We start from the raw sequence: 62419 nt of genomic DNA on the forward strand, positions 1-62419 counted from the left end.
CAACCCACTTTGTTTGTTGCCTTTGTTTTTGCTGGCTTCTCTTTGACTTCTTTTCTTGCTCTCTTTTTCGCCGGCTTCTCCTTGACTTCTTTTCTTGCTCTCTTTTTCGCCGGCTGCTCGTTCACTTGTTGGGTTGAATTCGAAAAATTCTTCTTGTTTCCGCTCCTTGAATTCTTTTTAAGTCGGCAGAGAACTACCTTCCCAATTTCGTGATCGGAGTCATCATCGCCACCAAATACACTAGGAAGAATGCTGTACTCTTCCAAGAGCCATTCACCGTCATGCTCGCATCCTTCCTTCTCATACCGCAAATTCCTCTTTTTCCCAATAGCTTTTTCATTCTGCATATCCTTTACCGGCTTGGAATTGGATTCGCTCCACGTACCTCCGGCGTCAATTTCACGTTTGATGCGCGCCTGGCTTCTAGGCTTGAGTTGGCAGAAAAAGTACAAATCTTGATCTTCGAGTCCCGGTCCGCCGAAATTCTCCCAAACCACCCACGGTGGAGTCTTGCCGAAGAGGTCGAACTCGTAGATTAAATTCTCGCAGTACTCTCTGTGGAGGACTCTGTTGTAAAGGAAGAAACTGATCAATTCCTGATCGGTCGGATGAAACCGAAAACCCAGCGGCATTCCGTTAGAACCCAGCAGCTGATTTTCATAAAAACCCAGCGGCACAATACCACCATAACCCTCCTCCTCCATTGTTAAGACCTCGTTAGGGTTTTTCTCTGTTGTTTCAGATACTCTCTCTTTTGGTGCGAAATCGTGTGAGATCTTTCCTTACAGGGCTAGGTGATTATATACTTTTTCTTCCCATGTCTCTGCCGTTTGATCTAATCTCATCTACGGCTGGGCGAGTTTCACGAAAGTAGCCGTTGGGTGGGCAAAATAGTCACGTGGTTAGGGGTTCAGAATAATTTGAAATATCCTACGATGGATAGGAAAAGTACATAGATTTTGTCCCGAGTTGTTCGCGGAGCACCGCCGCTGTGCCGCCACAGGAAGTTGGAAACCGTGTTGGATAAATTCAGTGTTTGTGTGTTTCAACTTTGAACTCGGAAGAGCCTACGCGTGGAGTTCTTTATAAGTGTTCTGGGCAATCCTGACCCGTTGGATCTAATCCCATCCCACGGTGGATGAGTGTGTTTTAATTATCCCAAAGGAATATTGAAAAGGGTAAAAGGAAATTTCAATATTGGAAAATATATTTTAGTGGAATAGCCAAAATTGTTGTGTCGCCAAAAAATTTTAATTCATGGTCCAAACTACAATTTAGAAGTCGAAAAAATATCGAAAATTACCAGACCAACCGAAGTCGTACCAAAATATTGAAAAAGGACCAAATTGAAAGTACATAAATATTAGGTACCTAAACCCGAATCGATACGGAATTTTTTTGTACATGATTCGATATGAAATATTAGCTTTTTCGGTAAGACCGTAAACCAAAATAAAAATATGTGTAATATTTATAATTTATTTTTTTAAATATAATTTAAAATTATTTACAGTCGTCGAATTTGGTTGAGAATTAATCTCAATTGTTGAATTCAAATGAAGCCCTCTCTCTACCTCACCTCACTTTGCTCTCTCATCCTCCGCTGATTTCTCTTGATCTCTCTTCTCCTCCATATTTTCTGTCTTCGAATCCGACCATACCACACACCCACACAACACCCACATCACACTAGTGAGTCATCGACTCTTTCTCTCAATCGAACTCACTCATTCTCTCTCTCGACTAACCTCTCTAAGCTCACTCACCCACTCACTCACAGACTCACTCTCCCTCTCTCTCTCCGACTCTCTCACAGAACTCTCACTCGATCGAAAAAAAAAAAAAAAAAAAAATTCTAGAATAAAGAAGTTCAAACCGTACCGAACCGTACCGAAAAATTTAAAAAAAATTAGAATACAGAAGTTCGGAAAAACTGAAATTTCGGTTAGGTTTTAATTTTTCAAAATCCCGTCCCGAAGTTCGGGAATCCTTGTTAAGACTCGGTACTAGCAACATTAGGAAAAACTGCATTCTTCTAAGTACCATCCACCTTGATGCTCACACACCATTTGTTATCATACTGAAAATTTCATTTTCGCCCCATAGAGCTTCCGTTCTTCACATCCTCAACCCGGTTAAGGATGTGAAGACAACCTGCTTTGTAGGCTGTTAGAATCAGAGCTATACAACTACACAACCAAGACTAACAAGATTTGAGACAAATATTCTGTAAGATTTTGAAGAAGGAATCAGAGGGAGAAGAAACACACAGACCATATCTCTGAAACATCTATCATTGTATTTCCTTACTGAGCAGTAAAGCTCGAAGAGTCATTTAACTGTTAGAAGAGAGAGAGAGAGACATATCCTCTATTCAATCTCAACCAACCATTACAACCTATCTTAAGATCAAGACACTTGTCAAATGATAAGCCCTATGAGACTTAATCAACACATCACAGTTTTACACAATAGCTCAGCCTATGAGCTGAGACAACACACATAACAAACTTGTAACATTTACTAATCAGCTCAACAACTTATATACTAACACTCCCCTTTAAGTTGTGAACTGATTTCACCCCAAGAAGATTTCTCAAATAAGTGAACTGCTCCTTTGCCAATGCTTTTGTAAAGATATCTGCTAGTTGCTCCTTAGTAGGACAGTAAATTAAATCAATTACTCCTTGCTGCAATGCTTCCTTTATGAAGTGATATCTTCTGTTTATATGCTTGGTTTTCTGATGAAAGATGGGATTCTTGGTGATGGCTATGGCTGATGTATTGTCACAATTTATTGGTGTTGCAACAGTTTGCATTTCACCAAAATCCTCTAGAACAAATCTCAACCAAATAGCCTGTGCTGTTGCTTCAGAAGCACTGATATACTCTGCTTCAGCTGTAGATAATGCAACACATTGTTGCTTGACTGAAGACCAAGAGAAAATCCCATTTCCAAAAGTAAAAGCATACCCGGATGTGCTTTTCATATCATCCTCTGAGCCACTCCAGTCACTGTCACAGTATCCCATTAAGAGTGTTCCTTCACCTTTCTTGTATTCCAAACCAAAATCAAGAGTTCCTTGAACATATCTCAATACTCTCTTTGCTGTTCCATAGTGCTTGTTAGTGGGGCAATGCATAAACCGAGCTAAGAGACAGGCAGCATACATTATATCAGGTCTAGTTGCTGTGAGATACAGCAGACTACCTACAATCTGTCTATACTGAGCTTCATCTGCATTTCCACTTCCATCTTCTTTTCTCAGTTTATCACTTGGAACCAAAGGAGTATGTACTGATTTGCAATTCTGTAATCCGAATTTCTTCAGAAGAGATAAGGCATAATTTCTCTGATGAATGAAGATGCACTCCTCAGTTTGGATCACTCCCATTCCAAGAAAGTGATGTAACAGACCAAGATCTGTCATCTCATACTTATGCATCATCTCAGCTTTAAAACCATCCATTAACTCTTGACAGTTTCCAGTGTATATAATGTCATCGACATAGATGGATACTATGATCAAATCTGTGTCTCCCTTGTACTTGGTGTACAAAGTTGCCTCACTGATGCTTTTCTTAAATCCACAGAGCATTAGATATGAATCTATTTCACCATACCAGGCCCTAGGTGCCTGTTTTAGACCATACAAGGCTTTATGTAATCTGTAAACCTTTTCTTCCTCTCCTTGCACCACAAACCCATCTGGCTGTTCAACATATACTTCCTCTTCTAATACTCCATTTAGAAAAGCTGACTTCACATCTAGTTGAAATAACTTCCATTTATTCTTTGCTGCCAGTGCAATCAGAGTTCTAACAGTGTCTAACCTTGCAACAGGTGCAAAAGTCTCATTAAAATCAATCCCAGGCTTTTGTGCATAGCCTTTTGCAACAAGTCTAGCCTTGTTCTTCTGCACTGTTCCATCCAAATTCAGCTTTGTTTTATACACCCATTTTACCCCAATCACAGGCTTATTTGAAGGTCTTCTCACCAACTCCCATGTCTGATTTTTCTCAATCATATTCATCTCATCCCTCATTGCCTTTTTCCAAGCTTCATCCTGTGCAGCTTCATCAAAGGATTCAGGTTCAACAATACATAAATGACATCTCTCATAGATATCACTCAGGTTCCTATATCTCAGTGGAGTATTGTCATACTGAGATGAGACCAGTGAGTTACTTGATTCACCAATAGCAGCAACTGGAGAACTACCAGCTTGAACTTGAGATCCACCAGATCCTTCTTGTTCATGAAATTCAGACAACTCATCAATTCTGTCCAACTCTGAAGATTCAACTGCAGATAAAGGAATACAGACTTCCTTGACTTTGTTTTTCTCCCAGTCCCATCTACCATTCTCATCAAAAATTACATCTCGAGATAACAGCACCTTTTGAGTTAAAGGATTCAGTATCCTATACCCCTTTTCACAAGTGCCATATCCAATGAAAACACCCATGACACTTGTTTCTTCTAATTTGTGTCTTAGATTCCCTGGAATAAGTGAATAACAAACTGAACCAAACACTTTCAAGTGTTTAACCCCAGGTTTTCTACCACTAAATTTCTCAAAAGGTGTAGTATCCTTCACTGCTTTTGTAGGACTCCTGTTTAGCAGATACACAGATGTGTTTACTGCTTCACACCAGAGATTGTACGGGAGTTCTTTCTCAAAGATCATGCACTTTGCCATCTCCACAATTGTCCTGTTTTTCCTTTCTGCTACTCCATTTTGCTGTGGAGAGTATGCAATTGTGAGCTGTCTTTCTATTCCCAAGTCTTCACAGAATTTTCCAAACTCGTTTGAGTTGAACTCTCCTCCTCTATCTATTCTAAACTTCTTAACATGATATCCACTTTGAAGCTCAACCATGGCTTTAAATTTCTTAAACACATAGAAAGCCTCAGATTTGTTTCTCAAAAAATATACCCAGCACATTCTTGAATAGTCATCTATAAATGTAATGAAGTATCGATTGCCACTCAAACTTGATGTTTGCATGGGACCACACACATCCGAGTGTATTAGCTCAAGTGGTTTCTTTGCTCTCCACATTGATTCTTTGGGAAATGGTTCCCTGTGATTTTTCCCCAGTGCACAACTTTGACACACAGTTTCACTGTCTTGGATTTCAGGCAGCCCCAAAACCATCTCTTGACTCTGTAACAGTTTGAGACTTCTGAAATTTAAGTGACCAAACCTCTTGTGCCAAATTCTAACACACTCCTGCACATTTGTCCTCAATGCAAGCTCCTTGTTTGTGTTGAGAATTAAAGGAAAACATCTATTTCCTTTCTGCTTCACACTGACTACCAGGTTTTGTAAGGATCTATCATCAAACACATCCACCTTATAATCTCCAAATAACAGAAAATAACCGTGCTCAGTCATTTGTCCCACACTTAACAAATTTTCTGCAAGACCAGGTACCAGCATCACTTCTTTTATATATCTTCGACCCTTTATGGTTTCAATGATCAGTGTTCCCTTCCCTTCAACTTCAACCAAAACTCCAGTGCCAACTTGGACTTTGGCTTTCACTTTCCTGTCAATATCAACCAGTAGATCTTCTCTAGATGTCATATGGTTACTACATCCGCTATCTATATACCATTCATCACTTATCTTCCTCACTTCTCCAGAATGGTTTGCATAAAACAAATTTCCAGTTTCTTCAACCTGATTAGCAAAGTTCACATGCTGCACAGCCTTGTTCATATTACAATACCTTGCAATATGCCCAATTTTGTTGCACTTGTGACACTTAACTTTGTTTTTAAGCCAACATTCTCCATAATGAAGTTTATCACAGAACTTACACCTATCCCCAGTGTTGTTTGCCTCATTTTTCACAGTGAATCCACCCTTATTACTCCAATCACCCTTGTTACTCCATTGTTTCTCTTTTGGCTTAAAATTCTTATGATATTTGTTACTGTTTGGCTGACCAGTGAACCTATTAGACTTCGGAACAAATTTCAAACTAGCAAATGCTTTCTCCATACTACTCTCTCCATGTCTATCCAACCTTTGTTCATACCCCTTCAAAATAGCTACAACATCCTGTGCATCTATGGTGTCTAAATCCTTAGTATTCTCTATCACAGCTGCAATACTATCATAGGACTTAGGTAAACTGATTAACAATTTCTGAACAATTCTTTGATTACTCAGATCCTCACCATAGCTCTTCATTTGATTAATCAGATCAAACAATTTAGCAATATACACAGAAAGAGATTCACTATCATTCATGCGAGTGTATTCAAAATCTCGCCTAAGACCTTGGAGTTTCACGGATCTTACTTGTTTATCACCAACGAACTCTTGTTTCAGAATGTCCCACGCAGCCTTCGCACTTTCCTGAGTTGCGATCCTCGGGAAAATTTGATCCGAAACTGCACCTTGAATAATACCCAGTGCTCTAGCATCCTTAACGACATTCTCACGCAGCAGCTTCCTCTCCGCCTCTGTGAGTTCCTCGTCCTTCATCGGAGCTCTGTACCCACTCTCCACCATATTCCACAGCTCATACGAGCGAAAGATGGTCTTCATTTTGATTTGCCAGAAATCAAAATTCTCGCCATTGAAAACTGGAGCCCGAAGGTCTCCTCCTCCAGATCCAGCCATACTAGACACTCAAATCACTGCAATAAGCTTTTGCTGTGAATCCGAGCTCACCCACTCGTAGAAACAACGCCCAGAAGTTTTAGATCGAACTCGGCTCTGATACCATGTTAGAATCAGAGCTATACAACTACACAACCAAGACTAACAAGATTTGAGACAAATATTCTGTAAGATTTTGAAGAAGGAATCAGAGGGAGAAGAAACACACAGACCATATCTCTGAAACATCTATCATTGTATTTCCTTACTGAGCAGTAAAGCTCGAAGAGTCATTTAACTGTTAGAAGAGAGAGAGAGAGACATATCCTCTATTCAATCTCAACCAACCATTACAACCTATCTTAAGATCAAGACACTTGTCAAATGATAAGCCCTATGAGACTTAATCAACACATCACAGTTTTACACAATAGCTCAGCCTATGAGCTGAGACAACACACATAACAAACTTGTAACATTTACTAATCAGCTCAACAACTTATATACTAACATAGGCGATGTCGCTCCAAGTACCCTTGAACTCAATCTTGTGACTATACGCAAAACATCCGAGCTCAAATGTTGAGCTGGGAGAAGAAATTACACAAGTTTTGATTGACGAGGTAAGGTATTCCAATTTCCCCAAAAGATTGAACTCATGCACACAATGTTATTGTCCGCCACCGTTAACGACTCCGTGGTTATTGTTTTCTTGTACATGAAGTAAATGATCAGTGGGATCAAACCCTGAACCCTCCATCCCATTACCAATTTACCATAATCATAAATTAACCGTTGTTATGTTTGTTGAAGTTTTCATCGGAAAAAGGAGAAAGACAACCTGAAAACCTTGCTTTTGATATGCATTAAGATAGCGTGAGCTTATTCTTATGCACTCTTTGAAGTAGGAATCATTGGTACAGTGCCAAATAAGTTTTGGGGATTCTTTTAATGGTTTCAGTACCTCAAATAATCTCTCACGGATGTATTGGCGCTGCGGTTTTTTTCTTGGCCAGAACGAATGGAGAGCTTCCCCCTCTATCCACCAACTCTTTGGTCTTAAGGATGCCGAAGGCAGGGCTAGTGAATGGAGTGAAGTCGTAACAACGTAACCGTACTAGAAGGTGCGGATGGATCAACAAAAACTAAAACAAACATATAATAACGGATTCTAAATTGTAATCAAGCATCCAACCTAAAGTGGGAATGGGCTAGAATTATGAACTTATAATCTATAATCTGATAATTTGATTGATTCAATATCAATGAACCAAGAAAGGAGAGTTGAGGGTTGGAACGAGTGTATGCATACATCTCGATTCGAAAAGAATCAATTGAAAGAATTCCAAGAATTTTCATATATTTGACATATATGATAATAACACACTTAAGAAAAATGTATTAAATTTTCCAAGACTTTTATTCTCTCAAGCTAGCTTCGAGAGAGAGGGAAGCCAATTCCATGGCGTCTGGAGGGGAATAAAACAAACAACAAGCTGCATGCGATACCGATCCCGACAGGGAACGCCACTAAAAGCTGCCTGGCCTCCTCCGATGGCTTGGGGTAGAAGCAATTGACGACATTTTTATCAAACATTGCCACCGCAGCAAATACAAGTACAGACATGAGGGCATGGAAAAAATCTCTGAACTTTACCCTATATTTATCTGCCTCCTCCGGCGCAAGTGTGATTTTGGAACCGTCGAGAATCCACAACCCTTTAGATGTCGCCAACCCGTATCGGACCTTGCCTCTTTCGTCCCTCAAGCTGTCGGTGAAGCGCATAAGGAAGCAGGTAAGGCTGCAGAAAGTTAGGAGGAGCACAGTCATGGTTTGGTTGAGGACGGCCGGGCACTTCCCTTGGCGTGTGAAAGCGGGGGAGAACATTTGGAACACGAGGACGGTCCCCGTGGGGAGAAGATTAGACAAATGGGCTGTGCCTTTGAATGTCTTTCTAATGGCCTTTCGTGCCGGGGTTTTTGGTTGTTTTGGTTTTGGGGCTATTGAACTTGATCCTCCTCCTCCTGCATTATTATCCAAAAGTGGTTGCTGTGTTTCCTTGACCGCAGCCATGTCGCGCAGATAAGGCGATAACTCTTTGAAGCCTTAGACTCTTTCCTCCTCGAAAAAGGTAAGCCAGCCTTCCTCCTGCACAAATAGATCGAACCACACAAGAACACAAGATCAAACGAACGAATGAAGAACGATGAGAACACTGGTTTAGTAATGATCAAACGAGTTATTAATGGTTAAAGAAACTGAATGTTGAGATTAACAAAATTAGAATTTGTCTTTCTGTTTGGTTTTGGCAAGTAACTGGTAAAAATTAGTGATCAACTGCTTTCCTAACTGATCCGACCTTCCAGAAACTCTTGTAAACATTAATTTTTGTTTGGGAGTTTCATTTGATTGGAGGGGACCAATATGAAACGTTCGCAGTATTTCAAATAGGGTTGGTTTTGTACAATGAAATTACCTTCATCCTTAACTACAAATTACGTTAACGGAGCTGACGTCAAGGACCAAATGGTACACAATTTCAAAGGAGTGATATGGATCTTTGGTCACTATGTTTTGGCTCAATTCATATTCGGTCACTAAATCTAGAAATTCAATTTTCAGCTTCGACCAGCCAAACACGAGCCAAAATTTTAGTTTTGAACTCACGGAAAAAGGAACGATGAACCCACCCGTTACCCGTGGATGCCATCACTCCGGTTATCTGGCCGGCCGCTGCCAACCTCCCACGTAAACGATGCGATTCAGGCTTCTGTATATTTCGTTATGAACAATCAGTATAAAACATGAAATGTTACACAAGGGACCGGCTTCCATTTACAACAATCCGAATAGTATGTCGTTACAGGATCACAGTCCACTATCTTCCCCATGCAACGCATGTTTAGTGTTGTCCATCAATTCCCTCGTTTTCAAATTCCCTTTTACGTAACAACCAAGTCACTCTCCCAACGGAAAGCAACTTAAACAACCAAAACTGCTAAGCAGGGGAGCGCGACCAACTATTTCCTTCCAAAGTGGTGCGGCTCCGGTTCATCAGGCACTGCTGGGGAGACAGGACAATTTATGTTCTCTATGGTATATTTACATTCCAATGGGTCTTGTTCTTGGTGAACTGCCGAGCGTTTGGGCATTAAGTAGTGTTGTTTCCTGCCAAGGATCAAGAGTGTACGGTGTAGTTGGACTTAGCTTGTTATACGATGAGTAGTCGCTCAAGTTGTAACTACTCTGTCCCATCATCGCGTAAGTTGGGTGAGGGGGAGAAAGAAAAGAGCTCTTGTGTGTTGCTCCATATTGTCGCAAGGGGCTTGAACAAGGAGATACAGGCAAAGATGTAATCATCCTTATATTCTCTCTGCATATACAAGATTGATAAAGAGTCATTTTACATTATAACATGTTCGACAGACTACATCGATGAGGATATGACGGGTAGAATATATTTACCTGGGGCTTCGCAGATCTCTTGAAGTTGCCATTGTGGGCTTCACAGTGTGATCTGCATCACTCAGGGTGAAACTTGTTCTGTTGGAGTGTAGCTCTAATACTGGCTGTTCAAAGAAAGAAATTAAAAAGAAATCAGGTTGGGCAAGCGCTTAGGTTTGATTAAGACTTGTCGGAAATACTAGTTTAACGATTCAAGACATAACATGGATGATGATATGTCAATAAATCGTTCAACAAAATGCAGTGTAACTTCTCCAAATAGTCTCAAGCGCTTAAAGACTAGGCCAGTAAAGAAACTAAATTCCACACTTCTTTCTATATTTTGGCCCACAAACTAAAAGCTTAAAATATGCAGTAGAAAGTTAATAAGCTTTACCGGCGTCCTGCTTCCATGAAAAGCATATGGGAACGCATCCTTGGTTACTTTCATGTTAGAAGATCTTGTCGTTGTTTGCTCTCTAATGAATGGGTGGTCTAGAAGGTCAAAAGCCGTAGGACGCTCTGATGGGTTCCGTTGCAAACATAGCCTCACAAAACTCTTTGCATCATTTGAAAGATGATCAGGAATATGTGGAATATCTTTGCTGTTTCCAATTTTAAAAATTGCAGCCACCTGTTGAACCCGATGTAAGGAAACAAGCTTTGGTGCAACAAACACTTTGCAGCTGATGATAACAAATAAAATTTGTAAAGTAATAGGTTCTGAATAGTATATCGCACCCCTTCATACTGGCTCCAAGGAGGTTTAGAAGTTGCCATTTCGAGAATTGTACATCCTAAGCTCCATATATCCACGGCAAGGCTATAGCCGTTTGTATTCATTACAACCTGAAATTAACATTTCATGAACTGAAAATTCCACCACAGGGAACTGGATGCAAACAATACAAAGGAAAAGAGAGGGAAAAAAAGATGTTGAGAGAGATGAGAGTACCTCTGGGGCCATCCAATAAGGACTTCCCTTGAATGACAGCATTGAAGCACAATTTGTGATCTGAATCAGAACATAAAATCATCAGATTTCTCAAAATTGATTGAGAAAACCAACTAGGAAAACTAACAATTACATACTATTCTTCGATTTCCTTAGTCGAATAACACTCTTAGATATGCATCTTATATCTATGTGCTCAAGTTTGTTGACACAATTTCTCTCTTTATTTTGTTTCGAAGAAACAAGAAACAACCATTATTACTTATTAGTAACGTATTAAAGCACAAAGCTGCAGATAAGAAATACAGAACAATAAGCCAATTCCTAACACCCAGCTAAGAACAGCAAAAAATACAATGACGAAACTTATTAACTGCACTTCAATGTGCAAAGATTATAGAAAATGATAACTCCCGAAATTGAGGAGAAACCAAAGCCCAAAGTGCAGTCCGATCTTACTTTATCCCGAATAACCTCCACTCTATCTCCTTCGTAATTTTAAAATATCCTCTTGAACCAAAGCACCTGATAAATAGCCAACAGACCACCTTCCATAAAACCTTACAATTTTTTCCCTCTAGCAAACGTCTTATGGTTGTCACAATGAAAACAGATCCTTGTGACATTATTTTGTCCTGGTTTCCTGAATGCCAAGACATATCGTATAGTTAACACTTAAAAGTTTCATTCTTACTCTTCCTAGACAAATTCATGTTTGAGATAAATTAGCAATTCTATGCCTTCAATACTTCACTAAGAATTCAATGTGCAGACGATGAGATGCAATTTACATGTTTAGCCATGCCAAAGTCTGCCAACTTGATTTCACCATTAGGACCCACTAATATGTTTGCTCCTTTAATGTCCCTGCAAGGAAAAACAAATTAGTAAAAAGATCATAAAGATCACACAACCGCCAGAACTTTAATTAAAAAGATTTAATAAATCATTATCAGTGTAAAAGATAAAAGAAAATTATTGTAGGATTCTGAAAAACATAAAAAAAAAAAAAAAAGATTTAGTATGAAATATTGCCGACCAAGAAAAAAGGGAAGACAAGTATTCATATGCCGGACCACCATATGATTGAAATTGAGGGAAAGGAAGAAAATGAAGACATTACAGGTATTAAAACTCACACACCTATGAACTGTATTTCTTTCGTGTAAGTAGGCAAGACCAGATACAATCTGTCTGGTATAATTTTGAATCACAGGTTCGTTAAAGGCGCCATATTCTTGTAGTAGTTTATAAATTGAGCCACCAGACACATATTCCAAATAAACAGAGAGAGCATCTTCACCCTGAAAAGGACAAGCCAAACTTGACAGTAAGCCATGATGCAACGTCCAAATCAACAACTAACCAAATCAATTGAAAATAAATAACCCATCACTCTCTTTTTCTATCCCCACACCAATGTATGTGTTCAGGCAATGTGCACGTGTTTTTTATTGCTAATGGACACGCATGTTTATCAGCATTTAAAGCAGTATATTAACTCTCACCAATTCACTTCCATGATATCGAACAATGTTTGGATGTGAGAGCTGACTAAGCAAATTTATCTCCTGTCAACAACAAAAAGTTAGATGCAAACCAGTCCGCACCAGCAATCAGATAGAGAGATTTCTAAAGATGTAAATTTACTGTAAATGCTCAGTGACAGCTCGAAATACCAACTCAATTGGAGCAAAGCATCATGCCTGATATTTTCAAGGTAGCTGGACAAAGTTACCTGGTTCAGTTGCTTAAGACATTCTTTTAATGATTGATCATCTGTAACAAGCCTGACTTCTTTTATTGCACATATTTGCCCACTTTCACTGTCAATGTCACAAACAAAAGTTTAGGAAAAGGAATACATATACATGGTAAAAGGACATCTTGTCTGCACTCCAATTATTGCCAAACAATTATTTGGTGCCCTCACTTTGGAATCCATTTTGTTTCCTTTATAAATTCCGGGGTAATGTGCAAAGTGCGTGCATGCATACATACAATCATTTTTGTGCCTGAAGTTTTTGTTTCCCTTGCCCAAAGAATAAACATTGAATTTAGTTCCCAAAACAAACAAACATGACTGTTCACTTTTTTTTATTAATCAATCCACCAGAAAAGTAAAATTCACATTTACCTGTTAAACCCAATATAAACATGGCCAAAGGTCCCTCTTCCTAAAAGCTTTCCCTTCTTCCACTTTGATAGTGCACAAGCTGTGTTTTCAGTGACTGGACTAGGTCTACTGCTGGGCAAGGCAAAAGGACTTGTTGGGGAACCTGGAGGGAGCGGAAGAGGATGACACACACTTTTCCCATCTTCTTGCTTTCCAGTTGGAGACTCCAAACCCATGGGACACAATCGTGGGTGAAGAGGAGATGTTGGGCTAGTTGGCCCCCTAGACCTAGGACCTGGGCTTTTCGGCATCATGCTGACCTTTGGATCACCAATACATCTGTGAATAATATAGGACATTGATAAGAAGCATACAATTATTCTTTATATCTCAGATATAATCAAAAAAATATTCCAATGATCCCAATCATCATCTTGTGGAAATATAAGAATAAAGCCAATGATCCCAATCATCATACTTAATACAAATTATGTATGACTACTGATAGTACCAAGTCCTAATTCTTACCATAAACAAGCACGTCCATAAATATTCTAGTAAGATTTATAGCTTAAAATAACTGTGTTAATCAACATGATGTGGTTAATGCTAAAAAAAAAGTGGCCCCATAAAAAGAAAATCAAACTCTACTAAGACAGGAAAACCCAAAACCAGTCTGGAAAGGAAATATCAGCTCAAAAGGTTAATAACTCAGAAAAGTAGCAGACAATCACTCGAATTCGGACAGCAAAAACTCTATGGAGAAGGCAAGAGTATTTAGCTAACTAATTACTAAATTAATATCCAATAAGTATCTACGAATCCAATAAATTCACAGATGAAACAGTTAAACCATATATGTATGGATTGGAACTGAACGTTTGAATTAAAGTTCTTACAAGCATGAATTGAATTGAATTGATTACAACTGAATGAAAAAACATTCAAAAGTCCCAAATTGTGCACAGAACAGAAAATTGTCTAATCCGAAACCGCAGGGGTTTTGTGGAGAAAAAGACTAACCTATAGCTAGAAGCAGCACCACATTGAGCAACCAGTGGGTCGTCGGAGCCAGAGGAGCTGACGCTTGAAACAGAGGCGGACCCAGATCCTAACCCATTGACCTGATCATTTCCCAAAGCCAAACCCTGCAGGGACGACACCGATGGGCGAGGCAGGGGATGAGCTGCTCTCTCACCGCCATCCGAGTCAAAACCCAAAAAGGCAGAAGAAGAGACACCGACAACGCCAGTCAATTCCCTGCTGGCTCTTGGTGATCCCCGCGTGACGTGTTCGTCGAAGCTCCTCGGCCTTTCGTCCTTCTCCTTCTTCTTAATATCGTTACTGACCGAAGATTTGTTGACAAAGTTGCTGCTGTTGCGGTTAGAGTAGGGGTTTTTGTGCTGGACTGCCTTCTCTTGCTCCTCTTTGCTCTTGCTTGATTTTCTTCCCCACCAAGCAGGCATTTTTACCTCAATTTATCTATTTCTACCATTAAAAATTTGAAATATCAAATAAATTTGCTTGATTTTCTTCACTCCAATACCAAATGATCAGACCTCAACGATCAATTTTAAAAATTGACAATCAAAGATTCAGACTTCAAACACGAATTTCAAAATTCCCAAAAAAAAATCAACACCAATTTCAGCTACGAGAACTTCAAATCAACATCAATTTCAACAAAATTCCCAAAATCCGAACCCCGAAATGAACAAATTCTCAAAATTCAACCCCCGATTGCAATCCCAATCCCAATCCCAATCTCAATCCAAATCCAAATTACATACCTTGTAATCGAATGGAGGAGCTGGCAGCGGAGCTCCAGACGTGAACGGCAGAGCACGACGGATGCAATTAGGAATACTTGGGGCGGCCGGCGGCCTATAACATCCTCCGCCGTCTGAGGCCGAGGCTCTCTTAAAAAGCAAGAAAATTTATTTTATTCAATTTAATTCGATTGAGAAGAGAGAGAAGTGGACTCAGAAAGAAGGAATTTGAGAGTGAAAAGAGCTTGAATTTGGGGTTTGCAGCTCGATTTTATATCGCAAGAGGAGGAAGAAGAAGAAACGGGGACTTTTTCTCTTTCGGAGAGAGAGAGAGAGAGAGAGTGTGGGACCTGTGGAGGAGGGAGAGAGAGAGAGCGCGCAGGTGTGAGGAACAGCTCAGCGGAGAGGGAGACGACAAAAGAGTGAGTTTCGGGGACGGCAGCCGGTGGTTGGATAAAGCGGAAGGTATGACGTGTCGGGTTCCTGGTTGTGTGATATGACGTAAATGCTTACGTACACACACAACTAACGGATGAGGTGTATGTATGTTGAGATGATCATACATACATGTGCCTGCATGCATGCATGTTGATGTCATGGGGAGAGGAGTGGACTGCGTCAATGGGTGTAGGGGAAACTTGTGAGTGGGTGTGGGGGTGAGTATGACTAGTGAGTGCATTGCAGATTTGGTAATTGTAAAAAATTCCAAAAACAAAAGTGACCATAAGATTCATAACATAAACGGTTGATGCTCGCTATTACGGCGGTAGAAAATGATTTTCGCACTCTATTGTTTCTCGTGTTTACAGCCAAATGATGCAGTTATAGCAGGAAATTAAGAGATAAACAAATGAGAAGCGCATGAATCGTTTTTGTAAATAAGGCAATTCATATTTTGATGATTATTGCAATCCAACTCAGTCCTTAAGTTGCATGACCACTTTAGATGGATTGGGTACACAAGTAACAATTAAGGTGGCGTTTCGGCTCAAATAATCGGGTGATATGTTAATTTTATTCCACATGACATTGTGTTATTTGACCAATACGTCACCTTGAGAGTGTACCCATATCTAATCCTTGTGAAGCCCGCCATTAGTAAATCAAGTAAGCAATGACGTCATTGCTTGATTCACTTTTCTTTGTTTAGGTGGGATAAGTGATTTAAAGTTCTATTTTAAATAAGAAAAATAGTAAACCAAATAATATGAAAAGGAAAGTTCTGAAACGAGAGATTCTTTCATGCCATTAGCTCATGACGTAGCAATCGTCCCTTAAAAGATGAATGCACTTTTTAAACACGTAACAAACGTTTATTGCATAATGACGCCACAAAGACTAAAATTTGCTTGCATGATGGTCCTTTCTAGTAGGGTTACCGTTATCGCAAACTTGAAACTTGCCCTTACAAGTATGAAGGGTTTTAGGTTTTGGGGAAAATAACATGAACATTCTGCAGATGTTAATCGAACCTAAAGTAAGAACACACTCGGTACATGAGCTATAACATCTTCACCGGTCTTACACAAACGAAAATCAAGGAGAAATCGGAACAGTTATTGGCACTCGGTAACTGGAGAGACTACGACAGGAACATCTAGAGAGGAAGTTCACCACTGTCGGCAATCACGACTTTGCTCTTGGGTGTGCCACTCTGATTTCCTTCAGCTTCAATCTTGTAAACCACATCCATTCCGGACAGCACCTTTCCGAATACAACATGTTTGCCATCCAACCTATAAACATTCAAATACGGAATCAAACTTTAGCTTTGATAACCATACATGTGTAAACCAATGGCTGTTAAAAAAGAAGCGGTAATGGACCTCCTCCTTGTTGCGGGAGAGGCCTTCAGATCAAACTAACGAAATCGGTAGTTGAGCACTATTTTAAATGAGCACAAATGTAGAATTATACAAGGTAAAGGATTGAAATTTAAGAAATGTGAGATGGAATCAGTAGAAAAACGGGACAGAATGAACCCGCCATCTGTGGATACGGTTGTCTGGCCGCTGCCCAACTCTCACCAAAACGGTGGGAATCAGGCATTCACTGTAAGCACTATTGGTCTCCACGAGAAAGCAAACCAAAATCGCTTCCTCTAATCAAACGCAACAAGTGCCGGAATTATACAAATTAAGAGTGATGCATCAAGCAGAAACGGATAGTCATTCTAGAGATATTCTTAGCTTTTTCAAGTATGCATGGAAGCACATAGAATTACCATTTAGTCTTCACAGTTGTGATGAAGAATTGTGAACCATTGGTGTCGGGACCAGCATTTGCCATTGACAAAAGCCCTGTACAAAAGAGCAAGCGTTTTGTTCACAACATAATATAGGTTCAAACTTCAGGATTATATTGGGTGCTAGCTATCCACGCCACTGGAAGAGAAGGCAGGTGGGATGGGTTTTTTCTCTACCTGGACCGGTATGCTTTAGCATGAAATTCTCATCAGCGAACTTCTCTCCGTAAATTGATTCTCCACCTCTTCCATCGCCTAGTGTGAAATCACCTCCTTGGATCATGAAACTGGGTATAATCCTGTGGAATTCGCTACCCTTGAAATGGAGAGGTTTTCCACTCTTTCCAACACCTTTCTCCCCTGAAATATTTGGGGACAAAAAGCTCAAAATTTTATAAACATTGTCGACTCTTACAACTTTCTAATCACTATGTTCTAATGCAGTATGCAGAAAATTTCTGCGTAGCAACTAAATATTTGCATCCTTCCATTTTAATTATTGAGTTGTTACTGAACTTGAAGACCTCGACCAAGGATCATTTCATATACATTGCTGATGATAAGCCCCAAAAAGTAGATACTACATATCAACTACAAAATTTAATACGAGGAAACGAAGATGAGTAACTGGTTACCTGTGCAAAGAGCTCGAAAATTCTCTGAAACACCAAAGGAATGAATAAGTAATGTTCTGAAATTGTTAGCTTTAGTTTAGCACATAGAACCCACAAAATGATAGTGATATTGTTCAATACCTGCAGTCTTGGGAACCGCCTTCCCGAAGAGACCGATCACAACCTGTCCTGAAACACAATGATCAAAACAAGTATCCATACCGATTAGTTAGAAACAAAAAGCACCACCACCAAAAAAATTCCCAATAATTCATCAAACTATGGCGCCCAAATTTTCATTTGCAAAACTCTATGCACATAAACATTTCTCCAACTCCACAGAAACACATCAACCTCTACACAAATGATCACCTACACTGTTCTAAAAATCCCCGCCTCACGCCGCCTAGGAGCTTAGACGGCCGACCACCATCCTGATTAATGCCTAGACGTTTTAAAATTAAGAAAAGATGCCTAGACCTACTGAGGCGCCCGCCTATACCGCCCATGCACTGACTAGGTTGCGACTTACTTACACAAAAAATAGATAGTTTTGATTTTGCATTTTATTTTATTTTTTCAATAAATTGTAAAAACTTGTTGAATTCTTAAATGTTGTTCCCCCATATTTTCATTATGTCCAATACTTCATAATATATATGTCGTTCTATTTTGTAATTTATAATAAAATTATATATATTTTTAAGGAAACTTTAACGAAAAACTCTTGATACTGTTCACTTTAATAAAAAGTCATATTTTTACACTAAAAAATAAATCTTGATACTATTCACTTTACCTTTTATTTTATGTTAAAACTTAAATTTTTCAAACCCTTTTCATTAGTATATAAACAGGTATTTATTTACATAAAATATAATAAATTTATTTAAGTCCGCTAGACGTCCGCCTCCTACTAGAGCCTAGCGTTTTTAGAACCTTAATCTCCTATCGGCATTCAGCTCCCAACTGAGCTCATATATCATCTTTAATCGGAAATCAATATCAAATCTGGGATTAAGGTCCCTTAATTAAATTGAATTTTGAGCAAATGGGTAGAATTTGTTCCAAGGATTAACAAACTGATTGCAAATTAAACAGCATACCAGCAGGCTTTCCAGATATCTCGACATCAAAGTAAACCTTGTGGGTCACTTCCTTCAGATCCTCCTTCGACGTCTTTGCCTGATCAAGAATTTACACAAAATTTAAAGATTAATCCTTGAAAACGCAATTGAATCAAACAAAATTAATAAATTTAACCAAAACTATAAATTTCACCTCAATGAGAGCTAGGGTTCCGAAGAGGACGAGGGTACAGAGCAGCAACAACGTCGTTCTAGCCATCTCTTTGCTATTTCAGTTCTGTAAAGTCTCAGACTCTCCTCTCCCACTCCGGATTCACTGATTTGTACCGATGTGCGAGTCCCAGTGTTTAGAGGTTCAGCCAATAGCGGTGCGACACGTATGATATGTGGGTGTTTTGGCGTTATGTCATTGGTTGAGCCGTCTGGAGTCCCGTCAAGAGTCGCATAAAAAGTTGGGTAATGAGTTGGATGTGGGCCATATGCTAAGATGTATTTGGGCCTCGAAGCCTCATTCTAGGGATTTTTTTTCTTTTCTAATAATTCAATAATATTTAGAGATGCTAACATTCAGGGGGCGTTTGTTTGCCCTCACTAAGTTGGACTGGACTGGACTGGACTAGCTATTAGTCCAATACTGTGTTTGTTCCATGCTGGGACTAACATTAATGAGACTAAAGGGGACTAGCATGGACAAAACCCTTCACTAAGAGGTCTTAGCGAGACCCCCCAATAACCATGGGACTAGCTAAGACTATCTTCTCTTTCTCGTCCTCGTCATGCTCAACGACCACTCTCGACAGACTCCTCGTCATCTCCGGTCACCTAGATCAATCATTAACTTTCCGACTCTCTTTCAGATCCATTTCACAACCAACTTTCATACAAAATATACCAAATTGAAGCTGGGAGTGACAAGATTACGATTTTACTTGAATCGAGGCCAAAATGTGGTCGAATGTGGCTGGAAAATGGCCTGGAAGTCTCGGCCTGTTTGGGCTTCTTCAAATCCATGACAGATTCGAGCATTCAAAGTTAAGATCTCGGTCCAGGGATGGTGATGAATTTTTTGGCGGTGCTAACTTCATCCAATTTAACGAGGAAATGGTAGGAAAAAATGAAGAAAAAGATAAGATCATAATAAAATATTAATAATTTATATATTAAATAATATAATATTATAATTTGTTATTATCCAGCTTCTTAGTCCAATACTGCACCAAACGCTTCACTAAGTTAGTCCAGTTTAGTCTAGTCTAAGTCAGTCCAGCTTAGTTCTTGAAGCTAATCCAGTCCGAAATAGTCCAGCGCAACAAACGCCCCCTCAATCTCTAACAAATGTGGCATTTACTGTTCTAAAAATCTCTGTTTAAAAGCTAGCTGACTGTTTATCGTTTCGATTAATTCCTAAGCATTTGGAAATTAAGAAATAGAGCATAGTTTGTCGAGGCTACAACTTTCACTTAGACAAAAAATAGATAACTTTCATTTTTTATTTTATTTTTTCAATAATTGTAAAAGACTTTTTTTAAGAGAAATTTAACGAAAAGCCCCCGGTATTGTTCATTTTAACAAAATACCATATTTTTACACTAAAAAGTCAATCCTGGTACTATTCAATTTACCATTTATTTTGTTCTTATCATTAAAACTCAAAATTTTCAAACATTTTTCATTAGTTTTTTTTTTTTTCAATACTTAAATAAGCACTCATTATATTGTTTGTTCCCTATGTTTTCTATATATTCTAATAGTTTATAATCCATAAACTCGTTTGGGAGCGATTGAAAGTGACTTTAGATTTTTTTTTGAACCAAATCTTAGTAAAAATGCAAGTTAATTCTAAACACTTGAAGTGCTTCCAACAAGAAGCGCATAACTAGTGTTTTTAGCAGAGAGCACTTCAAGTATTTTTGGAACCCAAAAACATTGTTCCTAAAAGCGCTTTCAATGTTTTGAAAGCACTTACCAAACAAATTTTATATGTTATTCTATTTTGCAATTTATGTATCTCAATATAATTATATATTTTTTAAATACAAATAAACATTTATTTATATAATGTTTAATAAATTTAATTAAAATTAAAAAAACCTAAGCCTCGCCTAGACTCGTGTTAAAAATAGAAAGCGAACGGGGTTAATTCGAGTTGTGTCATTTTGCATATCACGAGTTATATATGCATATACACATTAACTTGTTGCATAGAAATAGGAATCGTGTTTTCAGATAATTTTAAATTACTAAATTGTAATCCTTAGGCCCTGTTTGGTAGATCGGATAAAGGATCGGATAGGATTAGTTATACGAACTCAGGTGTTTGGCGTTCACTTGTACTAAATAAGCGTCGGATTAATTTAACCGGTCGGATAGGATAACACGGTATACACCCGCTTAATAAAACCAACCAAAACGGCTGGATTATTTAGTTGGGGAAGAAGAATATGGGAGAGATAGGGAGGGAGTTTGGGGGGTGTGGCAAAGAGAGCCGGGGAACAATTATTTGGGATTCTTCTGTAGTCGGGGAAGAAGAAGGGAGAGAGAGGGAGGGTGTTTGGGGGGTGCAGAGAGATCTGGGAACAAAAAAATGATTTCACTTTTTTTAAAAATTTTTTTTTTAAGTTTGATTCCTCCTATCTAGTATAATACCAAACATAGTATAAATAATATGGTCACTAGTCCGATACTGCACCAAACACCCGACTAATTTAGTCAGTACTATCCGGTGGCTATTTATCATATCCGACAGAAATAGTCAGTACAGTCCGAGCTGCCAAACGAGGCCTTAGAGTGCAGACAACCAGGTTACTATCCTTTGCTTCCTATCCTTTTGGTACCAACTACACATTTGATTTAAGTTAAGCTTTCTTGATTTCATTGTGCTCCCATTATAGGCTTCATCCTTAAATTTTTAGGTCAACGAAAGTAGCGAATTGCTCCGGTGGTTACGGCATTCTTATTCAACACACTGTCTTCTGAATTTAAATTGAATATGTGGCATGTGGTAACACTAGAAATCTATAAATTCCACTCTTGTAATATGCTATGATCTTAAAGGAGCAAATCTAAACGTTAGCTTAAAAGAATGGAAATGTGAAAGAACTTTATATTTCTGTCCTGACCTTGTAACCAAAGACTTCAATCACTCTTCAAAATAAAATTCACTCATCAATTATGTTATTTCTATCGTTCAGAACCTACTAACTCTTAGTTTAGTGAAAAAAAGTGAAAAAAATTCTGCAACCGAATTTATTCTTTCTATTATGAAAAACAAGACAAACCAAAACAAAACTGGACTTTCATCCAAATAATAAGGTAGATTTGGATAAACATTGTGTTTGTAGAATTATCAGAGAGACAGGTCATACGACCCACTTTCAACAACACCGATATTGTTAACAACTTAGTAATTACCACCTACACAATCCGTCAAGTGTGGGGTTTTATTACAAAATGTCTCGGTATTAGTTGGAGTGAGATTAGGGTATTTAAACTCTTCTTTTGTCATTGATACAGTTGATGTGAGACATTTCAACACGCCTCTTCACGTGGGACCCAATTTGTGGGTCACATGTGGGAGATCCATACGTCGACAACCATGTGAAGCCAAGGAAACTCACCCTACACGCGGGGGCCAAGGGACCTACTATCATCGCATGAGGCCAAGGGGACCCATCCATCATATGGTAGTACAGTACGAGCCCGTTCCCTAGCTCTGATACCATGTAGACTTATTAGAGAAACGGGCTATACGACCCACTTCCAACAACACCGATATTATCCCCAACTTGGTAATTACCATCTGCACAATCCGTCAGGTGTGTGGATTTATCACAAAAGGCCTCGGTATTAGTTTAAGTGAGATTAGGGTATTTAAACTCTTCTTTTGTCATTGATACGGTCAATGTGGGACATTTCAACAGGTGGACAATACTATACTCCAACAACAAATCCAAAACGAATGAAGAAAAGGACAATTGAGAAAAAAGTTTAGACATGGACATAATTAGAGAGAGTAAACTGCCGTTTGACCCTCTAAATTAGTATTTAAGTTAAAGTTGACCTTTGAACTATTTTTTGGGTAAATTAAGCCCATGAACTATTTGAAATTAGCCAATTAACCCCGCTATCATATTCGATAAAATTTTATCAACTTTGCTGTCAAATATTGCCACGTGACCAACACGTTATTCACCTTGAAGGTAAATTCATGCCAGCATTTGACAGCAAGTGGATGAAATTTCATCAAATAACAGTGAGGGGTTAATTGAAAGTTCAACAAGTTAATTTACCAAAATAATAGTTCAGGAAGTCAATTTCACCTGAGGTAATAGGATTTACCAACAAAAGCACTATCCAAGCAAAATTTTAGATAGTTGGTCTGACTATGCATCTTATCAAACCGCTAAATGTGTCACTTTATTATTTACTTTCCACTTAATATTCACTAGCGAACATAACGACATGAATAACTATCAAATATATAACATCAATTAATAAAGGATAATGTTATTTACATAATTATTTTTGTCTACCACACACTTTTTTTTTTTTTTAGGTTATTAATCTTCTTTAATTCATTTCATCTCACGACTAAAAATTAAGAAAAATATGTAAAAAATAAAAATAAATGTATGAATAACATTATCCTTAATAAGACATTCGATATTTCGGTATTTAAGTCATCCGCTGGGCGACCCCAACTCACATGTCACGTCCTTGATTCCTAGAACCTCGTTGACGGGCTCCACCTCCGAGGGACCAGAAAACCAGAAATCCAAAAGGAAAATAATAGAAAATCAAACGACAAATTAACTAACCGTCACACACCAACTACCATTCCCATGTGGAAAAAAACCCAAAAATGGAACCAGAAAACACGACTTTTTGGTGAGCTTAGCAGCCTCCTCCCCACCGCCTTTGCTTCCTCAATGGATGCTGCTGCCTCCCAAAACTCCCTTCATCCATGTAAAGTCTTAGAAACCAAAAAAGGAAAAATCATTCCTTTCCTTCTTCCTTTCTTTTTAGTATAAATTTGTAAGTACAACTTTGAATTTTGTGTTTTCAGCATGGAAACCCCAGAACCAGATCGAAGAGAAGATGCTTCCTTTCCATCTTCTTCTTCTTCTCCGCCGTCGAGCTCATGGGTGGAAGAAGAAGAAGAAGAAGAAGAAGAAGGAGGAGAAGAAGAAGAAGAAGAAGAAGGAGAAGAAGAAGAAGAAGAAAGAGACAGACGTTCAAATGGGGACAATTTTGCTGTGCAGCAGCGGATGAGAAGTTCTAGGACTTTTACTTATCATGTGAACTTGTTGGTGTCCGATGTAACAGCGTCTGAATTGAAGGATGATATTTGGTCGGCCTTTGCTGTGCTTATCACCTTTTGGTTCTTTGGTCAGTTTCCCTCCTCATCAATCGCTTATTTGCAGTGCTTGTGTGAATTTGTTTCATGTTTCTTTAATTAGTTTTGGGATTGAGAAACCACGGTCGTATCTCAAGTCAATCAAATACTGTCACATTAGAAAGTTCAAATAAGGAAATGATTTATGGGCATCATTTTCTCCTCATGCACATCTATATTTATATTTTACTTTTAGATTAAATAACTCATATGAGAATACAGAGTCGATAAAAAGAGTGCATAACAAGAAAATAAGTACGCGAAAATCATTTCACTTTAAAAATGTTGTACTTTTTATCGGTGTAAAATACCGGCACAATGATTGTAACCTGTACTTAAGTTCTTCCCATAAGCAAAAAGTACTTCTGACAAAAAGTGAAACCAAATCTTTGTCCAGTCAACCCCTTTTGCTTGTTTCATGTGTAGTTGAGGAGAGGGTTTTGAGTTTTGTTCTTCCGTCAAATGGACTGAAATTATTTAACTTTTCAATTGATTACTCGGTTTTTCCTCTTCTTTTCTTAAGTTTTTCCATGTGTTGTTACTTAATGAACTCGTTTGTTAATGACTTGAGCATCTGAATAATTTGGTCTGTTGGTACTACTTTTGGTTTTTGATGTTCGTCGCGCACAGCATCTATGACTCTGATTCTTGGTTTCTATGGATCCGGCAATCTACCACTAGGCCCGAACTGCTCGCGCTTGATACAAACTAATCCATTTTTTGTGCAATCCATTAAGGTGATCAACCGCATTTCATCTTGTAATTCTCGTTTAGTAAAGAACTGGGGTGCAGTAAAACTCATCTGGTCTATAAAACAATAGGCACAGAAGCTTGATGAGCAAAAACCTGGGCCAATGTTATATGGATTCCACAAACCTCCTCCCCTGGATGTTGAAACAGCATGGACCGAAACGAAGGATACACTTGTTCCAGCCAATTATCACAAGGCAAGATCTTCCTTGCCATTTCATATCTAAGTTTTTGTCATCTGGTTTGGTTGATGGGATAAAACTTTACTTCTTTTCATGTAACAGGCATGGATTTACTTTCTAAACAAAGGGTCTAGCATCGATATTATTTACAGTGTAATGCCTACAAGTTCCTCGCCTTTAACCCTTGTAATCGCACAAGGTAATTCCCAACTTCTAGTTTCAGATATTTTGTTTGGTTTCTGCTGAAGTACCTCGTATATGGTTATCTAAACTTAACGTACTAAGGTCTAGGATTTATGTCGAATCAAATAGTTGTAGATTTGGGATAATGTTCTGTAACAGTTTCTTTACTCTCCGACACCTGGGATAGTTGCAGATTTAGTAAAATTCTGAAACTTCTCCAATTTCTGAGTCTTCCTTCCTCTCCGACTCTTAAATCTAACCACTTTCCCATGAGTCCAAATGCCTCTGCAGAAGGTTTATCTAGCATATATGATACGGGGGACTTTTGTTTTTCGGTTATTTTCTCCTCTTTTTTTGTGGCGGTGGTGGTACAGGTGTTAGTAGAACTCAAATGTATTTTCTGGTGTTGTAAACTTTTATATGAACCTGCAGGTAGTGAGAGCCTGGCTGAATGGATAGAGGATCCGTCATATGGTAACGCAACATTGTCTTGGAATATAATTTATGGTAAGATTCATCACTCAAATTGATTCTCTCTTTCGGAACCAATTACAATGTTCTAAACTTCTAAGTCAACCTGTTTTCTTCACAGGAAGTGGTAGGATCCAGCAGGAAATTCCAAAGTCTTCTACTTACTATATCGCAGTAGGGAACTTGAACCCAGAGAATGTTGAGGTAATTATTCAAAAGTTTAATCCATTGGTTATAATTATATCGACAATAATCATTAGTTTCCAACTTTATTGAGCTTCCAATGTTTATGTATAACACAGGTAGAGTTGGTATTCAACATAAAATCTATTCTTTATAACACAACCAAGGCGTATTACAAATGCTCTTTGTATAACCGGTTATGCAGCTTAAAGCTTTCCCTCTTTCGGGCAAATGTTGCTGTCATAACTTCTCCAGGTCCGGAAGAGGTAATGTAAAAGACTCTCATCCCCGAGTTTTGTTTTCCTTCTGTCCCTTTTCGGGCCATTGATACAACTTCCATCACTTTCTGAATCCTTAGGGTGTTCCTGACAATGACTGGTATGTAAACCTGTCTTATGGACCGAGATGGGCCATGTATTTTCTTGTAGCAGGTTATTTCTTAATTCTTATCATCCTTCATATCCTTCTCGTAACATTGGAAAAGAAATCTTTTCTTTACATTTACCTCTATGTTTGCTTGTAGGCGTTATGACTTTGCTCCTCTTATCGGCCTTTAAAATTTATTACAAATTCCAAAATTTTGGTGAACACACAACCGAATTTCAGGCAGAGGAGGGAGAATCCGAGCAAACCCCATTGCTTCCACCCAAAGACGATGAAGTTTTGAGTTGGGGTTCATCGTATGAATCTGTTTCCAATACTGAGGAAGATTTGGATGAGTGCCTTGCTGCGAGTTCCCTTGAAGGAGGGTTAACAAGTGAAGGAGATAGCAACAATACTCGGCGTCTTTGTGTCATTTGCTTTGATGGTCCAAGGGATTGCTTCTTTCTTCCCTGTGGGCACTGCACTGCCTGTTTTACTTGCGGAACAAGGTATACGAATCTGAATCAATGCCGTAGTCTTCTGCTTATAACCCTCTATACGAAATGTTATATATAATGACTTTGAACATAACCTACACTTGCAAACTACTACCAAATCAAAGAAAAGTTAGATTTCTAAACGGATTCACGGTGCAGGATTGCCGAGGAGGCTGGTACGTGCCCCATATGCCGTAGAAGGATGAAGAAAGTGAGGAAGATTTTTACAGTTTGAGCTTGTGTATATATGTGAACCAAGTTTGCAGGGAGGAGCTCCCTTGTACCATAGTTTTTATGGTTCTCTGTGGATTTTTTTTCACTTACAGATGAGCTTGTGGTTTCAATTGTACTAGAAGGCCTTTTCTTTTTCGGTAGAATTCTGGTTTTTGGCATGAATCTTTTGAGGAGGTTTGCAAATGATTTGGGTATGTCATGCTTGAAAGTTTAAGGTAAGAAATAATTTAGGGGGTTATTTATCCGACACACATTTATTGTCATCATCAATCTTTCTAATTCTTATACGAAGTAAATAAACATGCTCTAAAAGTTGTGCTAGGGATGATTACCACTGCAGACTGCTAACTGATTGCCGGCCCTTGATGAGCTGTGGAGCTCATAGCCATGAAAGGTTGCGTAAGCGAGCAACTGTTGGGAGCATTTATTTTTCCTAATTGAACTTTTCATTTGCCCTATCTAAAGTTGGATCCCTGAACGTTTAAAAAAAAAAAAAAAAAAAAAAAAAAAGAAGTTAGATCTACGAACGATACTTGTTCGTTTATTTTTAGTTTGATTATATTGCTAAAAATAATCTCACAAAACAGAACGAAATCGCGTAAATTTTCTCCGGCTCGGCTCGTGCCCACCCCTAAAACCTATGATAAAATTATTTCATGGGTGATTATCTATATATATAAAGTGAGAGCCCCAATTTGGTGAAGCATTCAGAAATACCAAGAATGCCCTCATTTAAAAAAAAAAAACAGCACAAACCCATTCCTATATAGAAGGACTATAATTGTAATACACAAATAAAATAGGGTTAAAATCGTAAGTCAGAACGAAAGTAATATTTAAAATGAGGACAAGACAGTAAAATCAGTGGAACAAAACAAAACACGGAGAAGGCACACGGGTAATGGATCGGAAACTGCTATGCGTCTAACCGGGAACCGTTTAGCGGAAGGAGAGAACGTGCAGAGTGGGTTGAGGAGGAAAAGAAACGCCCTAATCGTGAAAAAAGGAGCAGTTTTGGTGGATGAGAGATATATAGAAGGCCACAAACTAAGAACTTGAAAAGAAAAATCTGAAAAATCTTGCAGGAAGAGAAGATGGTACTAAAGCCATTGCTCGCTCAGGTTTGCTCTTCTCTAATTCCATGCAGTTGTTGGAACACTACACTCTTTTCATTCTTTTTGTTTTTTTCAATGGGTCACACAATTTGGTTCTAAGATGAGCACATAGTTATGTTTTCATATCTTGCAGCTTTATGAACAAGGATTGGGTGTTTATTTCTCTCTGGTGATTCTGTGAGTGAAGCCGGTTTCCTTTCTCCACTTTTTACTGATTTATCATCTATGCCATATAATTGTTTGGGAGCTTATTGGAATTTAATTCAATTCCTCTTTGTGTTTCAATATTTTTTTTTGTCTCTCTTTGGTACACTACCCACTTACAATTGAGATCAAATTGGTATGGTTCGATTTTGCGGGGAAAACCTTTTATCTTCGTCCCCTGCTCTATATTTTCATGTTTTAATGGTCTCCTTTTTTTTTTCTTTTCTTTTTTAATTTTTTTTTTATATGTTTCCGATAGCAGCTATGGGTCCTCTTTACAAAAAGAAAGTTATCCAGATAAAAGCTATGAAGGTATCTGACTACTTGATTTCCATGGCAACTTGAAGTGGCAAGTCCAATATTTGGTTTGTTTGACATCTTATATTTTGTTTAATGTGTATAGTTTAATGAAATGCCTGAGAAAACCATCATGATCATGATGCTTGGTAAACAATTTCTATAAAAAAATGTTCGACAAGAGAAATCCTGAGCAAAAGATGTCTGTCATCGAGAAATCTTTCTCTTTGCATTCCTTTTTTTGTAGAGAACTTCTTTGCATGGTTGGTTGCCTTTTCTATCTCTTCTGGTTAGATGAATTATACTCGCTTTACTCTTTTGTAGTTATAACATAAAATTAGTCATACGCTTTATGCATGTATAGGTAAAAATTAAAAAAGAAAAATTATCGTTTTTATATCTTAATGTGGTTGTTCCTACTTTTTTTAATTAGGTTCCTTCGTGGTTCTGATGGATTAAAGTTTTAGATCAAACACCAGCTAAAATTTATTATATAGCTTTTTGCCTATTAATTGGTGCTTCGGTTGAACCTGATGCAGGATTTCTTGCACTCTGTCATGATCAGAACCTCACCTTCAATTGAGTATGCCTACATGCATTTTGACAACACTCCAGTTGTTATTGGAGCATTTAATATGAGCATATTATGCAGCTGTAGGACAAGTTGCTTCTAATAGAGAAGGTTTTAACGGCTAATGGAGATACCGAGAAGATGTGATTGAACAAAGATAAAGTTCCCAACAATATTGTTGTCTTGCCTATTGTTTTGAAGAGAGCACAAGAGTGTCTTTCAAATATTGACAAACTAGACCCTCAAAACAGAATCATATGTTAGGACATGCTAATACATGTTTTTTAATCTATCAAGATAGAGAGTAATATTTTTCTTAGTTTTATTCTAGGCGTTTGTTAAACATGACCAATGTGTGAGACGCCCACTGTGCGCATGTTTAATAAAGCCTCTCACACGTAGTATATAGCCAATTAAAAGAGAACTGAATGTATTTATAAATCAAATAAAATAGAAATGTAGAAAAAATGAAGGACATGTAGAACACAAAAAAACCTATATTAAATAAGGCAACATAAATAGTTCATTAGCATACCTTCATAGCTTTTGTTTCACATGTAGACAACACTTTGATAGAGAAACAAAGGAAAACCTCAAATTACACGAATTACGTATTTTTTCATAACAAGTTTTTAGAACGTGCATAATAAAGAAAAGATCTCTCCCTTGCACGATGCATTAAAAATATATCTTGACAATTACAATAAGAAACAACTAACACAATGAAAATTTGAAGCATCAATCAGGACAATTATATGTGGCATTTACCTTCCAGATCACGTCTTCAGTCATGGACAATTATATGTGGCTTTATCGAGAGGGGTCTCAAAGTCAACCACAACCGTGTTAGTAAAAAATGACTCTATAGTAGGCCAACAAGGTGTATTTACATGGAATGTAGTATACAAAGAAGTCTTGCTTCATTCCAGCTAATTATGGTGACACCTAATAGGTAACAATTTTATTAACGATAACCTTTTAGTATGCATTCCTTGCTTATCAATTAACTCTTTCTATTTTATTTTTAATTTTCTCACTATCATTTGTAGATTGACAATGAAAATTTGAAGCATCAATCAGGAACAAATGGGTGGAAATTGCAGCATTGATGTCAATATGTAAACTTTCTTTTCAAAAGAAACAATGACGTATAGACTTTATGGGTATTGTGAATAATGTACATATTGTGATATAGGTTTTAAATTTTGACATTTAAGTTGTTTCGTATTTTGCTACGAGTACTTAATGTTTTCATCTACTCTTTTTTTTATATTTACATATACTTGCTATTGTTCATAGGCTTTAGGTAGGAACTTGCATCTAAAATCGTATGTTGTTTGATAAGTGCATGAATAACATTTAAATCATTACTTTACACAAAGTAAAAACGAAAAACATGATAACTTTTTAGGACGTGCATGATAAAAAAAAAAAGGTTCCTCTTTGCACAATACATTTAAAGTATATCTTGACAATTACAATGGGAGAAACTAACACAATACACCTATAGGGGCGCGTAGCGCCCGTGATGCAAAAATGCCTCTCGCACGCACGTTAGTGCGTGCAGAGAGGCTAGTTGATATTTAATGGACCTTACCAAAGTTTTATTCCGTAACGCTTGGTGAAGCCGGTCCACTTCCCTGTTTATTGCGGAGGGTGGTCCCCCGCCATCCATTTTTTCCCGGGGAAAAACCGGTAAAAAGCTACAAAAACCACCCACGTGGCAAACACTTCTTCCCGGTGGGACCCAACTGAAACAGAAATGGCTTGGACCTCAGCTCAGCCCCCAACTAGTTACCCACAATTACAAATTTACAAGGCGATACAACAAACAGACACAATGCAGCAGCACCACCACCACCACAACTCATCCGCCGCCGCCGCCGCCGCCGCATCGGATCATGGCTCTGAGATCCGCCAGGCCCTCTCACATCCTCCAATCCGTCATCGTCCTCTCCCTTCTCTCACTCGGCTTCGTCATCTACAAGGTCTAAAACGCAGCGTCGTTTTTCCGGTTTTCCATTTTTTATGTATATGAAAAATATTTCACTGGGGCATTTCGTCGAACAGGTGAACGACTTCACCACTCAGACCAAGACACTGGCCGGCCACAACCTCGAGCCGACGCCGTGGCACTTCTTCCCGCCAAAAACCTTCACCGACGAGACCCTCCACGACCGAGCGTACAAGCTTATCCACTGCTCCTACCTCGCCTGCCGCTACACAAGCAACGAAGTCCCTGAACGACGCCGTCCTCCGTCGTCCCGCGCGAAAGCCCCGAAATGCCCCGAGTTCTTCCGTTGGATCCAGCATGATCTGGAGCCCTGGGCCCGGACCCGGATCTCCGCCGCCCATTTGGAGACCGCCAAGCAATACGCGGCGTTTCGCGTGGTGATTGTTGACGGGAGGCTGTATGTGGATTTGTACTGGGCTTGCGTGCAGAGCCGCGCCATGTTCACCATTTGGGGTTTTCTGCAGCTCCTGGCCAGGTATCCGGGTCGGGTTCCGGATGTGGATATCATGTTTGATTGTATGGATAAGCCCATCATCAACCGGACCGAGCACCAATCGATGCCGTTGCCGGTTTTCCGGTACTGTACGGACGGTGATCACTTTGATATCCCATTTCCTGATTGGTCCTTCTGGGGTTGGTAAGAATCATCATTCTTTGATTGTCTTCTGATTCACATTAATTGTTAATTTTCTAAGTTTCTAGTTTTTTCGGGTAATTTTTCGCGTTTGCGTATGCATTGCCAATGATTCAATGGGAAAGAACCTGAATTTATTAATTGTTCGTGTGTGCTTGAATTGCTGTAAAAATTTCTAAAAAGTAAATAAATTACTCCATGCTTGTATGCTTGCATCAATTACATGGTGGTTATTAGGCGGATTTAATTTAACAAGATTGACATTGTATGCTAACCTTTTACTGATTTGTATAACATGAAAATGCTTCATTTATTTTGGCATCAAATGCGTGGTTATGGTTTTATTCGTGCTGATTGTCTTTATAGTTTATGATTACTGCACAGGCCAGAGCTTAACATTCATCCCTGGGCAGAGCAGTTCCGAGAAATCAAGTGGGGTTCTCAGGAAAGAAGTTGGAAAAAGAAGGAGCCTTTTGCATATTGGAAAGGAAACCCAGATGTTAGTTCCCCTGTTCGTACAGAGTTACTTAACTGCAATGACACGAAGATGTGGAGTGCGCAGATTATGCGTCAGGTTGAGTTAAATCTGCATGTTGATCTCTCTTTAACTTGAACTGTAGGAGTGATAGGCCTAGACAAGACCTGACATTGTCTTTCTATATACATCATAGGATTGGGAAGCGGAAGCAAGGGCTGGTTATGAGCAGTCTAAACTATCTAAGCAGTGTAATCATCAGTAAGTACAGCTTCTAAAAGTGATGGCCTATCATCGTATTCTCCATATATAGTCCAACTGATTAGCTAGGAAGATGTGGCTTGATCATTTATTACTTATTGGCCTAAGATATTGTCCCGGAGTTGATATGTTGACTCTGCTTTGTAGTCCTTTTGCTTTTGTCTATAGAGTTCAATTTTCCGCATCTATGAAAATGATGCAGTTTGCAGTTTATAGTTTTGAAGTTCTGAAACCTGGGCAGCCTTTAACTTTCAAGGAGGACTTGACATTCTCTTTTGTGTGTTTTCTTTTTATCTAGTGGACCTTGACCGTTCCAATGATTCGCAAAATGTTTCCTTCTCCTCTTTCTCCTCGGCTGATGAGTAGCTGTTATGTATAGTTGTACTCCATTGGCGTCTTATTATCTAATTGGCATGTGGATGTGATCCTGCAGCTCAGAAATCTTTTCCACCTTTTGTAGGTACAAAATCTATGCAGAAGGCTATGCTTGGTCAGTCAGCTTGAAATATATCGTATCATGTGGCTCGCTTACACTAATAATAACCCCACAATATGAGGATTTCTTCAGCCGTGGTCTCATTCCTAAGATTAATTATTGGCCCATCTCCCCTAACGCTATATGCCCATCCATAAAGTCTGCTGTGGACTGGGCTCTTGAACACCAATCTGAGGTATCTTTCAACTGTTAGTAGTATTCTATATTATGTTCTTGTTCTCGTCGTTATATTTCGAATCAGTAATGTACAATTCAGTTTTCCCCCGGCTTTCCCTTTAAGTTTATATCTTCATATGAAAGAACAACATAATCAAGGCTACAATATTCTCCAATGGCTGAACAGGCTAAGGCAATGGGACAAAGAGGGCAGGATTTCATGGAAAGCCTAAGCATGGATCGGGTCTATGATTACATGTTTCACCTCATAACAGAGTACTCAAAGTTGCTGGACTTCAAGCCAGACATTCCAGCGTCCGCAATGGAAGTATGTACAGAATCCCTGCTTTGTCTTGCTGACCCGATACAGAGGGAGTGTCTTAAAAAGTCTACCGCGTACCCTTCTCCTGGCCCCCCGTGCGCTCTCCAGTCGGCTGATAGTAGTCTCATCAAGAGATGGAAGCGGCGAAAACAAGAAACGATGGATGCCGTGGAGGACATGAATCCGAAGGAACGGAGACGATTAAACTAGGATGTATGCTGTCGTAGTGTAATAATCAAAATTCTTTTAGTTTTGTAGTTGATGGTGTAGTCTTAGATGGCTCCTGAAGTAAGGTTTTCATACCCCTGTAGAGAAATCTATAGCATTGCTCGTTGACACACAGCACTTGGGAGAGAACAATAAAAATTAAATTTTTTAGGCTAATTTTATTTTACACCTTTAAAGATATGAAATGATTTTTAAAATGAATATTGGGGTTTTAATTTTTTCACATTTCAAGTTTTCGCGTGATCTTTAAAATAGTTAGTAGAGGTTTTAATTTTCTCAAATTACTTCCTGAGGTTTTGCAATTATATCAATTTACACATTTTGAATATTTGAACATCTAAATATACAACTTTTTTTTATCAATGCATGCAAATGAAGCTTACATGTCATTGGCATTACAGGTTTTATGCTCACTATGTTATTAATTTAATAAAAATTCAAATAATTCATTTGATAAAAAGTGTAAATTGACACAATTTCAAAACTCTAAGGGAGCAATGTAAGAAAATTGAAAAGTCGTGATCCATTTGAAAATCGCTCCAAACATAGAAAGTGTGAAATATTTATCTTTTCAATAATACATTTAAAATACACGTAGGATACGTGAATCGAGTATCACTAAAATTGGTGTGAAACTTTTGTGTATTGAACGTAAAAAACCAAAAAATACGTAATTTAATTAAGGGTAATATTAGGGAGATCAAAATTTTTAAACCAAATTTAAAAACAGAATGATATGATTGTAAATGATTGAATTATTAAATATCGATTAACGTACTTATTTTTTAATGGTAATACAAACAATTTAATTTAAAAAATTTGGTCTCCAACCGTACACTAAAAACTCAATTTTAGGAAAAATTGGAGTTTCCAAAAGTAGATACTGGAAATCAGAGTAACAGAGCGGGAAGTTAAGGAAAAGAAAAAAAAAAACTAATAAAAAAATACCATCACTCTCCACCACCTTCCTCCTCCTTTCTTGCGAAATCTCACAATCCACCAATCCCCCAGAAAATGGCTGATAGCAGCGGCGTTGTCACTGTCTACGGCAAAGGCGCCATATACGAAACCACCAGCAAGTCTTCCCCGTTCTCCGTCAAAGTTGGCCTCGCCCAAATGCTCCGCGGTGGCGTCATCATGGACGTCGTCAACCCTGCCCAGGCCCGTATCGCCGAGGAGGCCGGTGCCTGCGCCGTCATGGCCCTCGAGCGCGTCCCCTCCGATATCCGATCACAGGGCGGTGTTGCTCGAATGTCCGACCCCCAGCTCATCAAGGAGATCAAGCGCTCCGTCACCATCCCCGTCATGGCCAAAGCCCGCATCGGCCATTTTGTTGAGGCCCAAATCCTCGAAGCCATCGGCGTCGACTACGTCGACGAGAGCGAAGTCCTCACCCTCGCCGACGAGGAGCACCACATCAACAAGCACAATTTTCGAGTCCCGTTCGTCTGCGGATGCCGGGATCTCGGCGAGGCGCTCCGCCGGATCCGCGAGGGCGCCGCGATGATCCGGACGAAGGGGGAAGCCGGCACCGGAAACATCGTTGAAGCCGTTCGGCACGTCCGGCACGTGATGGGGGACATCAGGGTCTTGAGGAACATGGACGACGACGAGGTGTTTGCGTACGCGAAGAGAATCTCGGCGCCGTACGATCTCATGATACAGACGAAGCAGGTCGGGAGGCTGCCAGTGGTGCATTTTGCCGCCGGCGGCGTGGCGACTCCCGCAGACGCGGCGCTGATGATGCAGTTGGGGTGCGACGGGGTTTTCGTCGGGTCGGGTGTGTTCAAGAGCAGTGACCCGGCCCGGAGAGCCCGGGCGATTGTGCAGGCTTCGACCCATTACAGTGACCCGGATGTGCTGGCGGACATCAGCTGCGGATTGGGCGAGGCAATGGGCGGGATTAATCTGAACGACGAGAAGGTCGAGAGGTTCGCATTTCGGTCTGACTGAAACGGTGAGTTTTGAGTTTGGAGCTTTTTGGTGATCCCCAAGGGGCTAAAAGCTTAAAGGTTTCGACTTTTAGAACCATATGAACATTGCCCGTATATACCATTTCTCATATTTTGATTTCTTAGCTGTGGTAAATTTAAATTTCATGGCTCAGCCGTATTTATTTCAGGAATTTTTATTTCTTCTTTCTTTTGTTATTTTCGAAATAATGTTTCACATGTATATAACGAAAGTATAATACAATATCTTGTACATATATCATGTTTGTATTTCAAAATTATCAATAACTATGCTCGCGTCATGTCATTCTCCACTGTTGTGTTATATCATACATTGCTTTTACGACTCATTGGTGATGGCATTGTTTTAGGGAACGGATCCCCTCCTGAGCTTAGGAGGCTGAGCCTCCTGAGCAAATCACACGGACCATTGGATTTTGATCCAACGACTACAATAATTATAGCCATTGAATCAAAATCCAACGGCCTGTATAATTTGCTCAGGAGGATTCGTTCCCATTATTTTATACTCCCTTCGGTCTTGGCCTTCTACATATAAGCATTTTTTCAGACATTAGCTTTGCCTTTCTCTAGTTCTACCTCCTGCATTGTTCTTCCTTTTTCTTCAGAATCTCATGTTCTTATGTGTATTGAATCATCAATCCGTACATGTCGCGATGGGATCTTACGTGCTTGACTTCATCAAGAAAGAATGTCCTTAATCCATGTGATCGTGGAATTCAGATGTACTAAATTAAGTGCTTGGCCAAAGAAAATGGCACCATGGGAGGCCGGTCCGCCCTGCCCCTTCACCACCTGCACCTTTGATTTAAGAACGCTGGCAGCGCAGAATGCACTAATTAATCCGCCATCAGCAAGTTTTCCAAAACAAATTTAAATTGTCGATTTTTCTGAGCATTTAATTTCTTGTTATGGTCATGGTATTTGTTCAAACTTTTTATTTGCCTGTATTTCAGCTCGAACTGGTGGATTAGACTATATTGTGTCTCTTTGGCCGTCGGAGGTTCTTGTCATTGTTTAGTCTTCAAGTGTAGGAGAGCTAATAATGTTTAGTTTTAAGTGTCACTTTCACCGGATTTTGTCGTCGCTATTATGCCTTGGTTTTTTCAGTTTTGCTTTTTCTTTTTTATCCTTCAACAAGTGATTTCGGCATCCTTACTCCCTCCTACACTTGTCTATTTTTTTTTTTACTTTCATTTATGGCAAAGCAACTACATGGCATGAGTACACCGTCATTGCAGCGTTGCACGCTAATGATATAATGAAAAGTGTAAGTTTTCTCTACTTAGTGTTGTACATTAGTAAGAGACGTCGCGATAGCTGTAAAAAAAAGGTAATGCTAATAATGTTCAGTTTTAAGTCTCACTTTCATTAGATTTTGTCGTCGTTACTATGCCTTGGTTTTTTTAGCTTTGCTTCTATTCTTTTTTTATACTTCAACAAGTGATTTCTACACCCCTTTTATCTCCTACATTTATTTATTTATTTTTTTCTTCCATTTATGGAAAAACAACTTACATTGCATGAGTACATCATCATTGTAGTGTTGCACGCTAACGATACAATGATAAGTATAAGTTTTCTCTACTTAGTGTTGTACATTAGTAAGAGACGTCGTAATAGCTGTAAGAAAAGGTAATGCTAATAATGTTTAGTTTTAAGTCTCACCTTCACTAGATTTTGTCGTCATTATTATGCCTTGGTTTTTTCAGTTTTGCTTCTTTTTTTTCTTTTTTTTTTTTTTTTTTTTAATCCTTCAACAAGTAATTTCTGCACCTTTTTCCCTCCTACACTTATCTATTTTTTTTTTCTCTTCATTTATGGAAAAACAACTTACATTACATGAGTACACCGTCATTGTAACGTTACACGCTAACGATACAATGATAAGTGTAAGTTTTCTCTACTTAGCGTTGTACATTAGTAAGAGATGACGCGATAGCTGTAAGAAAGGGTAATGTTAGGGAGACTAAAATTGTAAATTAAATTTTGGAAGCAAAGGACATGGAAGTTGATGATTGGTTTATTACTTAAGCGTTGATAAGTGTGCTCATTCTTATTGGTGATATATCATTTAGTTTGCAAATTTAGTCTCTTTATCATTACCTGTAAGAAAATAACATGAACTATCTTCGGAACCAATTAAAAACCGGAATACCTTTTCGAAGTCCTTCACAAGATATTTTTAGAAAAAATTCCAACATTTTACTATGTTTGATCAACATTCTGTAAAATTACCATATTTTCAATATTTTGTTATTCTCTTAATCCAGATTTCCTTTGCGGTACCTAGCCGAATAAATCGTCCCATCAACCATGACTATCTATATAATCAATCAACCATCCCTTGACTCAAAATTTCTCTTTGAGCCACGAATTTCAGTGTATCAATTGCTGTATTTAACACTCAAAATTTACAAGTTAACAAACTTAAAACAATAAGCTTCGGGTGGGCATGAAATTGAAAATAAAATAAAATGGACTCATGATTTAAGTAATTCATCCCTCAAAACTTGGCGACATCCACTGTGTTGCTGGGATTATATTGATTTCAAAGAATGAGTATTTGAGAAAGTGATCCTATAATCGTTCTTCTCTCTATACCACGCTAAAATATTTGAGATTTTTTGTATATTATTCTACTCCGTTATGAAGGCAAGTACATATATGATTTACAAGAGACTATACATGATAATTATACAATCATAGGAAACCCTAATATAAAGTCAACTAGGTAACCCAACGGGGCTGGGCTGCTAATGTTCACGTTAATTAGCAACAAGAACTATTGATATATTCAAACTTCCATAGAACCAAATGCTGTTTGAAACTTTTTCTTTCCGAAACCATATAAAATTTACGTGCCTTGCGCATCACTCCTCGAAATCTAAGGAACATCGTAGTTGTCTGAATATGAAATTTTTCGGGATATAAAGATCTTTTTAGCCAATTTGCACAGAGAGAAGAGAATCTACAAGTGAGAAGGGCAGGTATTAAAGCAGCTTTCTCTTTATTTGTGGACCAAGAAAAAGTTTGATTGAGATAGGAATTGTCATATATATAACAGCCTGTACCTGACTTTTACAGAAAGAGTAGGCAATGTGGAGGGCTGGGAATTAAAGTTTTCAAGAGCACAGATTCTGAAATTGCTGCAAAGCCAGTCCTAAGAATCTCTAGCCAAATATGTTATTTTCGGGAGATGCTAAACATTTGTTAGCCGTTAATGTATGCGAGTTCCAGTGTAGGTCACTCATACATAAAAGTCGGGATGAATACGTCTCGTAACCAAAACTCAATTCATTTCTTCCTTTCTCTGTTCTAATGAAATAAACTGGAGAAAGTATTCAAAAATGTCTAATAAGCAGTCTTTCAATGTCTGCTTTTGCTTCCAGAGAAAATTTAGGCTCTGGATGGCAGAGCCTCCTGAAGATATTAAGAACGTTTTTTATCTATACGCGCAAAATGGCACCATGACCATTGATGACCTGCAGAAATTTCTGATTGAGTTTCAAGGAGAATCCAGTGCTACCAAGGAAGATGCTCAGGCCATTTTCGACAGTCTCAAGCATCTCAACATCTTTCAACGAAAGGAACTCGACCTTGGTGCCTTCTTTCGATATCTCCTTGGTGACCTTAATCCTCCTCTCTCTTCAAAGGTAATGTCATCAAACTTTTCATTCTCTGGTTCGACTCACATGGACGGAGTGCTGAAGATGATTTCATTTTTTAGAAGTACTAGCACATCCAAACTTTCTAAAAAATATTCGCAGCTCTATAGCATATTAATGTGACAAAATGATGATTAGTGTATTGAAATTTGATGATAAATGTGTTGGGATTTAGGTGCACCATGACATGAATTCTCCATTGGCTCATTATTTCCTATTTACCGGCCACAACTCTTACTTAAAAGGAAATCAACTCAGCAGTAACAGTAGTGTTCGTCCGATAATTAACGCGCTGCGACAAGGTGTTAGAGTTATTGAATTAGACTTGTGGCAGGGTTCTAAGAAAAATGACGTGGTGGTTCGTCATGGAGGGTATGAATTTAATCTTTGGTTGCTCTCTTACTAATTATTTGTCCTAGCTGATTAATTAACAATATTTTCATGATGATCTCTTTGAACATGTAGGACACTTACAAGTCCGGTGGATCTCATCAAATGTTTGCGCGCGATCAAGGAAAACGCTTTTGTTGCTTCTGAGTACCCTGTTGTCATAACATTTGAAGACCACCTACATTCAAATCTTCAAGCCAAAGTGGCAACGGTGAATAGAATTTCCTACCTTAGGCTTTCCTATTTTATAGTTTTCAACGCATTTTTGTGGTTTCAAATTTTCAAAAAAATGTGATTGCAGATGCTCACTGAGACATTTGGTGACATGCTGTACTCTCCCGATTCAGAATTCTTAAGGGAATTCCCTTCACCGGCATCATTGAAGAGGAGAATTTTGATTTCTACCAAGCCACCGAAGTATCCTGAATCGCAGAAACCTGGAGATCAATCTGGATCCACTGATCATAAGGTGCATGAGAAATAATCTACATTGTGTTAGTAAGCCTAACATATATATGCTTAAGGCATCACAAATCATGTTACCTTTTTTAATGTATCATTACACACTTGATAGCAGGAAAGCGAACAAGATGATGAAGAAGATGAAGATAAAGACGAGGAGAATGCTATTCCGGAATATAAACAGTTGATTGCGATTCACGCAGGGAAGCCGAAACGTGGGTTAGATAAATGGCATATCGATCCAAATAAAGTCAGACGTCTTAGCTTGAACGAGCAACAACTCAAAAATGAAACAAGAACTCGTGGATCCGACATTGTCAGGTGATGTTATTCATAAGAAGTTCTGGTTTTGTGGTAATTCCTTTTTCACCACCTAAATGATCGAATATGCTTTAATCTTTGTCTAGGTTTACTCAGAGGAATTTGTTGAGGGTTTCTCCAAAGGGTACACGTTTGAACTCATCAAATTATAATCCTATGCTTGCGTGGACTCATGGAGCTCAAATGGTGGCATTCAATATGCAAGTTAGATTTCTTTTGAAAATTGTAGATTGCTTTTTAGATAATCGGCTTCTACTTCTTTGACAATATATGAATATGTAGTTAAGAACTTACTAGGAAAGGAAAATTTTAGCATGGTCATTTGAACTTGGTGCATTCTTCTGATTTTCCCATTCGATTTTCAAATTGGCTTTGAGCCCCCCCCCCCCCCCCCCCCCCCCAATCATTTAGAACGTGACATTTTGGTCTCTACCACAAGATCTGTCAGTTTTGGTCAAATTGAAGAAAAACTCATATAAAAGTGATAAATTTGACCATTGTAGTGTAAATTGACACGTTTTAAAAGATTAAGAAGCTCATAACCAAATAGAAAGTCGTGAGTTAATGAGGAATTGCTAAATTTTTCTTCTTCTATTCTCACCCAATTCCCTGCTTATATCACAACTGTGTATTTCTCAAAGGGACATGGAAAGTACCTTTGGATTATGGAAGGAATGTTCAGAGCAAATGGAGGTTGTGGCTATGTGAAGAAACCTGAATTTTTGCTGGCTAGCCCAAATAATGAGGTTTTTGACCCTAATGCATCTTTACCGGTGAAAAAAACTTTGAAGGTATATCTGATGAAACTTATTAAGCATGTCAGTTACAGTTACTCTTCCTAACATTTTCTTGACAAGCAGGTAAAAGTATACATGGGTGACGGATGGCGTTTAGATTTCCATCGCACACACTTTGATCTATGTTCTCCACCGGACTTCTACGTGAGGGTATGACAACAAAATGTTCATTCACATTTACATCCCCATGCATCCTTTATTCAGCGAGAATTATCGATTTATGTTGTCAGATTGCCAAACTAATTCAATATAAAGGGTTCTAATTTGAGTAGCCAGTCCAAATTAACTGTTCGACAGATACAATGTTAACCAATAACTAGTAGTTGCTATAAATCAATAATTCCAAGAAAGAGTACATTTATCCACTTTTATCTTAACTTTTCATTACCTACTATGACACGTAACATGTCAATTGCTTACTGTTTATATTAATGTATAAATTTCCTTACTGAAACGTAACGTCTTGACACGAGTGTTAATGTAGACACATTGATTAAACAAATTCTTGTTTAATGCATGGTTTAAATTAACAGTCAAACAAGTATGGTAACTAGTATCTACTATAAATATCATCTTTCGCTCTCATGCATAAACTTTTATTTTAATTTTTTGTATCAACTGATTTGACACATAATATAACACTAACTCATATATGCAAATAGATGAGATTCAAAGTGAATTTCAATGTAAACAAATTAAATATTATCATGTACAGGTTGGAATTGCGGGAGTCCCGAGCGACAAAACAAAAATGATGGAAACCGAACCAATACAGGACCAATGGGTGCCAGTTTGGAACAAGGAGTTCACCTTCCCATTGAGGGTTCCAGAGCTGGCTGTGCTTAGAGTTGAAGTCAATGAGTATGACACTCCGGCCAGACATGACTTTGGTGGCCAAACATGTCTGCCAATACGAGAGCTCAGAACTGGGATCCGAGCTGTTCCTCTGCACAGCGAAAGAGGTCAAAAGTATACATCTGTGAGGCTTCTGATGAGATTTGAATTGACAAATGAGGTTTAATTAAGTGTGCTTACTCATAATCTGCTGTATGTTCTATGTTAAATATTACACACACTAACCTTGCAGCTGCTATAAAAATATATCCTGTTGTATATGAAGTTTTGTGTTTGATATATTTTTTTATGGAGAAATTAGGTTCACATCCTTCTTTTTGTTACTCTATTGATTAAAATCCTATTCATTTTCAATTTTTGATCAAGGTCTTTGGGTATTAATAACATCATTAATTATCTGAATAATAAAATATATTCCTTTAGTGTCAAAAATGTTACAATTAGTATATTTATATTTATGACTAAATTTTTTATCGTATGTTTTTATTTTTAGTTTGTACCTATTTTTAATTTGCAAATATTTTTTAATTTGTACCAATTTTCTTTTCATTTTTAATTTGTACCCATATATTAGTTTCTTTTTGTGCCCATATTTTTTAAAGTTTTATTTGTGTTTGTACCCATGTGTATACCATCACGTGATATTGTATATTTAATCAATGATAGAAAAATTATATATGGTATATTTATGTTTTATGCCTAAACTTTGTATCATATTTTTATATTTTTAGTTTGTACCCACTTTTAATTTGCAACCTTTTTTTTTTTATTTGTAGCATTTTCTTTTGTTTTATTTTGTACCCATGTATTAATTTCTTTTAGTGTCACATCCCGGCCCTGGGGGGACCACTTCCCGGGCCCGCTTCACCACCGTAGCACGATATTGTCCGCTTTGGGCTTACCATTCCCTCACGGTTTTGTTTTTGGAAACTCACGAGCAACTTCCCAGTGGGTCACTCATCATGGGATTGCTCTAGCCCCCTTCTCGCTTAACTTCGGAGTTCCAACGGAACCCGAAGCCAGTGAGCTCCCAAAAGGCCTCGTGCTAGGTAGGATTGGGAATATACATATAAGGATCACACCCCCGAGTGAGCTCCCAAAAGATCTCGTGCTAGGTAGGAATGGAAATATACATATAAGGATCACACCCCTGGGCGATGTGGGATGTCACATTTAGCGCCTATATTTTTTTTAAATTCATTTGTACTCATAATTTAGTTCCCTAATTTATTTATAATGTACCCATTCTTCTTTATTAATGTACCACTTTGTTATATGTGAAATATACCAATTTTTTTAACACTATGGATACATTCTTTTGCCATTTATTATTTCTTATTTTTGCATAGTTTTTATCCATTTATTCAATCAAAATGTTGGAATTTTTTTATTGTAACCGTTTCTAATAGTATTATAATGAGGGATTTTAAATTTATAGGATTATAAATCTCATAAAATATCAAACAATTAATGTCAAAACTATAAAAATATAAATATTAATAGTAATATAATGAGGTGTACAAAGTCAAGGGACTTTGATCAAACTTTGAATACTATTAAGGTTTTAATCAAAGAATGTTAAAGATTAGGGACCGCATCCAAAGTATCCCTATTTTTATTATGCACAAAAAATATTGCTTACAACAAAATACAAAGCTTGTAACTCAAGTCATGTATTCACCTGCACTTAAAATTTTGTATTTAATAATATATTCTTTTTGTCCGACACCTAAAATAGTTTTTATTTTTTAAGGAAAACAGTGTTTTAGCACTCTAAAAAATATACAATCAACATAGAGAATGTCGTGATTGAAATTAGGATGTTTTTCAAATCATAACGTTTCAATTGTAATAAACAAGTTAAACTAGCTAATACGATGGGCGACCACATTAGCTTGACGGGGTACATTTGAAAAAAAATCGTGTAAAAGATCCCTAGAATCTTCCTAAAGCAATAATTTGAATGTCTATAAATATTATAGTAGGTTCCAACTTCCTATTGCTTCATATGATTCATCATTTGGTACCTAATTAATAATTAATTAATAAACTAACTAGTAATCTTAGACTTAATATTTTTTATAACCCCACGTTCATCATCAGCACATAGCTGTTGTACAGCCTGTGATTTATCAAACGGTGCAGCCGCCGGAGGCAGAGGCACCGCGTTTTTCAACTAGTGTGACACAAAATTCTTCATCTTTTTCTTTGTTTTTATTTTTTTGGTCAACTTTGTTACTTAAATATCCAAACCCAATATTTGGTAAGTTCCTTTTGTTTTTAAAATAGATTTCAAATGGTTAAATTCTATACTCAGGAGCATATTAAACTTGTTATGCGCGCCTTTTATTTTCATCGTGAGTTATTTTTATGTTATGTAATCGAATTTGAAACCTCAGATGCATAGGTAGATACTCTTAATCAACTGAACTATGAACTCTGAACCATTTTTTTTATGAAATGTTCTTAATCAATTAAACTATAAACTCCAAGCTATTTTTAGGTTTCGAAAAGTGATTAAAGATCCACTTTGTAATTATTGATGGAGTTGATTAGAATCTCTATATATCTTCACGGCCCCATTTATCCCACACCAACAAAGTCTTATTCAACAGCTCCAACATTTAGGAGCAAAAAGTGAAGAGATACTCTTAGCACCTCAAACAAGATCACACAAGGCCATCATGACAAGAGAAAAAAAAAATCTTAATGAAAATTAGGGTAAAACGCTAAAGGACGACTCTAAGCCAATGAGGCTTTTTGCTTTGCAAATGTGTGTAGTACGCAACCTTACCCTTGCTTTGCAAAGAGACTATTTCCACGACTTGAACTCGTAACCTTTCGATCACAAAGAAACAAAATTTATGTTGCGCAAAGACTCGCCCAAATTAGAGTAAAGGTGAAGAAAAAAAAATGGTATGGAATTAATAGGGGAGAAAAGAATGAACTTTTTTTTTTTTGGAATGGAATTTTACACTGAAGGAAGGGAAATTGTGGTGGTAGAGAAGCTAAAAGGATCATCCTCGCAAAGAGCAAGAGCCCTCTCTAAATTGGCAACAATGTCAGTCATGCTAGGCCTTTCCTTCCCCTCCAAGTTCACACAACGCATAGCAGTATAAGCCACCATCTCAACTGCTTCGCCTTCATGTGGGTCCGGCTGCCTCACCCTTTTATCCAACATGCTTTGCAGCTCCCCTGCCATTATTCGCGGCCCTGCGTGTTCCACAACCGTCATTGGACCTCCGTCTTCACTACTTCTAAACAGAGCCTTCTTCCCTGTCACAAGCTCCAATAGAACAACTCCAAATCCGTAGACATCACTCCTTGCTGTCAAAACGTTTGACACAAAGTACTCCGGATCAATGTACCCAATTGTTCCAACCGCTTTGGACGACATGGTCTCTTGGTTTGATTCCGGCGCCAATAATGACAGTCCAAAATCCGATACCTTTGCATTCCAATTGGCATCCAAAAGAATGTTTGAGGACTTGATGTCCCTGTGAATTATTGTTGGCACTGCATAATTGTGAAGATACTCTACTCCCCTGGCCGCACCAAGCGCGATTTTTATCCTCATTTTCCAAGAATTCACATTACTGCTATTTTCCTCCACATTTTCCTTGCTATGCAAGTGATCATGAAGTGAACCGTTGCTCATGTACTCGTAAACCAAAAGCCTCTCGTCGTTAGCTTCACAGAATCCCACTAGCTTCACCAAGTGTTTGTGGTGAAGCCGGGACAGCAATGCTAATTCGGAGTCAAACGCGCTCTCTTTCTCCTGAAATTTCTTGTTCCTGGTACTTGTATGTCCCCTCTTGATGGCCACTTCACGACCATCCGCAAGCTTGCCTTTATAGACAATGCCAAAGCTCCCAGCACCGATCTTGTTTTCGGTGGAGAAATGTTTGGTGGCAGTGGAAAGCTCTACCAGGTGAAATGACTCGATCTTGTCACCATGCTTCGACGATGAACCACTTAAACTGCCCTTCATGGAACTTGATGCTAATGAAGTAGGAACATTGGCGACTCTAGCAGCAGAACAACCCACATTTGGATCAGGAAAACTTTCGGTTCGTACAGAGTCATGGCAGTTTAACCAAGAACCACAGAGTCCAGTCCGTAGGCAAAAGACAATGGTGCAGAGTCCTGCAAATGTCCCAACTGATCCAACTATTGCAAAAACCAACAGAAGCCTATTTTTTGTTTTGAATAACGAAAAACCCGGCTCTGAAGCTTGTGTAGGTTGATTTATTGGAGGCAATGGAAGTGCTAATGGAAGTTCAGCCCGGCATGATCTGCATATTACCCCCGAACCACCACAAAGAGTCTCCGAATTCGGGTACACACAGCTAGTACATGGACCCTGCACACATGGACCAGGAATAATCATTCCCAGTAGAAGATTATCATGAGAACTAGACCACCCTGGTCCCCAACAAATCACTGATAAATTACCCGTTGTCAAGCCGCACACGAAATCCAAACCTGCAGAAATTAAATCAAATGAAACATTTGTAATTACAACACTGTCATATTCAAATGTGTTTCTTCCTCCCCAGCATACAACGAATCCATTTTTTCGCCGAATGGCACAAGTAAAATTTGCCCCCAACGCAAGGCCTGAAAACTGGAACGTCGAAGTACTTGAAGGTACATTCAATTGCCCGAAATCGTTGTTTCCTCTGCAGGCCAATGTTCCATTCACACTCAAGCCACAAGCATGAGATCCTCCTGCAACAAGGCTTGACATGTTCACATTCTCAAACCCTGTTTGAATCTCAGCTCCAACACCACTCTTGCCCCAACACAGAACTCTCCCATCATTCATCAAAATCCCACACGAAAACCCGCTTCCGGATGTGATTGTTTGAAACCTCAATGCTTCCCCAGGTGAGGAAAACAAAACCCCACTTGCATTATCTCTTCCTCTCCAGCACCTGACGATTCTAGAGTTGACTTCCCTAGCGCAAACTTGCTCGTCACCCACAGCCAGATCAGTCAAAGCTACACTTCCACTGTGATATATTAGTTTCGGCCGAAACCTATTTGAGCTAGGCAAGCTGGTCTCCCAGCAGAGAAGGGCAAACCCTCCAGACCTGAGGCCACAGAAGAAGCTCTTCCCTCCAGAAATGGATTGAAAAGAAATATTGGGTTGGACTGAAATGGCAATCTGACCGTTTTGAAAGCACTGTATGCTCTGTGTGGGGCTCTCAGCCACAATGCCACAAACCGTCGGAGTGCCATATGTGATAGCTGTGGTGGAGGCTAAGCCAAGGGCGTCGGCCAACCACCAATCATGTGGTGTGATGAGAGAAGATATGAAGGTTGTGATCAAGATTGCGGCGATGAGAGAGAAGGGTTCGTGTGGACGTGTCATTTATGAAGATTTGGGTGATGGGTAAGTGGGGGTTTCTGGTTTTTCTTCTTCATTGGGAGGGAGAGGGGCTGAGGAAGAAGGTGACAGAGTATAATAGGCAAGAGGGTGGAGCATGTAAAGAGATTTTTTAGTGTGACCGGTACACGGAATAGTATATTATGTGTCATTATACAAATTATGAGATATGTATGCTAAAAAATTAATAACTTAAAAAATAAAATTTCTCATCACTTCTATTAAAACACGTGATGTACAACTTGTATTCTCGCCACAATTAACAATTTTTGAAGCATGTGGTCCCTTTTAACATTCGCAGTTGCCAACAAAAAGAAGAGGAACATGCAACATTGCTTGGCTCTTTGCTTCTATTTTTATTTTTTGGTTCTTCTAATTAGAATATGTGAACAAATTCATCAGAAAATTGAACCATGAAAGCAACCCTCAAACCTCTGCTATTATATTTTTGACAAGGGAGACTGAGTGCCATTAAACTTAAAAGGACTTTTTTTCCCTTTGGTCCGAACATATAAAGATCGACAGGTAAGGCTCTAAACAAGGTTTCTTTGTTGATTTTTGTTTTATGTTAAATCAAGAGGATTATATGATTTTAATCTTTTCTGCAATAACGATATTCTGTTCTAATATCTTAATTTATAAAAAGAATTCAAAATGATGTATAAGAGAGCGGATACACTGTCTTGACTAGGTAGACTAACCCATATATGCAAGAAATGATTCTTTTTTCTAAATTGAACCATAATTTGTACCAAACTTCTTTATGGAATGATTAGACAAACTAACAACCAAGAGCATCATGGAGGTGGCAACTAGGTAGGAAAGTTAGATTTTTTATTCCACGTCAGAAAAACAGTAAACACGTCTTCGGCAGAGGTTGCAACTTGCAACAATCAAAATAAAATTTCAATCCAAACTCAAATGCAGATTGACGGTTTTTACCCAATTAGCAAGTTGAAGAAGTAGTAACTGATATTTTATACTTATAAGGTCATTTACTACTTATTCAAGTTAGAAAATTGCGTCTCATAACATATTTTATCTACAAATATTGTTTAGTAAATAGTTTGAAAATAAAATTTAAACCTTACGAGATATAATAAAGTTAAGATACTAATGAAAATAAAATTTGAAAAGTGGATTGAAGTGGCAAATTTTTAAAGAAAGTGCCAAATAAACTAGCAAATGACACCTAAAAAAAAATTAATAATAATAACTTTGCTAATTCAAATGCTCATTATCTAATATTACCCACAATTGGAAATAATTCCGTTTGGAAACTAGTGTAATGTGAAAACCCCACTAGAAATACCCGTTGTATGGACATAATTTACACCATATTTATTTATTTATTGAATATATAGGGACGGATTTGTAGCACTATTTTTTTAAAAACTTTAACGAAAAGCTTTCAGTACTGTTTACTTTAACGAAAAATCACATTTTTACACTAAAAAATCAATCATGATACTATTCACTTTACCTTTTATTTTATCATTTTCATTAAAACTCAAAGTTTTCAAGCATTTTTCATTAGTTTTCCTTCTTTTTTTTTTTACACAAGTTTAGACACATTTTTGTGAATGTTCACTTTGTAAAGTATATCAACGATCCGAACTGTCTATCTTTTAGAACATTATCCATAGATTATCCTTGCAAAAAATTAGACAAATTTAAAAACATTGAGACATTCATTTGTAATGAAGCAAATGGACAATATGGTACTACAAAGAGACCTTAAACTCTTAATCCAGTGATCATATGATTTCAATTAGGATGATTTTTGGTATACAAAATCTTTGTGGAAAGACCTAAAAGATAGATGATTCTGATAGTTGAAATATATTATAAAGTGAAATTTACAAAAACATGTCAAATGTTGTGTTAAAAAAATAGTGTCGCAAATCTGCTCTTATATTTATTTATTTATGATAACTATTCAGTCCTCGGGAACATCCGATAAAATTGAAACAATATAGGGTTTATTCAATATTGATATCATAAATTTATCCAATATCACACCAATTTATTCAACATAAACACAAAACATGCCAATTCCACTTTATAATACTCATCTCAATCTCTGTTTAATTTTGAACTAAGAAGAGAACTGATCTCAGAAAAATGTAGTTCCTTTGGCAAACTTTATCTTTCGGAAAACAAAAAATGTATATACTAAAAATACCAAAATATAATAAAAACCCAAAATCCAATAGACTTGAATTACCAAGGCGAACAACTTTGGCTGTTATTACAGTGATCGTCATCTGGAAAAAGTAAAAACTGAATAACCTACGTACCAACCAGAACGTGGATTTACCTGCCTGCTGGGATTCACCTTCACCAAGCACCCATCTGTTTCCATCATTTCCTTCTCATTTTGTATACTCTTATGGAGTAGGGGGAGGTTTGATGGTTATGCTGTCAACTGTAAATTCTAGATTCAAGAGCGTCTCACTATTACCGGCATGACCTTTTAAGGCGCCAGAGGGTCTCCTTCATCGGCATCACCCATATGGTTATCATAACTTTCGTACTCATAATCTTCATCCAGATTCTCCATAGTTTTCCCAAAAACGAATGATTTTGTCCCCATTGTCGTGAAAGGCATTAAACCAAAAGCTCGAGCTGTTTTGATTTCCCTGGCGACCTTCCTCTGAGCTTTGGCGCTAATTCCAGTCTACATTATGAGTGAAGAAACATAAACCATCAAACTTCAGCGCACGTTTAATAAAGTTGAAGTCACTCGACATGCAATCATATTTACCTTGCTTCTTTTGATAAGAATTCCAGCCTCTGTTAAGAAATTCGCAAGGAATCTCACATTCTGCACAGAATAATACATTTAGCGAGACCACATCTGAAGCATCAGAGATCAATAGGATAGACAACCTAAATCAACATTAAAACTGCCTAACTCAGAGCTTCATTAATATATGCAAGAACACCTGTAAAACCGGTGAAACAAGATTTCAGATTACAGATTTCAGTGGAAGCCCAGGACCGAAAAAATGAAGAGCTACAACATACATTTGAACAATGTCTGGTGGCAGGGGGGAAAGTAACAATGACATCAAGGCAACTGCAAGCATTTTATATAAACCTTTCTATCGTGCTAAAATTTAAGTTCTCTAATAATCTGAATTAGTTGCAACCAACACATATAATAAAGATAGAGTATTCTTGAATTATCTAAGAAAACATGAGGCACCATGATAAATGTCACCTAGAAATCCAGCCAACGGGCCAGCATGGTCCGAAATCATATTCACTAAATAATTTAACTCTGAAACCAAGTCTGAATCAAGATAGACCATCCCTTGCACAATTTAGATGGATTTACTTTGCATAATTTAGGTCTCAAATGCTAGTTATGCATAGCAGGACAAATAGGTTTAGAGTCATCAACAATAGAAACGAAGCTTTAGATTTGACTTAACATATACAAAGCAACGGGGATCCTCCATTTATTTATTTTTTTTGCTATGTAATTCTTTGAAATTCAATATATTTGGGAGATGGACAGGTAGGCATACCCTGAAATCAGCTTTTCTAAGAACGTCCTTTGTAGTTACTTCAAACTCATACCTACGGGGAAGTTTACTTATTCCTGGCTTAGTAAGATCCAGATCCTGCACATAGCCAAATAGTGATTACATGAGAATAAAATGATTCAGTTGTAAATGAGGAAGGCCTGAATTGTATGCATTTTCCACTTGGGAAAAATAAGGCCTAAAAATAGGTTATAAGTTTGTAATAGCACACAATAAGGAACAAACGATTAAAGGAAAAGAGATGGAAAAAAATCGAGGTTCGGTTGCTCCATAGCATACTTTTTTCTCATAAGTCATTCCTGGCTTAAAAGTCATATCTGGTCTGAAAGAATAATCATCTTTGTCTACTTCTTCCTCATCATACTCAAAGTAGGTGGCTGCTTTCTCTAATTTTCCATCCATTCCATCAGATAATGTGTTAAAACTCTCATCTAAGCCATCAAGTACATGGGAACCACTTCCACTTCCAATTCCAAATCCTCCACCAAGATCTGAAACATGTCCATCATGAGCCTTCCCGAGCCTATCTAGCTTTGAGAAAAAATTACCCCCAGAAGTATCACTGAAGATCCGCCGCTCGAAATCATCAGAAGATTCAAAGGAATTAGAATTTTTCTTATCATCCATTCCTCCACCTGACACAGATAAATGGTAATGTGCATAGTCCGGTTTGAAGCGTTTTAAGGTTTTAAGCAAAAAAAAAATTTCCAGAGTGAATAATACTTGAAAAATAGAAGCTTCATAATAAGTGAAAACAAACCATGCCCTAAATATAACCTCCAAAGACCAGAATAAAATCTATTGCCATACTACCTCAAGCAAAATTTCAGCACATAAATTATCACACGCACACGAAAATGGTACCAGCATAGAGAGTTACTGCAAGGGATTATACGAAAAAGTACCTGATGTCATGTTTGTAGACAGAGTTCTCACATGTGGCTGATGAAATCGGCGTGATACACCGTCATTGAAGGATCGCAAAGCAAACCGAACAATTTTCATTTCTGAAAAATATCAAAGTTTGTGAAGAAGTACAGGTTGGAATCTCCGGAGGATAAACACGTCAGAAGAAACCCATTACATGTAAAAATACAGGTAACTAACAACAGGAACTAGTAATCACAGATACTACTTTATAACACAAACATGAATGTCGACATTTCCAGTGAACCCTATGAAAATTTTCTATGAACAAAGAAACTTTCTTTCGGTAAGGATTAATCGGAGCCTTCCATTTCCAAAAAATACAACAAAAGAGAAGCTAATCGAAAGAGAATTCACAACTGGAATGACATGTTGGTTGAATACTTTGGCAGATAAGTCTTATTAACTAACTCTTAACAGCTATGCATTACATAGAAAGCATGGAAACAGAGTCAATTTAAAAAATCTTATGTTCTTGCTCACTAAAGCACCGAAAAGACTACATGAACACGTTTTGAAGATTTTTCGATTGTTCCATGGCTTCCCAAGTGGAAGTATTCTTACTATACTTGTAAAGAATGGATTTTTTTGCCCCTAACAGAAAAAGGTAATTTCTTACTACGTGTAGTATCAAACGATCAATCACCCAACTTCACACCTTTAACAAAGACTAGAAATTAAGAACTCTCATGACGGTTTAGCAAACGAAAACTAGAAACTAAACCCTAAACCCTAAACAAAAACTAGAAATTAAGAACTCTTATGAGCAAACAGCACCAATCACAACAATGTCACCCAATTTTCATACCAAGATCAATGCTTTCATAAATAAATCATCGAGCAGAAAAAGAAGACCAAAAATTAAAAAATGCACGAAATGAAAACCAATTGAACACGTCGGAAATGCCCATTAAGATAAACAAGATGAAAAACGAGTTCACATGCAAAAGGAACAAAAACAAGTTCGAATTTACAGACCTAATTCGAGAACATCAGAAATTCAATCAGTACCTGGAGCAATCGGCGATTCCGAGATGAAATGAAGACCGCAGAAGAAGAAGAGAGGGTTCAGTCGTCTGTTTTCTAGGGCTAGCGAGAACTGAGGGACTTTTGGGCTTCAGCTTTGAGTATAAGTTTTGATGTTTGAATTTAGGCCTAGATAGAAAGAAGTCTATGGCCCATTTTAGCAAGCAAGAAGCCCAACAGAAATGTCACGTACAAATATTGATGATAGATTCGCATTCACATCGACACCGAAATGAGAGACTAGACGGGAGCTCTGTATTTGGTCTCCTATTTTAAATCCAGGTTATGTTATACTAATTTAGAGAATCAGAGTTTCGAAACCTGAACTTATGAGTGAAAACCTAACATCATATCCATTAAGTATTGGATCACATACCAGTACCAAACATGACAACTTGATTAAAAGGAGTTTTGGAGTTTAAGTGATTAAAGCATTCGTTATGTATTTGAAGTCTTGTATTTGATTTCACCTCATTCAGCATTATTATCTTTTACAAGACATGTTTACTTACAAGAAAATGAGTATGTTCAACCAAAATAAAACAATAAGTATGCAAACTATGGGTATTATTCTGGTTTTGTTTTACTGACAAGAAAGAATAACAAGATATGCAGGTGCTACATTAAAATTAATTATTTCATAATGAATAACTAGATGTCGGATCACGAGTGTGTTTAAGTCGTACTTGAAAAACCTAGTGTTATTCATATTCATAACTTTCTCGATTCCAAATTAACAGCCTATCAAACCAAGGGCTATGCATGTATTACCGAAGAAGTTTTCACTATTAAAGTAATTAACAATATAAAGAATAATCAAATTCTTTATAAGCACATGTAAGGCCCCTCCTCCCATCAATGTGAGATTCATTCTCAACACGCCCCTCGTGTGTGACGAATTTTCAAGCCTAACATGTGGACAACAGAAATCGGGCACATGTGGCCGCTGGGCTTCACATGTGGACAACCTGCTCTGATATCATGACGAAAGTTAGGGTTCCACTATAAAATCATTTGGCAATCCGGGAATTAACTCATTTTTTTTATAAACACATGTAAGATCTCTCATTTTTCCAACGCGAAATTGATAACTCTTAACAATCACAAATAGTAAATAAAATAGGAGATGGATTGTCTACCCTCCCTTCCACATACCCTTCTCATACCCTTCTGTTTTGTGCGGTCACGGTTAAACCATGTCAACATTTCTTTTTATCTTATTATTTTTATAAAAAAATTAATATAAAATGTTGACATGACTTAAATGTGACCGCACAAAACAGGAGGGCATATGAAGGATATTGGAAGGGTGGGCAGACAATCCATCTTCAATAAAATATAATTGGGTTAGGCAAAGGTAAAAGCCAAATGGTGTAAGTAGTTTTCAGCCACAAAGTAAGTGGAAGGTTGAATATGTTCATCAAGAATCTATATACATAATTTGGAAATCCAACGTTTATCAAACACACTGCCCCAGTTTGATCTTTCATTATTTTCTTCCCCACTTCTAGTCCCTTTCACATGGAGAATGCAACAATGGTGTCACATCATGATCAAACCCTAATCTTATCGTTCTATTTTGGGATCTTTTGATGGCACACGATGCAAGACATTTTGCTTGATTTTTATGGAATTATTCACCATGTTTGCCTAATCAGTCTCCCAACAACAACAATGCATAAAAATAACCCCAAAAGTGACATAATTAATTTGGATAATTAGAATGACAAGATAGCACTACCTAGGGTTTGATCAAGCAAACATGTTGTGAATAAAGTTATATTAGGATTGAAATCAAAATTTGTGTTTTTGTATATAGTTGAGATTCTTCATGTTTTATCATTTATTATTACGGTCTAATTGTATTATTCTCTATTTGTAAATAAAACTTAAATTCAACGCTCACACTAATATATTTAACAAACTCATTATATGATTTAGCACAAATTTCCTCCCTTTAGCCAAATGTAGCTCTAAACTAAAAAAGAAAAAAAATCTATCTTTTTAACCTTTGAATTTGTTTAACTTTATACGTGCGATAAGGTTAAGGAATTTTACTTTTACTTGTTCTTCATTTCTTTAAATGAGAAAATGATAGATTAAAGTTAGCTTATCACCCACTTTTGTATTTACCTTTTTATTTTATTTTTTTTCAAACGATAAATTTTGTTATATTAGATGTTAAATTAGTCATCGACGAGATTTGAGCCCAAACCATCATACAAGGGCTTAACACCTTTCCACCACTGTTTTTTTTTTTTTTTTATCTTCACTAAGGGAGTGGACTTAGTCTTACAATGGGCTAAAATCGAACCTAAGACCACTCACTTACAAGTGAAGAGAACTGGACCGTAGTACTAAGTGTCATCTTTCCACTACTGTTGTATTTACCTTTTAACACTTACTCCTCCTTTTTTTCTTGAATCAACTTTTACACTTATTTTATAAAGAGAATATGGATCGGTGTGGGATGGAATCAAAGTATTCTTCATCTCCAATTTATAGATTTTTTTTTTTTTTTGAGAAATGGTACGATACTCATTAAACGGCAAAGAATACGTACAATATGAGGATAGTGTGCATACTGGGCCTCGATAAAAACCTTGCCAGGGATTTCAACCCGGTCGAAGGGAAAAAGAGTGTCCCGCACAACAATGTAACCTATCCTCAACTGAACAATAAAGAAATTACATTCCCTCCTCAACTAAAACATCTTGGAGTAAGTCCGGAGGCTCCTCAAACCACCTAAACTCTTGAGTAGTCCCAATACCCATACGAGCAAGGCGATGAGCTGCTGAATTCCCCTCCCGTTGCACATGAGTAGACCTCGAGTAAGCCATCCCTCTGAGGAAAAATCTAACATCGTTTATTATAGGACTCAAGGGTGAGCAATCTTCCCCTTGATCCTTCATTGCCGCAAGCACCAAGCTAGAATCTCCTTCAAAAATAACCTTCCAACCAAGAGGACAATTATTTTTAACCAATAAAACTGCACTTCGAAGAGCTATCAACTTCGCATGAAATGTAGATTGAGTCATCTCAATCGGACATGCAGCAACAGCCAAAAACTCCCCCAAATGATTACGAATTACCACCCCAAATCCCCTTTTACTCCCATTTCGACTCCATGCCCCATCAAAATTGCACTTGACCCACCCAGCTTCGGGCTTCTGCCATTACTGCACCTCTCGGCTAACCTTCTTATTTATAGCATTTTTATTTATCTATTTCTTTATCTTCATAAAAAGATATTTTTTTAAAACGATAGTTATATAACTAGTGAATCTTATCAGGATAACTCCGTTCTCGAGCCCGAAACTTTAATTTTTGGGTAAATTACACAGAATTACCTCAACTATTGGGTCATTAACAGTTTCATATCTCGTCTTTAAAAAGTTTCAATGTCATACCTCATCTACGAATTTGTTACAATTTCATACCTTCCGTCAGTTGTCTGTCAATTCCTCTGTTAAAATGTTGACGTGGCTTGAAGCAGGACCCATTTTCTATTAAAAAAAAGTAAATAAATATTTTTTTTTTTTTTAAAAACCCAAAAATCTGAAATCCAGATCCCCTTCCACCTGAAACCCCCCATTCCCTTCCCATCTTCCCCGTCAATCTCCTGCCCCCCCCCCCCCTAAAAAAAACCTTCCTTCCAAGCCCAAAACCTTTCCCCCACAACCCCCCTCCCACCCCTCTTCTCCTTTCCGAGCCTCCCAACCACCTCCCTTTCCTCCACTCTCTTCACCTCCCCTCCCATTCAAAACTTAAAGAAAAAAAAAATCTAAACCCAAATTGTCCAAATCGTCGCACCTTACCCAACCCTTCATTCCGTCGAAGTCAGACCACCTCAACTGCTTGTTTTTTTTTTTTTTTTTTTAAAGTTTTGAATGGGAGGGGAGGTGAAGATAGTGGAGGAGAGGGAGGTGGTTGGGAGGCTCGGAAGGGAGAAGAGGGGTGGGAGGGGGGAACCAGTTGAGGTGGTCTAACTTCGACGGAATGAAAGGTTGGGTGAGGTGCAACGATTTGGACAATTTGGGTTCAGATTTTTTTTTCTTTAAGTTTTGAATGGGAGGGGAGGTGAAGAGAGTGGAGGAGAGGGAGGTGGTTGGGAGGCTCGGGAGAGGGGTGGGGGATGGGTTTTGGGCTTGGAAGGAAGGTTTGGGGGGACCGGGGGGGGGGGGGTTTGGGGGGTGGGAGGACCAACGGGGAAGATGGGAAGGGAGTGGGGGGTTTCGGGGGGAAGGGGATCTGGGTTTGGGATTTTTGGGTTTATTTATTTATAATTTTTTAATAAAAATGGGTCCCGCTTCAAGCCACGTCAGTATTTTAACAGAGGAATTGACAGACAACTGACGGAAGGTATAAAATTGTAACAAATTTGTAGATGAGGTATGACATTGAAACTTTTTAAAGACGAGGTATGAAACAGTTAATGACCCAATAATTGAGGTAATTCTGTGTAATTTACCCTTAATTTTTTCATAGTCGTGCCCCTGATGATTTTGACTTTACTAATGATTAAACTTGTTTAGTTCAAATCCTTAATCTGATTAGCATTTGCTAGCTTTTCTCATGAAACCACTTGCAAAGGCTTTAGATTGATTTTGGAGGAAATAATCATGGATGTCTTATTAAAAAAAAAATCAACCGATAGTTCTATAAGAGGGTTCAGGAAATGTTTATAAAAAAAAACAGATTGGAATTTAAATTGGAAAATGAGAATATGTTGTTGTATGTAATGAGTAAGATTTTGACAAAAGATAATGCTTGTGTTCCTCTCATAGGTAATCTACTTGTCTATCTACGTATGTTTAATGTATTTTTACGTACGAATACATTAATAAGAATTTCTCTTTATCATCGTCTAAAAATTATATGTGCAAAAAATCATTCAATTTAGAGATCGTTTAGCCATTCAGATGCATCAAACAAATGAACTATTTATCATGAGGATATTACTTGTACCAAAATCGTTGAGTGGTTTGACACATATAGATGACTAAACGATTTTTAAATTAAATAATTTTTGTCCCTTCAAACTTTCCACAATAATTTATGTCAGTTTATTCCTCATATATACAAATCACATTGTCTGAGTTCGTAACTTATAACATTATTGTTGTAGTAGTATAAATTAATTTTGTGGCTTTACTATGAATATGAATCAATTCACGAGACCCATATATTACATTCAACATCTAGACTCGAACAAAAAATTTGTGAGCCACTATGGAATGTCATAAATGATATGTTTGTTGCTTTTATGTTATATATATCTATATCTATATATAAAGCCGGAAGACTGTTTTGGTGTCACCGGCTTCGACAAAAATAATTGGACCAAATTGCCCCTCAGCCAAAAAAATCCAAAAGCAACCCAATACAATATATCAAATAATGCAAAGGTAATTTGGTAATTTGGTCATCATAAAATATAATATTATAATATAAATAATAAGGGGAAGGAGAAAAGAATAAAAAAAAATAGAAGGATGAGTGAAAGTTGATGGTGCCCATGTGAAGGGGAAAGAAAAATATAATAAAAAATAAAGAAAATCATAAATGTTGTGTTCAAAACATTTTAAGAGGCGCGTAGCGCCGGTGATAAATTAGTACTTTACAATAGACTAGTAATAATGTGATTCAATCAGATGTTCATGAAATATTATTTTATCTATTTCTGAATACATTCAAAACATCTTAAGAGACGTGTAATGCCGGTTATAAAAAATGTATTTTCCACGCAGATAATAATGTGATTCATTGGTTATAAAAAAGATCTTTCCCAAGTGGAAAATAATGTGATTAAATTAGTTGTCAAATGATTGCTTTTTTTTTTTTAACAAACGATATTTTGATATAAGATTATTCATTTACTTCAAATATTTAACTTTCCTTTTGTCAATTTACGCATATAAATACATTTAAAACATGTAAAATCATGCATAACATGCCGTGATTCAAAAAATGTCTTATGCACATGCATGAGCGCGTGCATGAAGGTTAGTAATATATAAAGCTAGAGCCCCAATTTGGGGTCACAGCTTCAACAAAAAATAATAGGACAAAATTGCCCCTCAACCAAAAAAATCCAAAAGCAGCCCAATATAATATATCAAATCATGCAAGGGTGATTTGGTAATTTGGTCATCATAAAATATAATATAAATATAAATGGAAGAGAGAAAAGAATATAAAAAAATGACAAAGTTGATAGTGCCCACGTGATGGGGGAAGAAAAAAATAATAAAAAATAAGAAAAATTATAAATATTATGTTCAAAACATCTTAACAAGCTTATGTGAATATGTAACTAGATAAGCATAAGCTTTGGCACCTGAGTGATTTAAAAGTACCACTAGGCAAGATTAAAGTTTGGATAATGTTTCTCACTTTCATGGGGATTTATTCGTTCCTTCACTTATAATTAACGAACTTTTATTGTCGGAACATTATAATTAGAATTATTTTTTTTATTATCATTTAAGATCATACATGCAATAATTTATTCAAATTGGAGACTTTTTAATTATTCATATGCATCAAACAAATGAACGGTTTATCATGAGGATGTTGCTTGTTACCAAAATTGTTGATTAATTTAACACGTTTGGACAACAAAACAATCTACATGTTTTGCAAATGGTTTGATAATGAAAAAGAGTGAATGGCTCCAATTATAATGTTTGAGCGATAAATATTCGTTAACGGTAAATGTTGCAAGTCTCTATATGAAAAGGACACAGGCGTTATCCTTAAAGTTATTGATAATACATTAATACCACTTTGCCGGATTCTGGTGGCTTTTGTCCTGAATTTAACAAGGTATGAACACCTGGCATGATGCCATGATCCTAGTGGTTAATAATATGGGTGCAAATCTTTGACTTTTGCACGAATCAAAGTCAACATCATCACTTTACAGTTTCAAACGACCTAATAAAACTAATCACTTCTTTAATTGCAACTTGCAAGTCTAAACTATCCATATTAATCGACCAATCTACGCAAACCAACCCCTCAAAGTCCAAAAGATTGATGCGAATTTCTTTATGGTTTGTTAGAGATCGTTCTGGTAGAAAGTATTTATGCTCGTAAACGTTTATAGAAATATTTTTGTAGTCATGTTAGAAGCATACTTATATTAAGTACAAATTTAAGTACTTTTAGTAAAAACATTTAAAAGTGCTTCATAAGAAGAAGAAAAATCCGATATGCGATACTTTCATGTTTTTTTTTTAATTGAAAACTCTTTTAGCACTTCTAAAATCATTTGGACCAACGGTTCTAAGGCTATATCTATATTATTGTATTTTAAGTTTTAAGATTTGATTGAAGAAGATAAAATTAGGGTGTGAGTTTTGACAAGTTGGATACGTGCATTGAAGATTATTATAGAGGATAACATGTTTTCTTTGTTAGCGTAGGCTACAACTTGGACTCAAATTATGTCATATTAAAATCCTCTCACTTGGCTAGAGATCCGTATATGAGTTTTAAGTCTTTGATGCATTGACGAGGTTTAGACTAAAATATAGTATTTGAGTCCAAAATTTTCGGTGCATTGGAAATGGTCTTAATCTATTTATTTTACTTTAAATTTTAATGGGAAATTCCAATTTTCTTGAAAAGATTGTTTTAACACTTCAAGAATAGTATCGTACAATCCAAACATATCCTCCCCTCCCAAAATTTGAGCAAGCTTTACATTATTTCTTGATTTTGCACAAACTGTACATCAGTCAAAAAATTCTAAACTCCGCCACTACTAATTTCTATTATAAATAAGTATATATAAGTTCACGTGTATTAAATAGTGCATAAATAACGTGGTCAAGCCACTTAATACTACGGTATAGTGGTATTTCTCTTCACTTGTAAGCTGAGAGGTTTTAGGTTTGATTCTTACCAAAGGTGAATTTAAACCATATTATTGCTAACTCATTATGAGGCTTATCACACTCTCTCACTCTATTAGTGTAGATAATAACTATTTGTTCAAAAAAAAAAAAAAAACACGGTCGATAAGGAAAGATGTCCATAACAATTACCTTTTCTTTTTCCTTGAAGCAACTTTTAGAATGGCCTAGAAAAGTAGCAAATGACATGTTAGGTCATCTCCAACCGAATGGTCCAGAGGGCTAAAGGGCCAAAAATAGCCCTAAAACCGTCTCTAATTGAAGGTCAGGCCAAAGGGCTCATGGGCGCCATTGGACAAAGAATGGCCAAAGGGCCAATCAGCAGGCCCAAATGAGCCAGCCAGCCGGCCTCGGTCCGGGGCTGGAATTCAAATGCAAAGGTCAGTTAGCCGTTATTTTTTAATTTTTTTTATACAAAATTTGTTTAAAACTTTTTAAAAACTTTTTTTTTCCTATACCTTCCTAAACCATTAAACATTACATAACATTTAGTAACATGAAACAACATTAAATAATATTAAACAATATTAAACAACATTAAATAACATTAAACAACATAAAAATTATACAACATAAAATAAATAAAAAAATTTAACAACGTGAAACTTAAACAACATTTTTAAAAACATTTAACAACATAAACTTAAACACCCACTCCATGTTATTTTTGGCCCAAAGATGTGTAACAAGATCATGTTGTAAGTACTTGTTTGTGGCATGAGAACATATTATTCTATAGCGCCTCATGTATTCATTTATAAATATACTACCATTTTTTGGATTGAAAAGCAAATTAGGCCCATCATATATTTTTACACGAGCCCTTCTTGACCTATTTGGATCGTATTGGTCGTCATCGGACTCTCCATCAATATACTCATCTTGCTTATCCTCCACAATCATATTGTGTAATATGATGCAAGACATCATGATGGAGTCCAAATTTTCTCGACTCCACCCTCTTGTCGGTTCGCTCATAATCTTCCACCGTGCTTATAGAATACTAAAAGCTCTCTCAACATCTTTCCAGTATGCCTCTTGGTGTAAGGTAAACAACTTTTCGGCATCATTTGCAGGGTTTGGAATTGCTTGGACAAATGTCGCCTACTTTGGGTAGATGCCATCTACCAAGTAATACTCCATATTGTACTAACAACCGTTGATGTCAAGTTGAGGTGTTTTACCTTCCGTCAAGGTATTGAAGACGGGTGAACGCCCAAGAAATGTAATGTCATTTTGGGATCCAGGG

At 37.5% G+C, this 62419-nt stretch overlaps 10 protein-coding genes across 14 annotated transcripts in view; 4 read left to right on the top strand and 6 right to left on the bottom strand.

The window, feature by feature from the left end:
• Positions 1–704, bottom strand: part of LOC137743169 (NAC domain-containing protein 41-like) — a 1134-nt gene extending 430 nt beyond the window's left edge. Inside the window, exon 1 of the mRNA XM_068483062.1 lies at positions 1–704. This exon is cut by the window's left edge and continues 430 nt beyond it. Coding sequence (XP_068339163.1) covers positions 1–704 — 704 coding nt within the window.
• A 7348-nt stretch (positions 705–8052) lies between these two features.
• LOC137742304 (protein DMP7-like) lies at positions 8053–9287 on the bottom strand. Its single transcript, XM_068482136.1, has one exon. It carries the CDS (start codon positions 8692–8694, stop codon positions 8053–8055), a length of 642 nt encoding a protein of 213 aa, XP_068338237.1. The 5' UTR covers positions 8695–9287.
• Positions 9288–9431: 144 nt separating this feature from the next.
• LOC137742303 (mitogen-activated protein kinase kinase kinase 3-like) lies at positions 9432–15272 on the bottom strand. Of its 2 annotated transcripts, none has more exons than XM_068482134.1 (12): positions 14927–15272; positions 14160–14618; positions 13158–13475; positions 12759–12846; positions 12529–12591; positions 12164–12324; positions 11812–11887; positions 11021–11080; positions 10807–10914; positions 10463–10699; positions 10087–10190; positions 9432–9994 (listed from the first exon to the last, which is right to left on the bottom strand). In XM_068482134.1, exons 2-12 carry the CDS (start codon positions 14600–14602, stop codon positions 9724–9726), a joined length of 1929 nt encoding a protein of 642 aa, XP_068338235.1. In that variant the 5' UTR covers positions 14603–14618; positions 14927–15272; the 3' UTR covers positions 9432–9723. The 2 variants fall into 2 exon arrangements, with proteins under 2 accessions (XP_068338235.1, XP_068338234.1); XM_068482133.1 differs by having other exon boundaries at positions 14160–14624.
• An 889-nt stretch (positions 15273–16161) lies between these two features.
• Positions 16162–19201, bottom strand: LOC137742415 (peptidyl-prolyl cis-trans isomerase CYP19-4-like). Its single transcript, XM_068482275.1, has 7 exons — positions 19046–19201; positions 18871–18949; positions 17906–17953; positions 17786–17809; positions 17328–17510; positions 17130–17205; positions 16162–16641 (listed from the first exon to the last, which is right to left on the bottom strand). The coding sequence occupies exons 1-7, from the start codon at positions 19109–19111 to the stop codon at positions 16503–16505; spliced, it is 615 nt and encodes a 204-aa protein (XP_068338376.1). The 5' UTR covers positions 19112–19201; the 3' UTR covers positions 16162–16502.
• Positions 19202–23708: 4507 nt separating this feature from the next.
• LOC137742750 (E3 ubiquitin-protein ligase APD2-like) lies at positions 23709–27423 on the top strand. Of its 3 annotated transcripts, XM_068482691.1 has the most exons (11): positions 23730–23817; positions 23918–24240; positions 24878–24984; positions 25069–25194; positions 25282–25378; positions 25795–25869; positions 25955–26037; positions 26136–26282; positions 26375–26447; positions 26540–26888; positions 27036–27423. In XM_068482691.1, exons 2-11 carry the CDS (start codon positions 23919–23921, stop codon positions 27109–27111), a joined length of 1455 nt encoding a protein of 484 aa, XP_068338792.1. In that variant the 5' UTR covers positions 23730–23817; position 23918; the 3' UTR covers positions 27112–27423. The 3 variants fall into 3 exon arrangements, with proteins under 3 accessions (XP_068338793.1, XP_068338791.1, XP_068338792.1); XM_068482692.1 differs by having other exon boundaries at positions 23709–24240; positions 24929–24984; XM_068482690.1 differs by having other exon boundaries at positions 23712–24240.
• A 3705-nt stretch (positions 27424–31128) lies between these two features.
• Positions 31129–33924, top strand: LOC137743606 (uncharacterized). The gene is made up of 6 exons (XM_068483532.1): positions 31129–31285; positions 31368–31948; positions 32330–32519; positions 32617–32681; positions 33142–33352; positions 33521–33924. Exons 1-6 carry the CDS (start codon positions 31199–31201, stop codon positions 33863–33865), a joined length of 1479 nt encoding a protein of 492 aa, XP_068339633.1. The 5' UTR covers positions 31129–31198; the 3' UTR covers positions 33866–33924.
• An 886-nt stretch (positions 33925–34810) lies between these two features.
• Positions 34811–35997, top strand: LOC137741348 (probable pyridoxal 5'-phosphate synthase subunit PDX1). Its single transcript, XM_068481071.1, has one exon. It carries the CDS (start codon positions 34898–34900, stop codon positions 35834–35836), a length of 939 nt encoding a protein of 312 aa, XP_068337172.1. The 5' UTR covers positions 34811–34897; the 3' UTR covers positions 35837–35997.
• Positions 35998–39129: 3132 nt separating this feature from the next.
• On the top strand, positions 39130–42718 carry LOC137743511 (phosphoinositide phospholipase C 2-like). 2 transcript variants are annotated; one of them, XM_068483414.1, is made up of 9 exons: positions 39130–39512; positions 39700–39896; positions 39990–40125; positions 40216–40383; positions 40489–40697; positions 40784–40901; positions 41339–41488; positions 41558–41644; positions 42210–42718. In XM_068483414.1, exons 1-9 carry the CDS (start codon positions 39207–39209, stop codon positions 42513–42515), a joined length of 1677 nt encoding a protein of 558 aa, XP_068339515.1. In that variant the 5' UTR covers positions 39130–39206; the 3' UTR covers positions 42516–42718. The 2 variants fall into 2 exon arrangements, with proteins under 2 accessions (XP_068339515.1, XP_068339516.1); XM_068483415.1 differs by having other exon boundaries at positions 40492–40697.
• Positions 42719–45320: 2602 nt separating this feature from the next.
• On the bottom strand, positions 45321–47726 carry LOC137741650 (putative serine/threonine-protein kinase-like protein CCR3). Its single transcript, XM_068481342.1, has one exon. The coding sequence runs from the start codon at positions 47724–47726 to the stop codon at positions 45321–45323; it is 2406 nt and encodes an 801-aa protein (XP_068337443.1).
• Positions 47727–49933: 2207 nt separating this feature from the next.
• Positions 49934–53322, bottom strand: LOC137742434 (uncharacterized). Its single transcript, XM_068482300.1, has 6 exons — positions 53234–53322; positions 52201–52302; positions 51575–51930; positions 51278–51373; positions 50509–50568; positions 49934–50421 (listed from the first exon to the last, which is right to left on the bottom strand). The coding sequence occupies exons 2-6, from the start codon at positions 52298–52300 to the stop codon at positions 50218–50220; spliced, it is 816 nt and encodes a 271-aa protein (XP_068338401.1). The 5' UTR covers positions 52301–52302; positions 53234–53322; the 3' UTR covers positions 49934–50217.
• Between the last annotated feature and the right edge of the window lie 9097 nt (positions 53323–62419).

Source organism: Pyrus communis, chromosome 8 (assembly GCF_963583255.1).
Source record: "Pyrus communis chromosome 8, drPyrComm1.1, whole genome shotgun sequence".
Classification (NCBI taxonomy): domain Eukaryota; kingdom Viridiplantae; phylum Streptophyta; class Magnoliopsida; order Rosales; family Rosaceae; genus Pyrus; species Pyrus communis.

Coding starts and splice junctions, on each gene's coding strand:
- LOC137742304 (XM_068482136.1), bottom strand. CDS start 8,694: ATGGCTGCGGTCAAGGAAACACAGCAACCACTTTTGGATAATAATGCA.
- LOC137742303 (XM_068482134.1), bottom strand. CDS start 14,602: ATGCCTGCTTGGTGGGGAAGAAAATCAAGCAAGAGCAAAGAGGAGCAA. Junction 13,476..14,159: donor GGTGCTGCTTCTAGCTATAG/GTTAGTCTTTTT, acceptor TATTATTCACAG/ATGTATTGGTGATCCAAAGG. Junction 12,847..13,157: donor GTTTATATTGGGTTTAACAG/GTAAATGTGAAT, acceptor TGACATTGACAG/TGAAAGTGGGCAAATATGTG.
- LOC137742415 (XM_068482275.1), bottom strand. CDS start 19,111: ATGGCTAGAACGACGTTGTTGCTGCTCTGTACCCTCGTCCTCTTCGGA. Junction 17,954..18,870: donor GATATCTGGAAAGCCTGCTG/GTATGCTGTTTA, acceptor ATTGTGTTTCAG/GACAGGTTGTGATCGGTCTC. Junction 16,642..17,129: donor ACAACTGTGAAGACTAAATG/GTAATTCTATGT, acceptor GAATGTTTATAG/GTTGGATGGCAAACATGTTG.
- LOC137742750 (XM_068482690.1), top strand. CDS start 23,919: ATGGAAACCCCAGAACCAGATCGAAGAGAAGATGCTTCCTTTCCATCT. Junction 26,038..26,135: donor TGAACCCAGAGAATGTTGAG/GTAATTATTCAA, acceptor TGTATAACACAG/GTAGAGTTGGTATTCAACAT. Junction 26,889..27,035: donor TGTTTTACTTGCGGAACAAG/GTATACGAATCT, acceptor TTCACGGTGCAG/GATTGCCGAGGAGGCTGGTA.
- LOC137743606 (XM_068483532.1), top strand. CDS start 31,199: ATGGCTCTGAGATCCGCCAGGCCCTCTCACATCCTCCAATCCGTCATC. Junction 32,520..32,616: donor GTGCGCAGATTATGCGTCAG/GTTGAGTTAAAT, acceptor TATACATCATAG/GATTGGGAAGCGGAAGCAAG. Junction 33,353..33,520: donor CTCTTGAACACCAATCTGAG/GTATCTTTCAAC, acceptor ATGGCTGAACAG/GCTAAGGCAATGGGACAAAG.
- LOC137741348 (XM_068481071.1), top strand. CDS start 34,898: ATGGCTGATAGCAGCGGCGTTGTCACTGTCTACGGCAAAGGCGCCATA.
- LOC137743511 (XM_068483414.1), top strand. CDS start 39,207: ATGTCTAATAAGCAGTCTTTCAATGTCTGCTTTTGCTTCCAGAGAAAA. Junction 40,384..40,488: donor CTGGATCCACTGATCATAAG/GTGCATGAGAAA, acceptor CACACTTGATAG/CAGGAAAGCGAACAAGATGA. Junction 40,902..41,338: donor TGGTGGCATTCAATATGCAA/GTTAGATTTCTT, acceptor TATTTCTCAAAG/GGACATGGAAAGTACCTTTG.
- LOC137741650 (XM_068481342.1), bottom strand. CDS start 47,726: ATGACACGTCCACACGAACCCTTCTCTCTCATCGCCGCAATCTTGATC.
- LOC137742434 (XM_068482300.1), bottom strand. CDS start 52,300: ATGAAAATTGTTCGGTTTGCTTTGCGATCCTTCAATGACGGTGTATCA. Junction 51,931..52,200: donor GTCTACAAACATGACATCAG/GTACTTTTTCGT, acceptor TATCTGTGTCAG/GTGGAGGAATGGATGATAAG. Junction 50,569..51,277: donor TTAGAAAAGCTGATTTCAGG/GTATGCCTACCT, acceptor TATTCTGTGCAG/AATGTGAGATTCCTTGCGAA.